Here is a 72,089-nt window from a genome sequence, read left to right as displayed (position 1 = left end):
ATTATTTTTTTTTTATCATCTAAACCCTAGTTAGGAATTCGGAATACGAGAAAAGATACGATAAACGTACGAGGATTATTCATTTTGGAGGATTGTAAACTCGGCCAACTATTCGTGATTCAGAGATAATTCGGAACGACATACAATTCGTTTATAATTCGATTAGAGATACGAATTCGGCGCATAAAAATCGACATATATTAACCTGTAAAGAAATTATTATAACATAATTGTAATACCTCGTCGACCATGACCGACGATATTTCCCATCCTTTGGACATCCACATGGGTAGGTGGTTTTTTCCTGGGACTTGTTAGGACCCCAAAAGACTCGTCAACATGGAAAATCCAAAGCGTACCTTATTAGACCAGGCTCTGGTCGCTTCCTGAGAGACATGGGACTATTTCACCCACACCAAAAAAAAAAGATGTCCTCGGTTCTGATTAGAGCTGGCAAACGGGCGGGCCTGGGCTGGCTTGTTACGGGTTACACGGGTACGGGTTAACACAGGCGAAAGCTTGAGGGTTGTTATTCTTCAAGGGTAGTCATTTCTTCAACCGCGCCCGTAGCGGGTAAAGCTTGCAGGCTCACGGGTTAGCCCGGTTTAATTAATTAAAAATAAAATTAAAATTTAATTAAGTTAATTTGTGATCCTGAGGTCCATAGCCAGCCATTATCTTCATCATAAGACAAAAATTATCAAACCCTGACATCTCAATTCTCCTAGTTCTTTGATCAAGAGCCATAGAACTTCAGTTTCTCCATTGTTCTTCTCTCTTTCTCGGAGATCTTCATAATCAGATCAGGTGATTAAACAAAAATATCAAAAAACTAACACAAACCCAAAATCAATTACCAAAAGACAAACATAACCGAGGTATTAAAACCTCAGAGCTATGGAGGAACAAAGGAATTAAAAACCGAGTAGCATTTCTATCACCAGAGCCTTCACGACCACAACAACACTTTCTTCAACTTCAATCCATCATCCAACTGCATCACCTTTTTCTTCTATAGAGCATCATAATCACAGTTCAACCACGATCTCAAAATGGAGTCATCATTGCCAGCAAAAACTCATCAGCAATGCAGCAAACTTCATCGATTACAGCAGCTAACATCACAGACTAGAGATCCATTCAAACTCGAGACTCAAACCTAAATGGCAGCAGCAAACCACTCCGTCATTCACCACTGCATACCCCGTTAACCTTAGACCCTATCAAGCTTGAAACAACAATTTATGTTCCATCCTCGTTAATCTTCCCGCATCACCACTACACCCATAGTTCAAGTCCAAATCTCCAAGCAAATCTGTAAACATCACAAAATCTAAATCAATTAAGCAAATCAAATTTCAACAAAAAACCCGATTTGTAAAACTGATTCAATTAAGCAAATCTCTATTCAATTTAAACAAATCAATACCTTTGCCAGCAAATCTCTATTCCTTTAAATTCAAACTAAAACAACATTTCAAACAAAATCCCCAAATTTAATCACTGTTGTTGAGAGAATTGAAGCAATTGGCTTGAATCTCAATCCGAAAACACCACAGATCCCCTTTCAATTCACGACTTCTTCATCTTCTTTTTACTTAATTAACTTCAATAACACCATTACTATTACTAACACCAACTGAACATTTTACCTCAACTCTCTGTCCCAATCTCACCATTATCATCTCTAATTCTCCACCAGCCGAAGAACGCAGAAGAAGAGAAGGAGTAGAAGAAAAAAAAAAGAAAGAAAGAGAACGATGTCTATGCATTCAGTTTTAGGTTTAGCTTTTTATACCTTAAACGTAGGGATAGGATTAACCCTAAATGTAGTTTATTAATTATTATTATTATACACGGGTTAACAGGATTATCCGCGGGTTTACGGGTCGGGCACGGGTTAACCCGTTTTCTCACAAGCCACCGTTTCTCTAACCCTAACCCGGCTTTTTTATAACCCAGCCGAGCCGGGTACGGGTTTTCACGGGCCGGGCATGGGTTAATCCGCGGGTTTCGGCTTGTTTTCCAGCTCTAGTTCTGATACCAAGTTTGTAACACCCCCTCAATCACGGTCAAGTACAAGAGCTGATACTATGTTTGAGAAAGCTTCGCAGATTCATTAAGAAGTGAAAGCAAAACTTGCAAATTCTAACAACAAGTACAAAGAAGATGCAAATCAACATAGAAGACATAAGAATTTTCGTGAAGGAGAGTTGATTATGATTCATCTCAGGAAAGAACGATTTCCTACTGGAACTTACAACAAGACCAAGATGAAGAAATATGGGCCCTTCAAGATACTAAAGAAAATTAGTGATAATGCTTATGTTCTTGATCTTCCATCAGATTGGAACATCTCTAACATCTTCAATGTGCAAGAAATTTTTACTTTTTATGGAGACAATGAAGTTCTTTTTACTAGCCAACTCGAGGGAGAGTTTCTTTCAAGAAAGTGGGACTGATGTATTACATCCTTTGGTTCAAGACAATATCAACTATACAAGTTGATACCTTTACAACTTTGAAGCAACTGTGACAAGTTGATTCCATTTGAACGAAGCAACCTTGACAAGTTGATTCCATTCTATAATTAACTTTTTCTAGTTTACTTGCTTTTCAATACTTTTCTTTCCTAGTTTATGTTAATTTCCTTTTCTTTTCTTAGTCGGTTCTTGTGAACCTATTTAAAGGCCTTGCCTTCTTGTTTTGAGATTACAATCTTATTATTATTATCAATCAACAATATTATCTTTATCAACTCTTTCAATTATCTTATTCTTAATCTTTCAATTATCTTATTCTTAATCTCTTGATTTCATGTTATTCGTATCTCTTTTGTCTCTTCTTATCACCTGCAATCTTATTAGCCCAGGACGACTCTCTTGGGGGTGCGGTCGAAATAGTACCACATTGCTCAGGAAGCGTCCAGAGCCTACGCTAATGAGGCACGCTTCAGATTCTCCATGTTGACGAGGCCTTTTGGGGTCCTAAAAAACTCTAGGAACAAAACCACCTACCCATGTAGGTGTCTAAAGAGTAGGCAATATCGTCGGCTGTGGTCGATGAGGTGTTATAATAATCTCTCCTTAGTCACTATTATGATTTAATGATTTAAATGAACTATGTGTGTGTGTATGTGTGCGCATTACAACCAGTAAATAACATGTATCTCGGTGGTACTGGAATTAGATTGATATATCTAGATTATAAAAGTCAAAAATAATATAATAAAGAATGATACTTTGGTGATGACGTGGCAAAGTATTATACTTATGATTCGATAATTCATAAATATGCATATCGTTCGTTTTAGGCTGGAAATTCGCAAAACTAAATTGGGTTCAAAATGTACATGTAATATATACGGCCTCGCGCGATGGATACGGATTCACGAATTATACAAATATAATTTGCCAATTTACTAATTAGGATCTAGACTTTGTTCAACAAACGTGCAAGGCACGCTCAAGCTAAGATTCTACTGGTTCAATCTTTACTTCAACCCTCCCACGGATAGTGAAAGTATTGAGATTGAGAGTACCCGTACTGAGTCAGACCAAATGGTAACTTGGTCCCCTCCTCAAGATCCTTGCATTAAGATACATGTAGATGCTGCGTGGAAGGAAAGATCTTATGCCTGTGCTGCAATAGCCAGAGATCATCATGGAACCACTATAGGCGCAAGAACCAGACTAGGGCACTTTGACATGGTTAATTTTGCTGAAGCAGACGGCTTCCTTTTTGCAACTGAACTTGCGGATAGTTTGAACCAGGACAATATCACTATTTGGTTGTGCACTATTTGAACGGGACGTCAAAAACCCCTCCTTGGAGATTATGGAAGATTAGAGACGATACGAAAAGGCTGGCTAACCACTTCAACAGCTGCAGTTTTAACTATGTTCATAAATTAGCCAATACTGCAGCTCATTCGCTGGCACGATACGCCTTATCTCACAACGTCCAAAATGAATGGACAAACTCTAATATCCCTTCCAATATAGCTACCCTCTGGAATGTAGCTGCTGGTTAAGTTTTCTTTGTATTTCCTTTTTGCATACCAAAAAAGAAAAAGATCTAGACTTTGTTTATTTGTTTTCTAGTGTGTTGGAATTACTTTTGACCTTTTTCCTTCCTCCTTTTTTTTTCTTCTTTTTCTCTTTTTTCCTTTTTTTTTTGGACGCTGTAGCAAATATAATATATCTTGGCTAGCTCGCACAGTCGGTCACTTGCGGTGTGTGAAGAATATTATCAACTCATCCCCTGGTATCACCAGGACACTCTCCTTCTGTGATAACAATTCCTTGTATATTCCATCTTTTTTTTCCAAGGAATTCTGGAAGACACGTTTCACGTCCTTCTGAATTTTTTTCCCAAGGAATTCTGGAAGACACGTTTCACGTAACTTAAAAATACCCATGAATTGACCTTCCAATCATTAGAGACCGGAAAAAGAAAAATCTCATTTACTGAGAGTGACCGGAAAGCATACAATACCAACGCAATATTTCAGTGTTGTCTGAGAGCCGAAAAGAACAGGATAGAAAACTTAAAAGGTGCCTTTTACTAGACCTTTTGTGAGAAACTCTGCCGTCACGCGTGACAAGAGCAGATTATGCCTTGACGTTCTTTTTGATATTCATCATTCGGTATCCATCCAAAAATTTTAAAAGGTTAAACGATGGATGTCCTGTTTTGTTTGATTATGCACACAAAGGAGGCCGCTATTGCTATAATTTTGATAACATTTTCAAATGCCAATTTGAGATTGTTTTACACTCCATACAAACGACTTCCTTTTTTCCAAGTTAATTAAATTAAGTGTCCACTGTTCACTCCTTCCTAATTTCTATCAACGTACCATCCAATTGAAGAATCACTGTGTGATTTTACTTGCCAACCGCCAATACCATGGGAAGGACTAAGGAGTTAAACCCACAGTTTTCAAAAATAAAAAATCAGTTATTAAATTAAATTTCCATTATCCTGGATGATAAACGGTGGATATATTTTCTTGTTTAATTGAAAGGTTCGACGTGTATTACATACAAGGGAACATGCACAAGGGGGCACACTCCATGATGAATACACACCATACGATAGACCCACGTGATTTGACAGGAGAAAATAGTCAAACACGGAATGTTGTAGGTCCTTAATTGATAGTATAGATCTCTATACCTCGATGATTATTATTATAAAGATAGAATTCAAAATAATGAAAACAAAATACAAATAATTAATTCGAAGAAATATATCTTTTTTAGATTATGTATGAATAAAAGAATTATTACAATTTTCTCTTTGTTACGGTCGCAATCTTTCTATGTGAATAACCTTAAAATATTTTTTAAGTTTGCTTTTACAATTACCTCACAAATTTCTTTCTAGGTAATTTATCTAACAAACCTCCCTATCTGGTTTAGGTGTGTCTGTATCACAAACCACACTCTAGATTATCTTAGCTATGAGCTAAACATCTATATTTATAATTTTAACGGTTTCCCAAACCTTCTAGGAATCTATTTCTTTATCTAGGAATAATTCCTTTTCTAGGTATATTTCCCTTTCTAGGATTATTACCTTGTCTATGAAGTATTTCCTTATCTAGGTATACTTCTTTACTTTGGTTTGGTTTCCCAAACCTCTTAGGAATCTATTTCCTAAACTAAGAGTATTGCTTAAAACAATACTCTTTCTTAACTACAAATTCTGCCCAAATAAGGATTCATTCCTAATATAGGATTTTTCTCTCAACCCGTCTTGAGAATCACTAGTTCCCGAAGAGAGGAAGATACACATGTATCATTAATTCTTAACCAAATTGTACAGTAGTATTTTTTTTTTAGTTTTCCCTATGTGTTGCGTGCACTTTCTTTATTTTTTCTTTATTTGTCACTCACATAGATTATCATCCCATCTTTTCCTACAATAGAACTTCGATAAATTAATTTCGATAAATTAATTACTTCGCTAAATTTTAACTCGATAAGTTAATAACTTCACAAAAATAATAATTTTTTTGGTTCCAATATTATTAATTTTTCGAAGTTTTACTGTATTTACCGTCCATATAAATTTTAAAATATCATAAATATAAGCTCTTGACTTTCCGTTAATACTTAACTACAAAACCACTCGATAGCTGAAGTAAAAAACAAAATCCCTAAGTTACAAAGTATTTGTTTTTATCTGTTTCCCTCGTCGACCACCACCTTCTTCTAATCCATTTCCATCCAGGACCGCTACATACACCCATGCTTTATTGATGAATAAAAAACAAAACTAGTGATAAAACACCTAGGTGACCAACTTTGTGGTACAAAAAATCCAGCCATATTATTTTTAATAAATTAAAACAATTTCATTAAAAAGTGGCACAAAAATCTCAGGTCAAATTATAATAAGCAAATTTAGTTTTTGTTACTTTAAAAAAACTCAAGCATACCCTTTTAGCTTTTCTTCTTCTTCTTTCTCCCATCTCCTTCTCCCCACCACCATCACCATCACCGCTAGTAGCACCGATAGATCTCCACGAATACCATCAGCAACACCTCTGACACCACAAGCAACAACATCTACGTCACCACCAGCATCAATTTTCGTCTTCAAAACTTGGTTTTCTCCGTAATAGTTGAGAAAGAGGGTTAAATCCAGATTGTGTTTTTTAAAAAGGGGTTAGTGCATCAAAACCTCTTTAATTCTTCATTTTAATTCGTATCTCTGTATTTTAATCTTGTTTTGATTGAGAGTGATGTTGTTGAATCGATTATCGAAATTAGACTTCACAGAAAATGTATATCGAAGGTCAAATTTACGGTTTCTGATTTGATTGATTCTTTTTTATTAATCTCAACGGTTTGTTCAAATAAAAGTGGGTTTGTTCTGATTTTGAAGTAGAGATGGTAGTATGAAGTTTAATTTTAATTTCATAGAGAATTACGGTTTATGTTCTTCCCTAAATTAAGAAACTAGGGTTCTTCTTTTTGATATTGATCTATCTGCAAAATATAGGGAGAGGGTTTTGATTAAGAAGGATCTGATTGAGAAAAGGATGTTGATGAATTTGAATCTCTGATGAGTTAAAAAGAGGGATCTGATTTTAAGTTGAAATAGTGGGAGAGATTGTTATGTTTCTTAACAAATTAGAAGATTGAGTTGCTGCTGTTTGGTAAATGGGTTTTCGACCTAGAAAGATATTTTACTGAGATGTAGTATATCAATTGATAGAATTATTGATGTTCTTGAAACCGCAGTTGATAGTTTTGATTATTAGTTTCGGTCATGATGAGTTACAGGGATTATGAAGCTACAAATGTGATGAAGGTGATGGCTTGAGATGTTGTGGAGTGAACTGATGATGAGTTATGTTAATGGAGATGAGATAGACATTTAAGTTGTTGATAGAAATGAGTATAAGTATGAAAATTCAAAAAATAGATGTTGTGATCATGGTAGAGCAAGGAAGTTTACTGTATGCAGTTGAGATAGGGATTCAGAAGAATGAGTTAGATTTGAATTCTGCTAGTTCCATAATCGTTACGGATGGAGATAATTAGTTTCATAGTCGTTTGCAACGACAAGACTGGAGTTTTGGTTCACTCGTTGGTTTTCTCCTTCACATCCTTTCAAACGGTAAGGCGGTGGTGGGTTTACATAAATTAGGTATGTCCTGTCATATAATTTTCAGGTGGTTCTTATTCAGTAATCGTCAATTTACCGCTATTCTCATGGAAACTTGGTGTTTGTTTCTTCAATTTCTGCAGATATGTCGGCAAAATTCTCACAAACTTTACAAATCAGTGATCTCAATGATTACATCGCACCATCACAAGCTTGCATAGTCTCTCTAAATGGGACTACGACTGCTAATAAGCAGGAGACATCCCAGGTGGTGGTGACTTTAGTTTCAATAAGAATTTTATTGATTTCTAGTTGTTATATCAAATGATTTTTTTTGACTAATTCTTGTTTTTGTTTTTACAGAACCAAGTGGTGATTGCACCTTCTGTCAAACAATTGGACACGAAACCAGTTAAAATTTCATTGAAGGACTGCTTGGAGTGCAAGTACGGTGTCTATTTTATCCGTATAACTTGTTTTTTTTTGTTTTAATCATTTGTGTATAGTCAGTAACATATGAATTGGTATGAAGTAAAGCAAATAGGCTAAGCACCATGGGCATGGGTACACAATTTACACTCACGATGGAGTGATGGGAAATAGCTAGTTACTTACTTAGAGTAATCCCGAAATAAAGAAAAATATAGAAAGATAATATTATTATGTTAACCTAGGAGAGGGTGGTTCCACGAAGAAAGAGTTGTGTTTATGTCTCCTTTAGTTACAATTAGCTCGTTAATTGCTATACTTTGGTCGTAAAGAAGGAACATTTTTATTTTTGAAAGACATGGTGGAAGGTTGATTGTTCTTGTTGGTGAATGAGTATGTTGCACCAGTCTAAGGAACAAAGTCATGTTCATGTTTAAGATTTAGTTATGATGATTTAGGAGCTAAATATGTAACATATTGATTTTTGATGTAGCATAGAGCATGGATCTGTGTTGATGTGTTGTTGCTGTCTTGGCTAGGGCTACAAGGATGAGAAGAAGATGGTCAATGAAGCAGATGGTGCTGCTGTGGATAGACGGAGGATGAAAGTAGAGCTGAGTTACAGCAGATGATGCTGTAAACTAGAGAAGAAATGAAGCTTAAATGAAGTGCAGCTACTGATGAATTCTGTTGAAACCAATTATGGTTTCATCTTATTTATGATGAAACCATAATCGGTTTCATCGTATTTATGATAAAATCAAAATTGGTTTCATCTAATTTTTGGTCAGTGGTGGTCGGCGGGTGTTGGCGATGTTGCTGGTTTTAGTCGGTGGTGGTCGACAATGGTGGTGCTGGCAGTTGATAATATGTGTTGTAGCATAGAGCATGGATCTGTGTTGTTGTGATGTTGTTGTATCCAAGACAATTGCAACATAAGATCCTTGTTGAATTTTTCTTGTAGTTGAATTCTGATGAAACCAATTAGGGTTTCATCTTATTTTATGATGAAACCAAAATCGGTTTCACGGATTTATGATGAAACCAAAATCGGTTTCATCTAAATTTTGGTCAGTAGTGGTGGTGGTCGGTGGCGGCGGTGGCGGTGGTGGTCGGAGGTGGCGGTGGTGGTCAGCGGCGGGGGTGACGGTCGGAGGTGGCGGTGGTGGTCGGTGGCGGCGGCGGAGGTCGGAGGTGGCGGCGGAGGTCGGAGGTGGCGCGGCGGTCGGAGGTGGCGGAGGCGATGGTTGGCGGTGGTGGTCGGTGGCGGCGCGACGGTGGTGGTAGAAGGCGGCGTTGCTTGTTGGTGGTGACAATATAATAAGAATTAAAATGGGGTTGATTTTTGTTTTTGTTGTGGTGATTTAAACTAAGAGGGTAATATAGACCAATTATATTAAATGGGGTTTTTGTGAACAATTTGTTTTGTTGGAGTTTTTGTGTATGGATAGTGACACCTTTGGGGTTTTAATTCGCAGACCGAATAAAAAAAGCATTAAAAAAATGTTAACCAGTTAGAGTTGTTATATTCTGGACGGTTGTGACTGTTTGAAACAGTCATAGATTGTCTACAACGATCGCTGTCAGTAGTTCTAGTAGTGATGACTGAATTCAGAACTCATAAATTTATGGTCATTAAATTCTGGACGACTGGAATTTTTGGGATGGTCGTATCCTGAACGGTGTCTTTAATTTCTGAAAGACTACGACTGTCTGGAGCAGTCGTAGTCTAGACAACCATAATCTGGATTTCATTTCATCAATAAATTGAATGCTTCCGTGATTTAACACATTAAGTATTACCCATTGACACAAATAAGTATATTGAATACTTTTATAGGCTTTGATAAATTTAAAATAAATAATAATCATAAACTTATTATTGGATGTTTGATTCATCTTGGAGACGAAAGATACAAAATTTTGATATACCGTATTAAACGAAATTGTAACCTAGCAGCCTGTTCGGTACAGGATTTTCAAATCCCCGAAATTGGATTATCTCATAATCCAACTCCTAGAATCGAATTCCAAAGATTGAATTCCTTGATCAAACAAATTATATTTGGTTGGGATAATTGGATTGCTTAGTAATCAAAATCTGTGATAGTACTCAAAAACCCTAAACCCCAATTCTTACTTATTAACAGGGATATAAATTGAAGAGAAGATGATTACGAGTAATAAACAAGAAGAAAAACGAGTGATTTGGCTTATACAGAAAAATCCATGGAAGGTCTAGTTTCTCTTTTTTCTCTCTCGCTGCAGAAATCGATGGCGTAGAAGGAAGATTATAAGCCACAAATATTTTTTAGTAGGGGTTATAAAGTAACTTGACACCAATTACCTTCAATTGGATTACATTGCATCGTTGGGCGAATGCAATGGAAAATAGAGATTTTGAGGGAATTGGATTCCCGTGGAAACTGATTCCGTATTTTTGGAGTTTGTTCGTTTCAGGGGAATTGGACCTATTCCGTTCGGAATTCAATTCCTAGGATCCCAATTACCCCTAACCGAACGCGCTGTAGAATTAATAATTTTTTAAAGATAGAGGGACTAATGATTAGGAAGAAGAAAAATGTTTTTTTTTTCTAATGAATAGGAAAATCAAGAAAAAAAATGGTAATAGTTATAGTCAAAAATAATTTGACTTTTGTAGTTGGTAAATAAGAAAAAGAAGAATTGAAAAATAAAATTAATTTTAATATTTTGACGGAGATGGTAAATAGGAAAATTATGGTTGCAAGATAGATGAAACCATGATAATATAGTAATACTAAACGCGGGACATGCAATCACAAAAAAAAAAGAAAGAAAAAAGAAAGAAAGAAAAGTTTGGCAGATGCCGGAAGAAATTAGTGACATGAAGCCATCCAAACTTCACAATAAAATCGCCTCTCCTACTAATCCACGATGGGAAGGGTGCCACCTCCTTTCCCATTAATATCCGAGCCTTTTGTTCCACGTCTGGTCGCTTGGGTTTTTCACGCTAAAATCTAAGAAAAATTCTTAACTGACTGACATTTAGAACAACTTGAAAAATGTCTTCCATATGGGACGCCCCCTGCTGATTCAAAAGAGATGGGACCCATTTTATTTGAATGAAACGGTTTTTGTCCCATTTTATTTTTTAAAGAAATTTTTTAATTATTACTGAGAGTCATACAGAGTTTTAGTTGGCAACCGAGCGATAAGATGGACGTCAACCCATTTTCGAATAACAACACCTAGTCTATGAAAAACAAAGATGCCTAGACCGTTATCAGCATCATTGCTGACTAAACAATTCTTCAAACGCTGGAAAAAGCATATAATATCCTTACTAAGCTCTCCCAAAGTACTGAAAGCTAAAACACCCAAACCATAACCATGCGAAACACATTCATTCAAGTATTCCATGGCCTGTCCTGGAATAAAAGCACGAACTCCCTCCCCAGTGAATGGTGAGATACCCGTGACATCCATACACACATCCTGACCATTTTCCTAGTTGAGAACGAGGATGTGGGCTGGACGTAAATCCTTGTTATTATATGACGAAATTCCCAGAGCAATCTCTTTGCGCGCTAGTACACCAGCCTTGTAACAAACATCCGCAATTACATCACAAACCAAGTCGTGGCGGATTTTAAGTCCAACATCCTAAGCACAATGAAGTGCATGGTCACCAAAAATATCCATAGGTTTATTGCAACACAAGCATAGACCTTCTTCAACAAACAAGGGAATACCCAAGCGATAGCAAACAACGACTCTGAATTGTCTGGGCCCAAGGCATTGATTCAACCCATTAATGGGAACAGCCAAAAGGTAATCCTGAGCTGTTTGACCCGGTTACATTGCCACGGAATGGAATCTCTCGCGACAATGAAAATTAGACAGGGATTTTCTTCTTAACTGCATCAAAATAAGTGACTGCCAGGGAGTGCATAGAAGGGGGCTCAGTATCATCGACGCAATAAGTGGAAGGAAAAACACATACCTGAATGAAGTTCTGAAGAACCATCTGATAAGCAGAACCATTAGCTGATGAGAATAAGCTACGGAGTATCACCTTACGAACCGAGGTAGTCTGACTCAGGGAGGAAAGAAAACAATATCTTCGAGTGTCTGCCATAGTATAAATGCCAAGACCACCTTCCTTGATGGGAAAAGTATCCAGTCTCTGTTGTAAAGGCCAAAAACCAGTTCCATCTTCGTGATCAAAAGCCTTAGATACTTGAGTAAATGATCATCAAAGAGGTCAGTGGCTTGTTGTAAATCTGCGGGACTGGTGGTACGCATAGAAGGATTGAAATATGATATTCTTATGGAAATCATATTTCAATCCATTCAAACCGAAAACCGTGATAAAATGATTGCTTACAAGATTATCAAAAATACCAAAATACAAAATGATCAAGACTCAAAAACAAATAACGACTCCAATTGTAAGTACATCGCGGAGAGAAATAGCTATAAACAACAAAGACATCCAATTTTTTCTAGGTGTAGTGGTGATGCAAGATGGTGTGAACCGGAATAAACTCCACCCGCTTAAAATGATTATCTTCTTCAATAAGGGATCAATGCTTCAAATTAAATGGAATATTTGCCCCAAAATCTTGTAGATCCAAATGAACCCGGATGCCATAAGTTCCTCTTGTTAAAAATGAATTTAAAGCAAACGCCGAGCAAAATTGTTGATGTTCTTGATGAATTAAAAATCGAAATCCAAGAAACATCATGTGGATTTGAAAAAGTCATCGTAAAGAAGAAAAAAAAGACGCTGAAATGGCGAAGAAATGTGTCTAATAAAAACAAAATCTAAAAACATAAATTATATTATATTTTTATTCATAAAAAAATTAAAAATCCTTGAGGAAGTTCTAGGGTTTTCTTTCTCTTATAGGAGAGAGGGACGATATTATTTAGGAAGTTTTAAAGTTAGCATGGTTATATTCACTATCAAAATGATAAACCCACGGTGACCACAAATTTGATTGTCGGATGTGAAAGTTGGGTTTTTCTTCGTGTGGTATAAAAAAATGTTAGAATTAATTTTTGATTTCATTGATTGAAAACAAAAACAAAAAGTCAATCGATCTTATCATAAAATCGTTCGTTTTAACTAACTGTCCAATATTACGGGGAAATTGAAGCGTAAAATCTGACATTGTAGACTAAGTAAATAAAAAAATTAATATCTCAGACCCACAATAGAATCTCTCTCTTTTAAAGGGTAAAGAGCTCTGAATCCTAAAACAAGAACTTGGTTCCATCTGCTCAGATGTTCTCTTAAAACTCTATGTTCTCTCCTCTAAGTTTTTATCTCCAATTAATTTTAAGTTTTGATTATGTGAGTCCAGTCTTTATTTTCCTATTTTTAGTATTAGATTTTATTTGTTACTAAACATACTTTTAAGGGGATCTTCTATTTCAAGATGTTGTTTTTCTTGGATGAGGCCGGCTGAGGCTTAGCTCATGAGATTGTGAAAAGCCGAGGGTACCCAAATATGCCTCAATCTAAAACTTTTCCTACCTATAAGTCCTTTATCCTAAAGTGATTGTCTATGAACTGAGTCGAGACAATACAACTAATCAGTTCACACTTCGTGTGATCGTCTATGGATACGAGATCGAAACAATACAACAACGAAGTATGTTACTTGATAAAAAGGTTCGGACTTAACCAAACACAATAGGATTCACTTATCAAGTAAATAGGAATTAACGTTTGTGTGATTTACTTTAATTATAATAAAACAATTATAATGCGGAAATATAAAGTAAATGACACAGCAAGATTTTGTTAACGAGGAAACCGAAAATGCGGAAAAACCCAGGGAACTTGTCCAGAATTGAATACTCTCAGGATTAAGCCGCTACACAAAATTACACCTAACTTCGTATAGTTGAGACCAAACAACTAAACCTATAGTTCACTTAGTTTCGTATGTATTCCCACGCCTTCGACCTATGAATAAGTCACGTACTTGGAACAATTTCTTTGGTTCGTATTCCAAACAGTAAAGGAACAACAAATCTGTTTGGTATCAACTCTATTCAACCAAGTGATATGAGTCGGACAAAGGATCTTTTGTTTATCTTAACATAAACTTCTTCGTCAGGTCCTTAGATCTACCTTATGTTCAATTACTGAAGTAATCGTTTAAGATTAAGCTAACAACACTATTAATCCAAAGAATTGTATTGATGCCGATCTACTCAATTAATCAATCCAATCTATCACAAGGATAAACCGATTATAAATTGGATCATATTTTGCCGAAACAAGTATTGTGCACACCAAAGATTATGAATCCACAAATCAGAAATATTCAATATCTTCTTCATCTTCAAATCTTCTTAGATCTTCAATAATAACCTGCACACAATCACTTGAATCTCTTGTGATCAATCACGCACAGAACGGAGTCTGTTAACAATGGATTATCACAAGATCGTATTTAGAACTAAGAACAGTCTAAAGATCCCTGTCGAAAATCTGAACTAGTTTGTGTGAATCTTATATCATAAGAGAAGATTATCAAGCATAAACAAAATAGGTGCAATCAAATTTCAACCACCATTAGTCAACTAAATCAATGAAAACAAAAGATAAACCGCAATTATCTAGTTTCCCACCAACGGTACACGCTAGAGCTTCTCAATCCCAAAGAAGACTTTAAACTGAGCGGACGTAAGAGATTTCGCCTAATTAGGTTACTCTCCTCTCCGAATAGGCGGCTACACCATTAACTACACAACAAAGAGGAAGCTTGATGTTACGAAGGATTAGTTTGTTAGAAAGGCAAACTTCAAGTATTTATAGACAAGGAATTTTGGACACCAAGGAATTTTCAAAATCGAAAATATTCTCAAGATATTCATTAAAGCATAAATTCGGTTTCCATAATTCCTGAAAATGCTCTGTCCAAAAATAATGATCGAAATCTCTCAGAAAATCTCTAATTAGTAAATGCACATTACTAATTCTTATTTTCCTGAAAATGAAGTTAATTACCTTAATTAAAATATTCTTACCTTATTTATGTTTCGATCCTGGGATTTTCTTCCCTTAGCTATTAAGGAATAACTTTGAACAATTAAAGAAATAAACATTCACAGCACGTGTTCAAAGTATGTCGACATCCTTACTTTGTAAGTTCTCTTTCACACTTACAACCTTGAAACCGATTTTCCATACTTCCAAACAAGTTTATAATTGGTTCATCTGACTTTCAAGAAATATGTGATTGATCAAATAACATTCAATCACAATCATGGGTTTAACGGTTCTACCAAAACAAGTTTCGGTTCTACCTCTATGTGAGTATTGTGCATAGTCACACGAGCTTTCCAAAACTCGGTTGACTAGGTACTAGGATCGGTTCCCCACATATATATGGTATCTAACTTATATGTGTTGCACATGTCCATAGGATCGGTTCCCCTTTGCCTAAAAACGTGTTGCACATGTTCATAGGATCGGTTCCCCTTTCTGCTATAAACCTTGTTGCACCTCATACAAGGATCGGTTCCCCTTTGTGATGTACTGCACCTCTTACTAGAATCGGTTCCCCTTTCCCAAATTTGGTCAGACAAAACACAAACCTGATCATACCATCTCAGGTGATTACTTATGATCGGTTTCACTAATAAAATTCATACCAATATATAAGTCAGGCCTTTGTGAATAGTTATACCAAGAACACAAACAAGTCGTGAACGGTTATACTCAATCACACATATTGGTTGTTCATAAGATATGCAATGAATTACAAAACCAATAACGCCTGGCGATTTGATTCACAAACAAGTTTATGAAACATATACAACATTGTTCCCTTGGATGAAATCCTCACCTCATACCCATACATAATCACAATAGCGTTCAAATGATTATGGCGATGTCTTATCTACAAAGTTTAATTGTTAAGCAATAAACCTCGTATTGTATTCCTTAATACTATGTCTATCTAGAGTTCAAATATCCTTCGCAGTATTTTTTTCAATATGCACGACTTGAAAGATATGTTAAGGAATGAAACAGTTCAAGTCAAATACCACTAACCTCAAGTGGAAGGATGATTGTTGTCGTTGTAGCTCTTTGCTTCTTCACATCTTCAAGTCTTCGCAATACTTGTAATGTCTGATTATACTAATACTTTCAAGCTAACCTATATGAATTTCACTCTAGTAGATAATCAAGCGACTCTTAACATGAGTTTTGATTCACTAAAATATGACAACCAAACTTGACATACCAACGCTTGCTGGGTTCAAACGATCTATGCTCTAACAATCTCCCCCTGTGTCAATTTTAGTGACAAAACTTTTACATCATATGGATAAAAAAATTACAAGAATTCATTACACATACGCTTGATTCCCGGATGCAACAGCATAGTAAACTGCATACATTCAATCCTCATAAATGTCGTTGTTGACATTATAATAACAAAGATAATACCCCCCCCCCCCAAGGAATATAGGTAGATATTCAACCACACATCTTTGTTATACCACTAATATGACATGTTACTCCCCCTTAGTCTGTGCTTTCACTCTTTCGTTTATATTAAACGTTAAAGCACCAATGTTCTTTTCCTTAGCGATACCAATCAATATAAAATCAATACCAGTATCACTTGTTTACTCCATATATTTCTCTCCCTTTTTGTCACAAAATGACAAAGAAACGAAAAAATAAAGGACAACACGAAAAGAATCTTATAAATCTCAAAATAGACTTGCAACCTGTAGAGTTAGGCACGAGGGTTCCACACATCATGTTCTGATAACCAATATCAAAAATCGAAACTACAAGTAGTTTTATTTTGATATGTTACCAAGGAAACAATTGTCCAAAACAATTTTTCCATTTTAGTTTAGCAAACCAAAAATCAACTAAGCACCTCAGTCCCTTTGCTAAACCGATTGTTCATAAACAACCGCTTAATTTAATAAGACCAAAATAAAGATAACTCTATTTTTATCATCAAGTTCTAATTATCCATAAACTTAGACCTTTCAGTTTTAAACAAGACAAGTACTAGGTTGGTTAACTAGCATTTCTTATTAAGGCATTCGATTAGACTTGAATAACTGAAACCCCACTTCGATAAGTCTAACTAAGATCAGAATTAACTTAGTTTCTCTTATCCGGAATCGAATTGGACTAAACAACTCATCCCGTAATCTTTTTATTTCGTTAAGCCATAAATAATTCATACAAACCAAATAAATCAACTTGCATATTATTCACCTCAACCGGAAGCAATTGGAACACCATAAGCATTAAGACACCGCAATTGCACCGAATTTTTTGTAAACCTAAACAATTGATACCACACAATAAAGCAAGATAACAATAGTTTTTCTTAACCAGAACCAATTGAATCACACATACATCCACACACACATCATGGAATAAACATCAATTGAACCGAAATTTTGTTAAGCAAAAGCAATAAATATATATGATATAAACTCAGGATTTTCTTATACAGGAAAACAATTAACTAACAAGATTGTTACCTCAAATTTCGCATCCACTTCTTCAATATGATTGCATCTTCGTCCAGGGAGAATTGATATCGAAATATCATTATGTTTTCATCCTTATGAAAAAACAAAAGAAAAACAACAACCAACCTTTACCAGAGAAAGGTTGAAAATCGGTTTAACAATTGCAAGCAAAAGTTGAAAACCGTCGAAACACATATGCTTTTATGCTAAACCAAAACTGATTCAACATATTGTGACTTTGTCACATATTGTTTCTACCAGAACTCCTCATGATTCTTTAATAAAGCCTACCAACATGGGATAGAACTTAATCCTGCTAAATCAAAAAGTCACCCAAGGGTTCACAATATATGAGATCGAATATTAAGGTAGTAAAACCGAAATCAAACATCCCATAAACACACATAGCAATAAGATAAAAAAGCATTCAAGCACAGGCTATGTAATCCGAAAACTATCACAAGAAAAATTACAAATCAAATAATTTTATTCATAATAGAGATAGTTTTTATTCATAATAGACTTTATAGAAATAAATAAAAAACTATTGTCTATTTTTCCTTTCTTTTTCTTGAAGACAAGTTAGGCTTCATTTGTTTGTTCCTTTGAAACTCATTAAGAAACTATCTTATTGTTAGGATTCATTTGTTTTTTCCTCAAAGTATTCTTATTGTTCTCCTTTAAGAAACTCATTATTAATTGATACAATTCCTTCAAGAGTTTCCTGATCATGTCTGTAAGCAAATATCAACTGTCTCTGAATACAGTACAATTGTCTCCCAAAACGTAAAATGTGAAACATGAGATCTCCATTACTATAGGTTTGATTATATGAGATACTTGATCCCTTTTGAGTTCCACTCATCCAGTTAATAATTCCCTGAGAGACAGTTTTGGTATCTTTCTTATCTCCAGGGAAGTTCCCTATTGCGTTTTCGCACAACTTAATGATGACACAGGGATATTCAAGGTTTCTATGGAAACCTGTGACATTGAGAGATTCAATGATTTTAATCATTTGATTGATAATTATTCCACAAATATAAATACGTTTCTTTCCTTCAAGAAGGTAATAAACCACTTCAGCAAATTCTCTATTCCATAGACAGGAATCTCTTGAGCAAGCAAAGAGTGTTGGTACGACGAGTTTACTGAAGATCCTTAAGTGTAAGGGTACTTCTTTGGTTATCATCCTTCCCTTTTTCCATTCAACAGTTTTTCCAGCGATGAGTTTCGAAATGTTATCATGATCAATTTCAAAACCAGTAATCATATGACCCTTCTCTTTGAAGTTGATGATTCCTGATATCATCTTTCTGTTGACATGAAGAAAAGTACTTCCAACCAAGGTGCTAAACGTAAGTTTTTCATGATTAATATTGTGAATATTACCATAAAAAATTCTTACTATGTCAGGTGAATATTTTTCAAATCTGAACATATTTCCCCAGATTCGGTCTTGAACAAACTTCACATAATTGGTTTCTGAAACATCTGGATCGAATCTCTTCTCTTCAATGAAGCTTACTTCCTTCAAAGCTTGATATCTTTCATAACATGTGTTATCTACGAAGTTTTTAAGGGCATGCTTCCCTTTGATCAAGTGAGGATACTTGATTTTCTCAACTTCCTCGGGAGGGATGAAAGGATTCAAAACAAACTTGTGTAATCCAAAGATTTCTTCTCTTGTTTTCCTCTTTCCCATACTTGTGAAAATATGAAAAACCCCAGTTATGGTTTTGATTAATCTTCCCCAATATTCTTGGACACATAGAAAGAGTTTATCTTTTATAGGAAGATTAGATATCAAAATCCGGAAATAACTAGTTTTAGGAAAAACACTCAAAATCGGAAACCGTGGCTTGTAGGGAAACAATTCCGATTTTATATCCATGTCTTTCTTTTGAAAACCGGTTTTCCATGGTCTGGATCTTTGTTTCGGATTGATTCCATGTTTTTGTCCAAAATCCTGGTTACTCCTTTATTACCAGAAGGTGGAAATATCACTTGAATCTCATTCAAGAGTTTACTAGAGTATACAGAGATAAATCTGAACAAGATATGATATTTTTCAAAAATACCATCGGAATCATAATCCCAGCAATATTTCAAAAGATCACTTGCTTCATTGAAACAGTTGTGAGGTGTATGAAGCAAACCATTGTTAATAGAATTATTAACTGAAAACTTATTCCTTGTAAGAATACATATTTTCCAAAATCGCATCCTAGAAAGCGAAACATTGACAGTCCTTGATCTGAAAATGTACATGTGTATACTTTGGTAGGTCATCCAAAATATATTCAAGATTCCTGAATTTGCCATAACGTAATAGCCGATGTTCATAAAAATATTGAGTATAATCTTATACATTTTCACAATATGACATGTCTCATAGGACATTGTATCATTGTTACTCAACATAATGATATACAATCCTATGACATCCAAGGGATTATGTAAGACACTCAAGACATACATAAGCATAATTCCTAACATGTTTAGGAATAGGAGTATTACATACTTCATACGTGATTTCCACCACTATATTATATAGTAGTCGAATCCTGCTATTACGTTAACTGAATCGACCATTAGATTCAATTCTTATAGGTTGGATCGCACCAAACACAAATTGTTAGCTCTTTTCGTGTTTGCATGCTCTGATACCAATTGAAAAGGCGAGGGTACCCAAATATACCTCAAGCTAAAACTTTTCATAGCTATAAGTCCTTTCTCCGAAATTAGTGATTGTCTATGGACTGAGTCGTGACAATACAAATCGGTTCACACTTCGTGTGATCGTCTATGGATACGAGATTGAGACAATATAACAATGAAGTATGTTACTTGATAAAAAGGTTCGGACTTAACCAAACAAAATAGGATTCACTTATCAAGTAAATAAGAATTAACGTTTGTGTAATTTACGTTAATTATAATAAAACAATTATAATGCGGAAATATAAAGTAAATGACACAACAAGATTTTGTTAACGAGGAACCCGCAAATGCAGAAAAACCCCGGGACCTTGTCCAGAATTGAATACTTTCAGGATTAACCCGCTACACAAAATTACACCTAACTTCGTATAGTTGAGACCAAGCAACTAAACCTATAGTTCACTTAGTTTCGTATGTATTCCCACGCCTTCGACCTATGAATAAGTCACGTACTTGGAACAATTTCTTTGGTTCGTATTCCAAACAGTAAAGGAACAACAAATCTGTTTGGTATCAACTCTATTCAACCAAGTGATATGAGTCGGACAAAGGATCTTCTGTTTATCTTAACATAAACTTCTTCGTCAGGTCCTTAGATCTACCTTATGTTCAATTAATGAAGTAATCGTTTAAGATTAAGCCAACAACACTATTAATCCAAAGAATTGTGTTGATGCCGATCTAATCAATTAATCAATCCAATCTATCACAAGGATAAACCGATTATTAATTGGATCCTCTCTTACCGAAACAAGTATTGTGCACACCAAAGATTATGAACCCACAAATCAGAAATCTTCAATATCTTCTTCATCTTCAAATATTCTTATATCTTAAATAATAACCTACACACAATCACTTGAATCTTTTGTGATCAATCACGCACAGAATGGAGTCTGTTAATAATGGATTATCACAAGATCGTCTTTAGAACTAACAATAGTCTAAAGATCCTTGTCGAAACTCTGAACTAGTTTAAGTGAATCTTATATCAAAAGAGAAGATTCTCAAGCATAAACAAACTAGGTGCGATCAAAGTTCAACCACCGTTAGTCAATCAAATCAATGAAAACAAAACATAAACCGCAATTATCTAGTTTCCCACCAAGGGTACACGCTAGAGCTTCTCAATCCCAAAGAATATTTTAAACTGAGCGGCCGTAAGAGATTTCTCCTAATTAGGTTACTCTCCTCCCCTAATTGGCGGCTACACCAGTAACAACACAACAAAGAGGAAGCTTGTTGTTACGAAGGATTAGTTTGCTAGAAAGGCAAACTTCAAGTATTTATAGACAAGGAAATTTGGAAACCAAGGAATTTCCAAAACCGAAAATATTCTCAAGATATTCATTAAAGCACATATTTGGTTTCCGTAATTCCTGGAAATGCCCTGTCCAAAAATAATGATCGAAATCTCTCAGAAAATTAGTAAATGCACATTACTAATTCTTATTTTCCTAAAAATGAATTTAATTACCTTAATTAAAAGATTCTTAACTTATTTATGTTTCGATCATGGGATTCTCTTCCCTTATCTATTAAGGAATAACTTTGAACAATTAAAGAAGTAAACATTCACAGCACATGTTCAAAGTATGTCGACATCCTTACTTACTTTGTAAGTTCTCTTTCACACTTACAACCTTGAAACCGATTTGCCACACTTCCAAACAAGTTTAGAATTGGTTCATCTGACTTTCAAGAACTATGCGATTGATCAAATAACATTCAATCACAATCATGGGTTTAACGGTTCTACCAAAACAAGTTTCGGTTCTACCTCCATGTGAGTATTGTGCATAGTGACACTAGCTTTCCAAAATTCGGTTAACTAGGTACTAGGATCGGTTCCCCACATATATATGGTATCTAACTTATATGTGTTGCACATGTCCATGGGATCGGTTCCCCTTTCTGCTATGAACCTTGCTGCACTTCATACAAGGATCGGTTCCCTTTTGTGATGTACTGCACCTCTTACTAGGATCGGTTCCCCTTTCCCAAATTTGGTCAGACAAAACACAAACCCGATCATACCATCTCAAGTGATTATTTAAGATCGGTTTCACTAATAAAAGTCATACCAATACATAAGTCAGGCCTTTGTGAATAGTTCTACCAAGAACACAAACAAGTCGTGAACGGTTATACTCAATCACACATATTGGTTGTTCATAAGATATGCAATGAATAACAAATCCAATAACGCCTGGCGATTTCCTTTTTGATTCACAAACAAGTTTATGAACTTACTTCCTTAGAACACATGTAAAACATTGTTTCCTAGGATGAAATCCTCACCTCATACCCATACATAATCACAATAACATTCAAATGATTATGGCGATGTCTTATCTACAAAGTTTAATGGTTAAGCAATAAACCTCGTATTGTATTCCTTGATATTATGTCTATCTAGAGTTCAAATATGCTTCGCAGTTTTGTTTTCAATATGCACAACTTGAAAGATACGTTAGGGAATGAAACAGTTCAAGTCAAATATCACTAACCTCAAGTGGAAGGATGATTTTTATCGTTGTAGCTCCTTGCTTCTTCACATCTTCAAGTCTTCTCAATACTTGTAATGTCTCATTATCCTAATACTTTCAAGCTAACCTATACGAAGTTGACTCTGGTACATAATCAAGCGACCCTTAACATGAGTTTTGATTCACTAAATATGACAACCAAACTTGACATACCAATGCTTGGTGGGTTCAACCGAGCTATGCTCTAACAGATTGAATTTCTTTAGAGTCAGCCAGGACGTGTCCCATACGTAGAACGAGGCTCGCGTGCCTAATAAATTCTATACAAGACCCTTAATAACTTGTCTTTAATCGGCGTCGAAGATATTCTACGAGTTAGTTACGATTGTGTTCGTATAGTGGGGTCGACATGACCAATGTATCACAAAAGGATGTTTTAGGAGTCTTTCAACCAATGTATCTCACTGGAGTGTTCCAGTAATTATCCAAAAAATGCCACAGTAAGTCAAGTCAGGGTCTGGAGTAGACATAACTAGCTGTTATGTCGCATAGATGCACTCAGATTCAATCTCAGAGTTTAAATAAATATGAGTGGTACTTACGGGAGATTGTATGTCTTTGCTCATACTCATAAGTCAGTCGTGTAAAAATATGGGTAAAGGCAATGATCAATCTATTAAGTCTTCATTTGATCAATATATTTTTTCTTTTTTCAATTTTTTCATTAATAACATTAATTGAGTTTACAAATTTACCTCTAATAAAAAAAGTATTTTCTTCTTCTATACTCATCCCTTTGACAAAAACTATTATTTTTCAATCTTGCTTTTGTTATTCATAAAAAAAAACATATCACTCTTTAATAGATCCAAAAGGGTATATCACAATAGAGAGGAGAAAGATATTTCATATTTATGGGGATTGGGCTGTTTTAAAAATATAGTATTATATAATAAAAGAAGAAATATAAAAGGAAAACAAAAATCATTTGGTCGAAGGTTGAGCTATTGGAGAAGATGATAAAAGTTTTTATATAAGTAAATTTGTAAAATCAGATATTTTTATTAATGAAAAATAAATATATATATTGGTCAAATGAAGATTTTAACAGTCTATTATTAGTCAATTACAAATATATTAATATTTGAAATGTTTGGTACAAAACTAAAGTGTTAGTATATTTGAATATCAGGTACCAAAATAAGGTGTTGGTCGTTTACCGGATATCATCTGCTAAATAATTCGATATATAACCGGTCTGGATGTTTCACGAATTATCAAAACAACACCTGCACCCGATTTTTTTATTACAATATGGTATGGACACTCGCCCGGCAAAAAATTGGATGGGCCGAATCGATATATGGATTTGATCTCAACCGCGCACCTCTAAGACCACGATGACATGAAAACTCGTCAAATTTTGCGGGCCTTTACCTAAAATTGCATTTTACGCCGTGAAATATAGAGCCAAGAACTATCGATTTTCTATTTATAACGACGTTCATTAAAGCTCTCCAGGTGGAAGTCTTGTTGCCTTCCTATCTATTCTATTGTATAAAGGGAACACCCCTTAGCAATAATATTTGAAGCTGTAAATTTTGATTTACCAAAATTGCCCTCGCTTCATTTTATTTTGAAATGCAATCATAACAAGAATCAAGGGTTCTTTAGTAATTGCAATTTAAGTTTAAGTTTAAATCTTTAGGAAACCAAACGTTTACAAGGAGCAGGTTAATGGATAGGGATCTAGAAGGATCTAAATAGTGACTGAGACTAAAAATGAAAGGGTTGTTTTATATAATTGGGTTGTGAGTTTAATTATCTAAATTTTATAGGAATCTAGGATTCTCTACATATAAACAACATTTATATAGGAGAATTAAGTTAAAATTTACCCCATAGAAATCAGACTATTTTCGTTCTTCTTCTTCTTTTTCTTTATGTGATTCTTTTCTGTTCCATTTTCTAGAAATCAAACAATTAAAATGTTAGGTGAGGTTGAGGTTTAATGGATCCTATAACCACTATTTCACTTTTGCATACAGTAGACGCCATTATTACTAGAGCTCAATTTCTCAGCAGTTCATTAGTTTTGTGAGTACATTCCCGATATTTTTTTTTCTTTTTTTTTTAATTGGTTGAGGTATGGTTTATTAATCCATCTTTTTGGAAGGTTTAATTGGTACTCCAATGATTGTTTTATGATCAAATTTCTTTTTGGACTGATTTACTGTTTCTGCTTAAGGGAATTAGATAATTCAGTGGATTGTATCGGTATTGCATGGGAAGTATCTTTGTATATCTATGAAAATGATTTTGCAGAATTTGTTGGTATGTTTTGCAATATCCGTTCAAGCTTTAGCCCAAGAAATAGGTGGTGAAAGGTTGCTGTTTTAGAGGTTAAAGTTGGAAGAGTGGGTTGTATAATGGTTAGATTTACAGTTGTAGGTCAAGAAAGCTATATTAGGAAACTAGATGTTCACAATTAACACACCTGCTCAAGCACAGAATACTACACATAGAGTATTCGATAAAATGCCCGAGAGAGAAAAGAAAAGTGCCGAAAAGATATTCGTGCTATGATGTATAGTTTTGTACTATATATTGTATGGTGATTTGTTGGTAATTTTTGATTAAATTGATCACTTAAGATTTTGAATTTTTTCATGAATTGTTGTCGACTAGAGTTAATGATTCTAGCACGTGCATAGCGCGTGCCAACGGTTCTTGTTTTCTATAACAAAAAATCTTCATGAACCGTGAAAAAAACTACCCAATCACCGTCCTCTAACAATTCTCTAAAATGTAGGGTCTAAAAGTACCCCTGCTAGTTCTATGTAGGTGGAGCCCGTCCCATATGAGGGGTCTAAAACCACTGTTCCCATAATAGAGGTTTCGACACCTCACCCTCTTGAATAGATAATACTCCATCCGTTTCTGGAAAATAAATATTTTCACTTTTTTAATTTGATCTATTTTTAGGTTAAAATGAAAAAATAAAAGTATCTCTTTTCAAAAAACAGAGGAAGTAGTAAATGATTCCAGAGCCAAAGGTGGGCTTAAATGATAGTAAAGTAGGTACTTAAAGTTGCGGGTGGAGCGCACTGGAACTAGTCCAACTAGTCAGGTCCTTTCAGGAAAATCAGACCCATCTTAGTTTGAATATAAAATGATTATTAAATCTGTAGTGAAGTGACAATTTCATAAAATGACATCTTAAAGCGACATAAGATTAATTTTCCTAAAACATCCATATCAATGGAAGATATCAACTTCACCCTCTAAATAGGCCGTCTTGCTATAGCGGTGGTTGGATGATTCTCTTGCAATCCACTCGGCTAGTCGGCTAGCCACAAAATTATACTCTGGGTCCGTGGGACCATTCTGAACCGAAGCATAACCTTGGCTACATGGTTAGTTGCTCTGCCTCTATTTTAAAAACATAAAATTAAGAAACCTAGCACTGTACATACGGCGGCCTCAATACTTCAAAGTTCAAACGTATTTTTTTTTGCTCGAAGATGCAGCTGACATGGCCTATATAGGAGCGAAGTATTTTGTTTCTTAAAACGGAAATGATTAACTTCTCACGGGTTAAATCCCCGGCCATCTCGAGAAGTGGAATTCAGAGAGAGGAGGTGGATCCCATCCTTAACCCACTCCTTGCAAATTCGTCGGGTCAGGAGACTCATGTATTTTTTTTCTTACGGGATGGACCGCAGGATTCAACTCGCGATATTATTCTGGCACGTAAATGCCGACAAGTCCCCTATCACACTAACACTATTTTTATTATAGAATTGTTCACTCATTAAGTCGGAAGTCCTTCTTAGTACAGTAGCAACAATAATCATCTCATGTGCTCTTTTTGCATCTTTTCTTAATGTCACAAAAAGAGAGTGTGAAGAATTAAAATCACTAAATATATGTCATCTCTCTCCCAATCTCGACACATGAAGTTGCCCAAATATATACTGATCTCGGTAAAAAAAAGAATAAAAAAATGTATAGCTCTTTTTATGCGTATGTTTTGGTTAAGAAAGGGAAGCCAAAAACTTTCCAGTAGCATAAGAAGACTCGTGTTCATCTAATGAACCAAAGATTCAATATTTATGTAAGGATGGATTATATCCTTTTCACTTGATTCATGGGTATATAAATTTTTACCCCATCCCAATCATTGATTCATGTTCATTCATTTATTAGCTCAATGTAGTGTGATCATCTTATCACCCTCACCATCCTGGCTTATAAATAGCTGCAGTTTACGTATCAGTTAGTCCTACTACTACACCACCGGATTCAACATTCTCTCTCCCTCTTTCCCAATACACACACACTTAATAACATCTAATTAGTTTTTCTGTTCACATCTTGGATATATTGTCTCTTCTCTGATCATCAGCCTATCAATTATTATTCATTTGATGATAGATTTTAAGTAAGTAAACTTTCCTTTAATGGTGTTATTTGTATTTGTGTCCTAGTTTACGTAGATTTTTAACATATAAAAATGATGTATGGTTTTCGAAACCGAATTCTTACTTATTTATTAGATATTCACTGTTACATACTCTTATAGGTTCAACATGCTTAATTTTGTATCAGTAATGGTTTAAATCGAATTCCACTCTAAAGCTTTTAATGTAACATTTTTTTAATAAAAATTAAATTTTAACCTTTTTATTATGAAAAGGAAGTGATTCATCAACAAAACGATAGTATATGTAACTGTCTGTGGTTGGTATTCAATATTCGTTTATCTTAATCGTCGTCATCATCAACGTCGTCTCAAATCATAATTAGTCATTATGTAAATTTTTACTTCAAACTAGATTTCCATACTTAGTATTTTTATTCGTCTCGAATTTGACCAGACACGTACTCAAATTGAATAATTTAAATCCACAGGCAACAAATCAATCGATATTTGAATTATCAACGATTTTTTTATTTCAATAATGGTTTAAATCGAGTTCCACTCTAAAGTTTTTAATGTAGCTTTTTTTAAAATTAAATTTTAACCTTTCTCCTATATAAAGGAAGTGATACATCAACATAGTGATGGTATATGTAACCGTCTGCAATTGATATTCAGTACTTGCTTATTTCAATTGTCGTCATCATCAATATTGTCTCAAATTATAAAGTCATTATGTAGGTTTCTAGTTGAAACTAGATTTCTACATTTACTATATGTTATTTCTCTCGAATTTGATCTGATGCGGTACTTAAATCGAATAATTTAAATCTACTTGCAACAAACTTATCAATGACTTTTTTTTTCCTGTTTTTATGTAGAAAATAACTATAGTTGGATTTGTTATAAGTAGTATGATGATGAAGATAAAGCTTAGAAAAGAAGAACATATCAGGAGCTCGAAAAAGAAGGTATGTGTAATATAAAAAAGTACCATTTGTGACTATAAAAAATTATATTGAAAGGAGCGAATGATGTTTTGTTGAAATCACGGGACCGTTTATGTTTTTCCTTTTCCCCCTTTTCTTTTTTCCTTTTATGGAAAGGGAAATTCATTGATTGGTTTCTCCATATCAAAGAAAAATATAAGGAGGAAGGACACATAATTAACTAATAATCCAGCATTGGAGTGAGATAATGAATGTAAGAATGATACTCTCCTTCACTAATTAATTGTGCAAAATACTTTGTCGCAAAAGTAAATTGTTAAATTTGGTAACTAAGTTGAAATATGTTGTTTTAAAAGTAACAAGTTTTGTTGATTGATTTCCGGAAAAAGTGTTGTTTTTATGTCTTGTTTTGGAAACATTCCAATTAGCAATCGAAGAGTGGGTTCTGGATCACTTTCAAATTCCAATACTGGATGACTTTCAAATTCTACGAGATTATCTGACCGTGTAAAAATGTCTTTTTCATTACTTTGGAAAATTTCGACAAAGAACAAGAAAAACAAAATAAAGAAGAAGAATCCGGATTAGAACTCAGGATTAATAATTAAAGTAAAGTAAATATATATCTTTTTACAGAAACATTATTTAAGCACTTTTCATTTTTCGTTCTCTTATAAAACTACCTCTGATTATTATAAGTTTTAGTGAAATTTAACCAGTACATTTTGAAGCATTAAACTTAACTAGTGTTTCTTAGCGTGAAATGGTAATTCAGCTTCTTTCAGAAATTATATTAGCTTGGTACTTTACATATAAACCAAATACCCAACTTCTTTCAAAAGTTGAACTGACTTTTTATAATGTCATACTTAAGAACAAGATCCTAAAACTTAAATAATAATCTTTCCAAATTTTTATGGAGAGTCTTGAAAATGAAAAATATTTATACAATTTCTTTTTAAAAAAATTAAGTCCATGACATTTTGTCATGGAAATTTTCTTATAACAACTCGTGACATTTTATGCCAAAGATATGTTCAAAACTGGTTGAAAACTATCTTTCTTATCACCATAGAAATCCTTACAAAACATGTATTTTAAGATTCAATAAAACTTGAATATTTTTTTTTGGTCGCATGAAAATATCAACCAAACTCCCATCGTATTACAATGTTATATGTGAACTTCTCAATTCACTATTATATGTCGCTCTAGCAAACATAGTTTGTTCAAGAACCGTGCTATATATATCCCATATTGTAGCCAACTTTATTGGAAGTCCTTGGAGAGAATGTTTGAAAGTTATGGTGAGGATCGCTTGGGTCGAAGGGTAAGCTAAAATATTTAGGATCCACCGGTGATGTTCTAAGTACTTTGGCTTTTCTTTTCTGAAGCCTTTGGTTAAGTATTTGCAGAACTTATGTTAATGGAACAAAACATAAATAAAGAGAGTAACTGGCAGAAAATATAGAGCGCCGTATCTTAGTTGTTTCCATCATGATTGGTTATGGATAACTTGCAGTCGTCAGTTGGCAGTAGGGAAACACCTTTGGTTATAAAGGCTCATCCTTACTGTTGGTCCCAACAGAATTTGCCTTCAAGCCGTTATTCATACAGTTATCATTCAATTATTGGGACGTTAAATAATCCGAATGAGTATGGTGACATGAAATCTCGTTCTAAAGCCAAGAATTATCAGTTAACTATTCTATCTATAACGACAGTTTATTAAGGATCTCCCTCTAATTAGGTAGAAGTCTTGTTGCCTTCATAAACAGAGGTTTGGATTCTATTGTAGGAGTGACATCTCTTAAAGCGACATAAGATTAATTTTCCAAAACATCGATGTCGATGGAAAATATCAACTTCACTCTCTAAATAGGCCGTCTTGCTATAATGGTAATTGGATGATTCTCTTGCAATCCACTCGGCTAGTCCGATAGCCATAAAAATTATACTCTGGGACCCTTAGGAACCTTCACTACATGGTCAGTTGGTCATTCTTCGTACAATTTTTTGCCTATCTCACTTTTAGGGCCTACCAAGTATGTTGAAAATTCCAAATTGATACTTTTTTTTTCTTTTGGAATTTTCGGCTGATACAACAAAATCCCCCCTTTTTTTACATATAAAAGTAACAAGAATCACAAAATACTGAATCATACTTTTCAGCGTTTTATAAGAAAATCTAGCGATATTCCTAAAGCTTTGTTAGATTCGATTGTATCAGATGGTCCTAAAGACTGGTCATGTATTAAAAGGCTCATAACCACATGGTGAGTTTTTCGTCCCAATGATACAAGTGGGTTGCTAAAACTTTATGATGCGGCGATGAGAATGCCGTTGAGCTAAAACTATGGAAGCGCGGATATTTAAAATGGTGGAATCACTGGAATGTACATACTATATATAATTTTAATCATCTGAGGGAATGCACATATAAATTCGATCAACCAGATGTTCTAATAGGCTTGGATACCATGCCCTAAAAAAATGGTAGGAGAAGGATTTGAAAACACGTTCTACAACTACATAAAACATTTATTAAGTAAATTCAGAAAATTAAATAGACTAGGAAGATTTCATGTAGTTGTAGAACATGAAGAAGAAAAAAAGCTGCATTTAGACAAGGAAAAATGATTTGAAATGTAGTGGTACAACTAACATAAAGAAAAAATAGAGAAGGAAAAAGGAGAAAGGAAATGTGCACATTTCTGATTTGAGAAAGTAAATCGATTTTCTCACAATGAAGAATAAACACTTCATGTATTCAAAGGATGTATAAGAAGTTCGTTTTCTTTTTTTATCAGCATGGGAATTAAGAAGAATTCGATGCGCTCCTTGTGTTTGGTGCACCGTATGTTGTTCTTCTTTTGCTTTGGGGTCGGTTTCTAGCCATCTTTGTAGCACTACTTGGTGCTTTTTTTTTCTTCTCGGTTTTACCTTTCTAGTTTTAAGAAAAAGAACTAGCATGATGAATTCACCTCAAGTTATCACCTATGCCGTGTTTGGTACGATGCGAGAATAAGCAACTTAGAAATTTTCACAGCAACCAAACTCATATTTCTCACAAACTTTGTTTCGCAGCAAAACAAGAGAATCTTGCAGGTTTAATCATTGCAATATTAACCATAAAATCTTAATTGGTTATATCAAGAAGTTATGAACTTAGTGGACCTACAGATGTTTTTAATTGTCACTTTGTGCATGAAACCTTGATTGCAGTATTAACAGTAAAAGTAGATACTAGTAGTACATAGTTATTGTTGGTGGTAATATATACACATATATATAGATAACAAAATGTCAAACAAACATCTTGATTGCTAAATCTCTTCTTCTTCATCATTCATTCATCCTTCTTGTTACTACTTACTTCATTCTTCCTCCACCACCACGACCCCCTCTCTCACTTCCTCTTCCTCCTCCACCCTCTATTTCTTTCTCTGTTTCTTCCTTCCTTCATTGTCTTAAATATCCTTTTTTTGTACCTTCAACCTAGTTGTTTCCCACACACCATTGTTTTGATTGAGTTGAGAGGAAGATTTTATATTTAGAAACCAACTTTCAATTTCAATAACACCAACTCCAAACTATTTTGCTTCGAGAATCCTTTCTTTCTTATTTCTTTTTAGTTTGTTTCTTTCTTTCTCTGTTTCATTTCCCCGCCATTTTTCTCAATTCCAGTTGTACTGTGCTCTTTCTTCTTCATCTTGGTCATTAAAATTTCTCCCAATTTTGTTACCTTTTTATGTCTTTACACTCCAAAATAATTTTTCATAATTCAATGGAGAAAGAGAAGTATTTTAGAGGTAATTATATGTTCCTTTCACTGTTGGTTCAATTTCTTCTTCATTACCACCACCATCAAATTCTGAAAAGGTTGTCATCAGAGAATTGATAGGTAGATTAGGAAGTATTTGTAATTCTGGGTATATCAATATTATGGAGATGGGAATAATAGTACTAATACTTCTGGTTATAGTTACCCCATTAAGTTCACCATTAAAACTTAACCTTTCTATGATGGATCGTCAACTGAGAGGTGGTCAAGGTTTCATACTTGACCCAAGGTATACAAGTCAACAAGAAACCTTTTATTAAAATAAAAAGTTTCAACAGTACATAACTTCACACATCTGACCGCACCACCTAACTTCCCTGTAGATTTCTATTATATTTCTTACTTCCCTGTAGATTTGTTTTCATAAAGGCTTGAGTGTATCCTTTTAAGAAGCATTGACTGTCATTATTCTCTTTCTTAATTTATATGCTATCTATTACCTGATCAAATATAATCTTGAAGCCTTAAATGACAAATAATTACACTGAATAAGTATTCTTTATTTTCATTGATACTCAACCAAGTCCGCGTAATCGGATTTGTTTCAAAAAGAAGATGAAACCGCCGAGGGAGAATGAATAGGAATGATACTAACTATTTAATATCGTCCTAGAAATACTGCTAACTACTAGTATTTCTAGTAGGGAAAAAAACAAACAAAAACCTTGTCTTTATCCTTACTTTCCTAGTGTACGTTTTCTTACATCGTCCTAGGCTTTATAACCTTAGCTATTTTCTTTGCTCAACCCATTCTTACTTGCATCGTTCTCTCCTTAATTCTCACGGTTTTATATTTTTATTTATCTCGTTGTCTCAGACTACTAAGCAATATGGACAGAGTTCAACAAGATCAACCATTTCAATTCAACTCATACACTACCGTTTTTGAGAACTTACTCAAGAAAGAAAAAGAGCCGGAAACAACAATGATGTTCCAATACAAGAAGAATCATCCGTGCTTAGTCGATAATGATCAGTTACCTTTGATCGACTTGAGCAGCTTAGCTGGAGCTGGTAGTAGTACTATTTTAGAGAAAGAAAGATGCAAAAGACAGATAATTGAAGCTTCAAAGGAATGGGGATTCTTTCAAGTTGTGAATCACGGGATCTCTAATGAGTTGTTGAAGAAATTGAATGTTGAACAAATGAAGCTCTTTCGACAACCATATGACAAAAAATCATCTTCGAATAGTTTTTTGTCAAATACTTATCGTTCCGGAACACCTACTCCAAGGAATCATTTTTCTTGGTCAGAAGCGTTTCATATACCTCTTTCTGACATTCGTTCAGGAAACCCTCAAAATACCAACAACAACAACACTCTCAGGTACAACTCAGTTTCCATAGTCATTTTATTTCTTTTTTCCCATTTACATTTGTTTTTGTCCTACTCTTGAATTTTCTATTCTCTTTTCATTTACATTTGTTAGTCGTTAGTTTTATACAAACAAGGAAAAGTAATTTGCATTTGCCACTTCCCATAAGTAACAAATGTAAATCTGTTGGACTCTAGTATCAAATTAAAAAAAAAAAAGTTATTACTACTCTCCAGGAAAACACTACTTTTCAATTCATTCAAGACTGTCTAATACCAAAACATAGAGCTCCTTATATAGATAAATCCATAACAAATAATAATTGATTTCCTAATATATCAACATATTATTACCTAAGCATAAAATATAATTCCTAAATAATAAAAGAGAAAATCACCTAATTAATATTATAATATAATTGATAAATTATAATATATTAAATAATTATAAAAATATGCAAGCATATTTTATTTCTCTAAATACTTCACCAATTAGATATAGTTATATGGTTGACCAACCGAAGGACTATTGTTAAGATTTCGTACTATCAATTGAAGGATTACAGTTTTAAATGTTTTCGTCCAAAAGTTAAGTAGAACCTTAAACTTCCAAGCTTTCTGCCAACAAAATCAGTAAATGGTTACCTGCAACATAATTTATCAAGATGAATGTAGGGAAAACACAAGTGGACCTATTACGATCACATTGTACCAGAGAAAATCTTAGTTTACACTGATATTTTTAAAGAGCACTAGTTACTGATAAAGGTTATTTCCTATCCTATATCATGATAAACCACAATTATATCTATTCAAAGGACTGAGATAAAATAGACACTGTTCTCGTAAGTCATATTACTCATGCACAATCAGATTTTTAGAAAAGCTTTTTTACTGTTTAAGAGTAATTTCAAATAGATTAAGAGTTGGTTACAATGTTATAATCCAACCCTCATACAAGGAAAACCCAATATAAGAGAATTCACACAAAACCCCTTGTACGAACTTTTATAGTGCGGGATCAAGATATTCTTTCACAGAGATATTTCCTCCTTTTTAGATTCAAAATATACAATTGATGATAGCAAATTATTACTGTCCATATACAGTGTATGCCAGCAAGTGAAATTTTAACATTTTACGGCATGGGGATGATAGGAACACCACGTACAACAACATCAAACTATACAGCTGGTTAATGACCCATCACTGACCCTCCGTAGTGTACAATCATCCTCCGATAGAAAAAACTCGAGTAAATTGCTTTTTACGTGGCCTAGTCTCAACAACAGATTAAATTTCTAGGTTAGAAAGGATACGTGTCGCCGTAGTACGTGAAACAGCTCATAATGATAAAGGTTACAATTCGAAAACACAGCTCAAAAGCAATAGGGAGTTGAGGTGCTTGAAACAGTATTTCATTTTTTTTCTTTCTTCTTTGATACAAAAAACAAACAAATGTGCTTACCGTAATAGTTTCAAATCTTTCCTAATAAAGCATATTTAGTACGACAGAGATTTCCTTAGAAAGTCGAGAGTCAGATTCAATTTACGATAATACCCTCATTGATTAATTTCTACTTTGTGTCTCTCTGTTCCACCAAATATCTCTGCATGCATGCATGTTCCCGTTTAGTTTCCTGTCTAGAAAAACGCCATCTCTTGTTGCCCCACGCGTAAAATATACATGTGACGCCACGTAAACAACAGGTAACGTTAGTGGAGCCCACGTATCTAAACGACACGACTATCGGTACAATTCCACAGATTTTTTCCTTGTACGTGGGAGAAGGCCCACCATTGAAAAAAAACTAGGTATTCATTTCATACTCTTTCCATCTACCGTCACTTCTTAAAGATCCAAAATTTTTGGTGACCCCACTTTAGATAGTGTGGTCTTAGTCATCTGGGATTCAGCACTACACGCGTATTGATCTAGGAATACGCTTTTTAACATGGGACTTCAAGTGTAGTTTGGGTCTTGAAGCTAAGAAATAAATTTTCATAAACTTACTGTATAATGTTGATGAATTAATTACAGGTCGACGATAGATGAGTTTGCAGGAACATTATCAGAATTGGCACTTAAAATAGCACAAGTATTGGCAGAGAATGTGGGTTCTGACGCAAAAGGATTAGCTGGATATTTTGCGGAGAATTGTTCTGAAGAGACTTGTTATTTGAGATTAAACAGATATCCACCATGTCCAATTTCTTCTGAACAAGTATTTGGATTAATGCCTCATACCGACAGTGATTTCCTCACAATCTTATATCAAGATCAAGTTGGTGGTTTACAGTTGCTAAAAGATGGTAGATGGGTCACTGTTAAACCTAATCCTCAATATCTAATCATCAACATTGGTGACTTATTTCAGGTAATCTTTCCATCACAAAACTGTAAAAGACCCAAGTAAATCAATAGGCAATTGGGCTTGACTTGAATTCCAGCTCAGTTTTAGTTGGAACTTCTTTAGTTGAGTTTTAACTTGGGCGTTTGGAGAAAACCTTAATTGGATACGTTAACAAGAGATTGGAAAATTGATGATTTTCATGTTTGTTGCTTTCTTTTGGTGCAGGCATGGAGTAACGATTTATATAAGAGTGTTGAACACCGTGTAATGACTAATAACAAATTTGAGAGATTTTCGGCTGCCTATTTCTTATGTCCTTCACATGATACTGTTATACGGTGCAAGGGAGGACCTCCATTGTACAAGAAATTCAGCTTTGGAGAATTTAGGGAACAAGTTCAAGAAGATGTTCGCAAACTAGGTCGTAAAGTTGGGCTTTCTAGGTTTCTCCTCTGAGCTAGACCCAAATCAGTTGACCAGAAGTAATTAGTGAGCCCAAAGAAATCATCGCGCTAGGTTCTGGTTTATATATAACATAATATGATTTATCTTTTTCCTTCTGATGATTATCCTTTTCCTTCTGGTTTTAGTGTCATGTGTCAGATTCCTGATTAGTGTCATGTAGACTTCGGAACTCAACATAGGGATTTTAGCTTGGTATGCTCCGTTAGAATATCTTAAAATATTATTAATAATATGCTCTGTTATCCATATATCCTTGTTAGCCCAATTTGTATCATTTGGGTATCGGTTAATGATTTCCTAATATTTTTCTCTTGGTGCCATTTTAATTTGCTAATTCTAGTATAATTAAATGATGATCATTGATTAAATGTGGATATCACCTGCAAAAGTTAGTGGCAGTCAAAATAAAATGTGACATGTGGACAATTTTGGGTGTTTTTATCCAATAAATTAGAACATGCAAATGTGGTCTGATATATACGCGGTCTGATATATACGAACTAATTAACCAAATTTTGGTTATTTATTTGATGAACAAATGAACAATAAATGCCAGTATCCGGTTAATAAAATTATTCTGAAGAAAAAGTTTCTTAGAATTTGAAAGCAATAAGTCCAAATTTTAAAAAACCAATCCAAAAATCTACTTCGAAGAAAAATAGTTTGAGGTGAATAATGTGAAAGCTATTGAAGATGGTCAAGCAGTTGATGATATTTTTTGACACGGTCAAAAACCTAGTATACCATACGATAATGTGATAGTATAAATCTTAGTTGTAGCATACTTTGTCAAGAAAATACTCCCTCCGTCCCCAATATATAGACGGAGTTTTCAATTTCTCTAGTCCCATTAGATAGACGGAATACCAATTCCAAGATGAGTATTTCTTACATATGCCCTTATTTATTGTATATTGATAATTGTGTTGGGAGTGAGACAAAAATTGAAACAGGAAAATAGATGGATATTTAAGAAATCAAGATAATTTCTTAATCTAAGAGATTTTGGCCCTTCCACCATTCTTGCATAGTTATATTCTTTCTAGAGTTCAGATTTTGTCTACGTCGGTTCTGTATTTCAGTTTTGGTCGTTGTTGAGTTGGCATAGCCCTGTGTTTCTATTTTGATTTTAACTTATCCAAATTTTCATGGTCTGATTTCATATATTTGTAAAATTTCTTTTCGGACTCATCTCCTGGGAAAAGAGTGATGCATTATTGTTGTTCACGCAATGTTTCCACGACCCAGTCTCCTAAAAATGCAATCATCTCCTTGTGAATTTCCATGAGGGTTTGATCATGGTTGTCTTCCTCGTCTTCAATGAACTCTTCATTTTTCAAATAAGCCTCAAGCATCTTACTATTATGTGATAATAAAATGCCAAAGTTGCAATGGCATTTAACATCATACTTAACCTGATCAAGATTAAACTCCTCTCTCCCTAAAGAAACACTAGATCAAATAGACAAAATTCAAAGGGACTTTTGGTGGAACAAAAAAAAACCCAAAAGCAGGGGAGGTTATATAAATGCCTGGATCAGTATCTGCAAACCCATTTCTCAAGGGGGTCTAGGGATCAAGAATCCTCACCAATTTAACATAGTCCTTCTTACGAAGCTTGCGAGTCGTCTCATTTCAGAACAAGATCAATTATGGGTTCAACTTCTCAAAGCGAAATATTTCCCAATATCCCATCCCCTGAAATTCTCAAGATCTTCGAAATTATCTTGGATTTGGACTAGCATAAAAAAGGGATTAGAACTTATTAAAGGTAATTTTGTTTGGCAAATAAAAAACGGAGCGTCTACGAAAATCTGGGAAGATAAATGGGTACCTAACATAAATATTATTCAGAAGCCCGTTAATATTCAAGATCCTATTCCACAGAGGTTAAACGAGTTGATGACTTCTGAAGATACTTGGGACCAAGACAAGATCAATACATATTTGAGCCAGAGGTAAGAGCAAAGATTTTAGCCATTTCACCAAAAAAGAAGGAACAAGAAAAAATAAGATGGCAACACCACCCCTCAGAGTTTTCCCAGCTAAAAATGTTTATAACTTTATCATAAACCAAAACCAAGAAGATAATATCCTAAATACTTTTCCTTGGCAAAAACTATGGAAGATACAGGTTATTCCGAGAATCAAGTTATTTGTTTGGAAATTAGCTCAAAAATCTCTTCCAACAAACTTAAGACTAGGAGCACATAATAAGGACGTAAGCACGATATGTCCGATGTGCGACTCTCAGAATCAAGAATCGGAACAACACCTCTTTCGGTTTTGTCCCTTTGCTAGGGTATCTGGTTTGGTCTATCTCTAGAAATAGTGAATACTATAATTGTCGCGTACTCAATAACAAATTGGATACATGAGTGGATCACGAACCAAGATCTCTCCCAGTGGTCAGATAAAATCGCAACCATTTCTTGGTTTATTCGGAAGTACAGATGTTCGGTGGTGTTCGAAAAAATCGTCCCGAGCCCGAATCAACTCATAGAGCAAATCAATAAATTCCTGAACCACAATTCCCAAGGAATCAAACAATTACAAATGAAGAACAGAGGAAGAAATATCCCAAAGGAAAATTGGTCGAATTTAAAGACGGAATGGATAATATTTACTAATGCATCTTTCAAAAAAGAAGATTCAACTATGGGGTAAGCCTTTTTACTTTACTCAGTAGACACCGAATCTTTCGTGCATATTGCAGCGGGTTCGGAGTGGGCCTCCTCAGCTTTCCATGCAGAAGCAAAATCATTGTTAAAAGCCTCATCCTGGTTAAGCGAAAATATTTTATCCAGTGTTTCGATAGCAACAGACTGCAAAGTTCTAGAGGATTCGATCAACAAGATCTGCAAAGATTCTCCTTGGAGCGCAGACAACACCATCCAGGAAACTATGGCCATTCTTGTTAATCTTCCCCAAGCCTAGGTAAAGTATATAAACAAGAAATACAACTGTGCAGCGGATTACATAGCCAAGGAATCTCGGTCAAATCATCTTAGGCACATGTCTTCCAATATTCAACAATTTTTTTCAAAATCCAGTGTTATTTCCAATGTTTTTGAAAAAAATGAGATTTTAAATCTCTTGTACTCTATTTTTTGATTGATAAATCTCGTTTTTTCATCAAAAAAAAAAAAAACCTGATCAAGATTATTCAACATCTTACTTTAATCTATTTTATGTTATTTAAGTTTTTCATACTTCTTTTTTCATCACAGTCTCCCATATACTTTTACATTTTGGAATTCATGTTTAAACAATTGTTATTTAGATTCAAATGACTCAAAAGGTATAAATCATCCGTAACCCTCGATTTTTCTTTTTTTCTCTGCGAGAAGTGGTAGGTCTGTAAACAAGCCTACGACTATGTCTAACTTCAAGTGCACAACGTCTATTGAAGACAAAGAAAATACAAGTCGATCCCACAGAGACAAGGTGGGTGTAGAATTGATTCTAAGGTCTTTCTATACTGATTATAAACATGCAGTGACAAGATGATTGTCTTGGGTGTCGATACGATAAAGATATTGGGTAGTGAACAAGTAGCATAGCAGATTGTAAGCAAAGAGCTAAAGAGCACTAGGGCAGTTGAATCCACCTCCTAATCCTATGCTAAGGCAATACTTATTCCAGTTATGTTCTTGTTCCTTTCTAGGGAAAACTACTATGGATGATTTATCGGTTATTCTCCCTAACTCACCCCTAGTATGAGCTGTCTCCTTACAGTACAACTGATCACAGTCTCATTTGGTCAATTAGCTAACTATCATTCCTAACTCATTTTAAGCACAACAAGAATAACAACATGAATATGAATTATCTCAACATATGATTAAGGGTTTCATCTAAACCGTAGCAGATAAATTTAGAACATGATGAATAAGATGATAACACAATTATATTAAGAAAACCAGTTGATCCACATGAGATTGGATGCCTTGTTACACAACAATAGCTCCTATTTATACACCAATTTCTTCTCAAATACTATAATTTGATAATTTAGAGAACAACCACTCACTCAAAACGTGTTTTCCGATGAACCCCCTATGCAATTCAGACCTGCAACTCTTGGTTTGATGTTTGCTTTAGCTATTGAAGATAACCCTAACTCTATCTCTTTCAATCATAGCTTCTAAGGTTACTGTTCTGGAGAAGAAGCTATATATGATAGAGATAGATAGAGATTAGGAGGTTGATTGATGGCTCTTGAGAAGGTTGATGTGATCAGAGATTTGTCGGGGATGGAAGTGATGGAAGGAGGTGAAATGAAGGTACTGGTTCCGTGAAAGAGAGAAGAGAGGCGAAGATGATGTTTCTGGTCGATAAATGAGAGAGAAAGAGGGTGGGTAGAGTGTATAACGGATGTATTAAATGTTGATGTCTCGTTGCAAATATGGGTTTGGACTCTTTCACTTCTTCCAGGAAAAATGCTTCTTCAAAGCTAATACAGTAAAACTTCGATAAATTAATAGTCTTGGGACTACGAAATTCTATCAATTTAGCGAAGTATTAATTTATCGATAAATTAATAAATTATTAATATATCAAAACATTCCAATTTAAGCTTCAAATATAAAATGAAATAAGTGTGTAGATCATTTTCCTATAATAACAAATATCTAAATATTTATTGAAGATGTACAAATCGTTGAAGATGAAGGCATCAATGAACTTAGAAGTCTTAGATTTGATAATCAAGGAGTTGAATTACCATAATCGAATGAATGCCGACATTTTTTTTTTTCTAGATTATCCAAATGAAAATGATACCAGTACGAAGTTTTTTTCCGACAAAGAAACTATTGGGAAAGTCATATCAAATCTCCAAACAAGAAGAATTAGAGGATAGTAGTTGCATTGTGGAGAAGGTTTCTCGTAAAGAGGCAATCTTATCAATATTAAAACTAAATGATTTTTTTCAATAATATGAAAAAACAATATGAAACTTGCCAATTGAATAGCTATGAACTCTAATGTTGTACAAATGTAAACAAGAAACAAACAATTTTGGAATACTATTTTGATAATGCATCATATACCATAATGGTATTATATTAGTGATTATTAATTTATATATTAGTTGAGTCTAATTGAAACCTTAAAATTTTTATGATCTTATAAATTTAGCGAGGTTATTAATTTAACACATTGGTCCAAGTTGGGACTGGCAAAAAATATTATTTTAGCGAAGTTATTAATTTATCGCGGATTAATTTATCGAAGTTATACTGTATCTCAATCCCACTCCTAGTTTTGGATCTTTCAAACAACATTCTTCACTTGTGGATGAGGTGCAAACAATATGCTTCACTTCCTTCTAGCGGGAGTCTGTGTTTTCTCTCTTCCGTTGCCACAAATTCTCTTCTCTTCTAGCTCTCTCTATTCATCCAAGCTTTATTTATTACCTAAAAACACAAAGTTAATTAGTAAAAGTATTTATTCTTGAAAACAATCAAAATACAGAATTTGGGAAAATATATTGTTTTAAAGCGCAAAAGATGAGTTAATTGCCAATAAAAAGGTGTAGAAATATGCAATATTTGGCACTCATCAAATACCCCCAAACCTGAATTTTACTTGTCCTCAAGTGAAACAGAAATTATGAAATCCTAACTATACCACTGTCACTGGTCTCTCGAATGTATTTAGCGAATGCAATAAGCCTTTAAACCCCTAGGTGTCCCTAGTGGACGAGTTTTAGTCTCGTGAGGGTTTACCATAAGTGTACCCACAAAATCATCTCCAACTTCAGAGTATAATAAAGTCCCAAGCGTCCAAGAGCTGTGAGGACATAGCGTTTCTGCATGCTAGTAATAAGAAGTTAAAAATACCAAAAGAATGCATTCTCATCCTTAAGAGTTGAGCGAGAAATAACCACACCATATGAAAGAATTTGGGTTCGAGAGTGATAACAAGCCTCGACTTCTGCCTCACCAATAGGTGTTTATGATAATTACACTCAAAAAGACCGGTTTCCAAGCCTCTCATGTGTGCAGGCAGGAATAAAGAGTGAAATCCTGCACACGTTGAATGGTGGGAAGGAAAGCCTTTCGAAATAATTTCTGGAGACTCCAAAAAATTGTGGGAATAAGAATCTTTTTCTGATGATCTCTAAGAAATGAAATCCACCATTAGCAAGGATGGGAGTACTCACTTACCTTCACATCTGATAGGCAATCAACACCACTCTCACAACATCCATAGAAATGTCTTCAGTCTTCAACTGTTGATGAAGAACTCTTGAACTTTTCAGAACCTTGACAATTTCTGATTTTTCTCTTCAGTTTCCTTGTTGCTTGATTTTTTTTCTCTTGAATTCTTCTTTACCATGGTGTTTATTAAACAAAACTAAAAACGAACTGTAAGAATTAATACTTTTTTTTGAACCCAAACTGAAAATAAAAAAATCAATAATGAAACTACTAAATCCATGGATGAAGGACTTTATCACTCAATTCTTCATAACTTGTATTGTCTTGATTTCATGAACTTCACTATTTCTCATCTTTTTATGTTTTCTTCGCTCTTGTAAGATAAGTCTTCAATCTTGTGTAACGAATTCTGCTCTTTGTACGGTATCTTCACTTTGATTATGACTTTCTTTTAATTTTCCTTGAATTGTTGCATGTAAACCTTGGACTTTTTCAACATTCTTCATAGAATCTGATGTCGTGCTGCTTGTTGATGATGATGTGTTTCTATGGATCTGTTTGATGTTGTCGAGAGAGAGAGAGAATGGTGTTAACTGCAAATCAAACTGCAAGAAGGAGTTTTCATCTTTAGAAGCCACCCTCATGATTTAAAAAATTAGCACTCAAGAGATCAAAAATAGTGTTGAAAGTGGTGCGAAGTTGGGTAGTTCACCATTCCTACCCGGAATTTACGTACGGTGACACACACTCTAAAAGGAATTCTTAGACAGTCACAAAAAAATGAAGGTTGGTGCCTCGCTTGATGTAAAAAATAGGTGGTCTCCAATAAGGGTGATCACAACTCTAGTACCAAATATATTTGCTGCACCTACTTTGCCCATCAGCATGGTTAAATCCAACTTTAACGCTCAGACAAACAAGAAACCCGATTGTGTTCTCCAGTACTTCCAAGTTCAGTTATTTCGGTCAGACTCTCTATGTAAACATATCTAGAAGCATGCTAGTGACTCTAAGATCTCTAAAAGTTGGAGGTTTTATGCAAATATTTACAAATATATATATATATATATATTTAAATGCAAAAGACTAAAAACTCTATATGCAAAATACTCCCCCAAACCTAAATCTAACATTGTCCTCAATGTTTCAACATATCAGCAGATTTTTAATAACATACCAGGAGAACAGTGCAGAGTAGATTTAAAGGAAAAAGATTACCAGATGCAAAAAGGATGGTGCTAAACCAGAAATGGGTGAATGCTTTGAGAGCAAACAGCAAAAGTGATAAGACAAAAAATTTGGTTAGCACACATAAAAATTATGCTAAAAGAAAAAGAAAAGGAAAAGATAATGAACTTTTAATCCATATGTATGTACACAGGTGAACTAGTTTAGTCCACATAAACAGGGTCTTCCAAGTCAGTGGTCTCAACTTCTGGTGGAAGATACTCTAGAAATGGTTTCAATCTCTGACCATTGACCTTGCATATGCTCTTGGTTGCTGTATTTTCAAGTTCTACAGCTCCATTAGGGAAAACAGTACGTACCACGAATGGTCCGTACCATCGAGAACGTAACTTACCTGGAAAGAGATGCAGACAAGTGTTGTATAATAAAACTTTTTGACCAGGCATGAAAGACTTGCGCAGAATGCGCTTGTCATGAAACACTTTTATTCTATGTTTGTACATATTGTCACTATCATAAGCATCATTTCTTAGTTCTTCTAACTCATTGAGTTGAAGTTTCCTTTGGGTGCCATCATTATCAAGATCAAAATTAAATTTCTTAACATCCCAATATGCTCGATGTTCTAACTCTACAGGTAGATGACATGCTTTACCATACACAAGTCGATAAGGGGACATGCCGATGGGAGTTTTGTATGAAGTTTTATAGGCCCACAAAGCATCATTTAAACGTAAAGACCAATCTTTCCTAGTTGGATTAACAGTCTTATCAAGAATATGCTTAATTTTCCTATTAGAAACTTCTACTTGGCCATTGGTCTGAGGCTGGTATGGTGTTGCTACCTTATGGGTGATTCCATACTTGCGCATAAGTGATTCAAAACTTCTATTGCAAAAATGAGTACCACCATCACTGATTATTGCTTTAGGTGTTTCAAAACGAGAAAAAAATGTTCTCTTTAAGAAAAGAAATAACTACTTTATGGTCATTTGTTTTGGAGGCAATGACTTCTACCCACTTAAAGACATAATCAACAGCAACAAGGATGTACAACTTACCTTCAATATTAGGAAAGGGACCCATGAAATCAATACCCCATTGTTGATGGTGGTTTTTAGCTTAGGGTTAAAATCGTAAAACCTTGCACCTGACGTCACTCTGAAACGAAACGGTGCCGTGAGTGCGAACCTCTCCACCAGCATATTTATTGAGCCATTCGATATATTTACATGAAATTTATCCAGACTGGCGAATGTAGCAACCATCCCAAATACTCTGTAAATTTCGGCACCTCGTCAGTACAAGACTCACTGAGTACTTTCCTGTGCTATGTTCCCTGGCAGAACCCTTAATATCGGTATGGCATGACGGATTTGTATTCACTCGCAGCGGAGTAGCATGAACCTCCAAGTACCAAAGTTAAGGACATTGCACGAAATGCTCAGACGGAAAGCACACTGCATTCTGTAGATAAGGATTTTTATGGCAGCATACAAAATCCAGCCAATTATTGTGATAACTCATAAAAAACTCATAAACCCGACTAATTTGCAAAATTAGGGTATCGCGCCCCGCGCAGTACACTAGACCCCGTTGGTCGAAAAACTATGCTTAGCCAAACTAGGAAATTAAATCCGCCACATCACACTGGAAGTGTAGCCACGCCCTAGCTTGCCGGCACCACTTCCCATCGACCAATCAGGTCGCTTTAAATCCTCCACACTCACACAGAAGTGTAGCCACGCCCATGCTTGGCCGACCCTCTTACATTAACCAATCAGGTTGCTTCAAACTCGCCACAACGTTGAAAAGGAGGAAACCACGCCAGATGGTCGCAAAGCCAGTTGGCTTCCCAAACCCCGCGCCAAACACGCATGCCATACGCACATGCCAATCGGCATGCCAAAAATTCCAAGCAGCATGCCAAACCCGCCAAACGCGCCTGCCAGACGCACATGCCAATCGGCATGCCAAACATGCCAAGCAGCATGCCAAACTCGCCAAACGCGCATGTCAGGCGCACATGCCAATCAACATGCCAAACATGCCGAGCAGCATGCCAAACCATCCAAACGCGCGTGTCAGGCGCACATGCCAAACGACATGCCTAACTTGCCAAAAACGCGCATGCCAGGCGCACATTCCAAACACCCATGCCATATACGCTAATTAGGGTTTCGACATGCTAAACCCTAATTTAGACAACGTTTCCAGGCGCCGACAGAAGGTAGCCATAATTAACGGCTATCCTTCCTCATGAGATGCAATCTTAGCCATCCAAGTTCTCCACCGAGCTGACAGACTTGTGGCAACTTTCAGGCGACCAACCGTCTAAAATTAATGGCCATGGCTACGCCAAGATCTACTTGCACCACTGGCATGCACGAGCCATGCCATCCATGCCGCAATGCTACCGGCGTGCACCAAAAACTCCACTGCGCCATCTTCAAGCGCCAACACAAGGTATCCACAATCAACGGCTACTCTTATTTCATAAGATGCGATCTCAGCCATCGAAGTTCGCCACCAAGCCGGCGAGCTTGTGGCAAGTTTTAGGCGACCAGGCAAGACGAGCCTAGTAGCATCACATGCTATTTACCTGCGACAAGCCTCTTAATTTCAACTTGCCACACGTAGAAAAGTGCTACATGTTTTCCACGAAAACACTCGAGACATCAAAACATGTCACAAACTGGGGGGATACTCATCAGGGTATTGGTCTGGCGGTTTACAGCGTGCGGCGTGCAATACGCATGTTACAAGAAAGTGTCATAAAGTGGGGCGGTTAGTAATGGCAAGAAGTAATGGTGAAACGTATCCTTCATTATGGAAACATCAATTCCAGGCGTTATCCGTTACTCCATTCTTCCACTACTCAATCGTTTCCACTTCCTACGAGACCAGGGTACGTTTTGTTGCGACTTATATAAATATGTCTCACCTATTTCCTCCAAACAGCAGGTTTTGGTCAGGAGAACAATACAACATCCAGAAATCATCTGATAGCTTTTCATTCAGCTAGCCAGTTCAAATTTCTGATACAAGTCACGAAACACCCACACTTCCGGAATCAACTATTCTTGTCTCAACAATTTCTTCGCTTCCCTCCCTAAGACCAACCCTTGTCCTTCACTTTGTGACCGAAGCAAGCCTGGAACGACCATTTCTTGGTTTAGGCCAAGATTGTACAGATTGATCTCTCGAATCAAAAGTACTCCCGTGCAGTACATTGTTTAAAGTTTAAATTTGTTTCTCACCCACACACCTAAAATTACCAAAATCAGCAGAAACGGTTTTCACCCACAAACAATTGGCGACCACAGTGGGAGATTAATCTCTCGGTTGCAATACCAATTTCCAATTTCACTTTTTGACCCCAATTCTCAGAAGATGGTCGGTCTTAGAGCCGAATCCATGATCCCAAACTCCGCTCGGACTCTGGAGAATGGCGACGTTCCCTCTTCCAACACGACACCTAATGGCGCAACCGATGGAGAAATCCCAAGGTTGGCCGAATTGGCACGGGTTCAGGAGATCCACGCAAGGAACATGAACCTGATGAAGGAAGCGATCAACAACATACTCAACTTTCTTATCAGCCTGACATTGAATCTGATTGATTCGCCCATCCCGGAAACTCCAAGACTGGGGACTGACGTCTCGGATGATCGCTCTCAAGTTAACAGCTTTACTACTAATCATAAACCGGTAGACCAGGAGGCAGCCGCGTTGGTGGAAAACTTGTGTGAACTTCTACACCTTTCAAAAGACCAGCGAGCAGAAACATTTGCTGCTATCAATCAAATAGCCCTAGACGCGTGTTTGGTTCATTTACGCCAAGAAACTTCAAGGATGTAAGAGATGTCCGTCAACAATGTAACATTTACCGAAGACGGCATGATGGAAGAAGAAGGACATAGCCGGTCTCTACACGTCACCGCCTGCATCAAGTATGTGGAGTTCAAAAGGGCCCTCATAGACACAGGAGTGTCCTCCAATGTCATTACCCTTAGAACGCTCAGGATAACCAAGGTGCGGCCGAGCGAAGTCGTACGGTAGCCTACCATGATGACATATTTCGAAGGCAACCAAACCAGCACGTGTGGATACATCAACCTAAAATTGTCAGTGGGACCAGTCCAGTCAAAGGTGAAGTTCGAAGTAATCGAAAAAGAGCCAGACTACCACATGATACTGGGAAGACAGTGGCTCCACGACAACAGGATCATTCCTTCGACATATCACCAGTGCCTGAATACCATGTTGAACGGAGAAGTCATCCGCATCCCCGCATCATTATCTCTTTATGCACCAATCTGTGGTATGGAGATGTTCGAACCAAATAAAAATTCGCGGGGTCCAGCAGGCAAGGTTCGCTACACTCCACTACCGACGTGGGCGTCAATCGAAGAGGAGGACAGGCTCATATCATTTCACAAAGAAGCTCGATCTTACACAATCCCTCCAAAGGAAAAGCACACCAGTTTTCCCTCGTCAAGCGGAAATCTAGCTCATTCTCATGTCACGCGGGAGCGGTCTTTTATCGCAAGTCGTGATGAAAAAGGGAAAACCGTATATCGGCGCTGCTGTCAGCAATTAACAGGGGAAACTACCGGCCAGTCTCTCCGCCCAGTAGAATGCAATCACAGCAACAAGCCACAAGAGGAGGTGCTAGATGCACCTCGACAACTACAAGACGGAACCAACTCCACCACAGATGAACTTGAAGTTGTCAACATCGGAAGAGAGGAATCTCCGCGGCATGTCTCAATCAGCTCGACTCTATGTACGGACGAGCGTGCAAAACTTGTGGACCTTATTAGGGAATATCAAGATGTGTTCGCATGGACATACAAGAAAATGCCTGGTTTGGATGAGAAGCTGGTCACTCATCATCTACATATAGTACCCGGATCCAAACCAGTCAAACAATCTCCGAGACAGTTCAGACACAATATGAAGGAACAAATCAAGATAGAAATTCAAAAACTGCTAGCCGCCGGTTTTATCAAACCCATCCATCATCCCACCTGGTTGGCCAACGTGGTTCCAGTGAAGAAGAAGAGCGGCCAAATCATGTACTGTGTTGATTTTAGGGACCTAAACAAATGCTGCCCCAAGGACGATTTTCCTCTTCCAAACATTGACATGATGGAAGACGCCACCATTGGACATAATATGTTCTCTTTAATGGACGGATACAACGACTACAATCAAATAAAGATGTACGAGCACGACGCAAGTAAAACAACTTTTCGAACTCCTCTCGGGAACTTTTACTATACTGTGATGCCTTTCGTTTTGAAAAATGCCGGCGCCACCTACCAACGCGCCATGACCACTATTTTCCATGACATGATGCACAAGCAAGTTCAAGATTATGTAGATGACATAGTGGTTAAATAAAAAACTCGGGCGGCTCATACAGAGGTGCTGCGACAGGTATTTGAAAGGTGTCGCGAATACAAACTTAAGATGAACCCGTTGAAGTGTTCCTTTGGTGTTTCTTCGGGAAAATTCCTAGGTTTCCAGGTGACCGCCGAGGTAATCAAAGTCGATCCAGTCAAAACCCAAGCCATCCTCACGATGCCTCCCCCACGGACCGTGAAAGAGCTCCAGAGCTTCATGGGTAAGGTAAACTACGTTCAGCGTTTTATACCGGGTTTAGCTCAGCTTGTCGCTTCATTACCCCCTTGCTGAAAAAGGAAGCAAGCTTCGTCCGGACCGCACTACAACAAGAGGCGTTTCGGAAGATTCAAAAAATATTTTCATCCCCATCCATCATGAAATCCCCGATAGAAGAAAGAACGTTGTGCCTATACTCTGCCTTCAGTGACACTTCTGTTGGAGATCTTCTTCCTAAGAAGATGACGAAGGAATTGAGCACCCTATATACTACTTCAGTCGAACTTTGAGAGATGCCGAACTCAGATATCCCAAAGCATAAAAAGCGTTCCTAGCCCTGATTCACTCCATCCAAAAGTTTAGGCATTATCTGCTCTCAAACAAAGTGGTGCTGATATTTAAGTCTGATCTTGTGAAGTTCCTGCTTTCAAAACCAGCCCTAATAGGAAGACCATCCAAATGGCTCCTCCAAATGTCAGAATTTGATATAACATGTGCTTCCCCAAGAGTTATCAAAGGACAAGCGGTTGTGGATTTGCTAGCAGCTTACCCAGGAGAGAGCACCACATCGCTACACGAGGACCTTCATGGAGATTTTCCGGAAATCTCTTTTTTCAAAGAATAAGCGTGACTATTGTTTTCTGATGGCTCTGCCACCCCTAGTAGTAATACTGGAGGAGCATGCGTGGTTCTAGTATCCCCAACGGGTGAAGTATTCTCGCATTCCTTTAAGCTAGACTTTCATTGCATCAACAATTCAGCATAATATGAGGCCTTTCTCATAGGATTGTCATTAGCCAAACAAGCCGGAGCCACGCGTCTGAAAATAAGAGGTGATTCTAAATTACTGGTCAACCATATGAATGGAGTGTACTCACTGAAGGAAGTGGCGTTGTCCCCATATAGATCCGAGGCACAAAGGCTGCTAAATTACTTCGCCGATGCGACCATAACACATGTTGGCCGCGGCAGCAACAAACATGCTGATTGCCTAGCCACGTTAGCATCAAAGCTGTAGTTCGAAGGTTTAGAGGAAACCCTGACAGTGAAGAGACGAACCATAGCTTCGACATGGCTCTCGCAACCTGAGGAGACTTAGGACAACGACTGGAGAACACCGATTATCCAAGAGCTTAACAGCTCGCTTTCCCAAGGAAAGGTAGTCTCAAGACCTTGAAAAACTTCTTCATGATTCACGGGATGTTGTACCACCGGAACTAAGATGGTTCCCTGTCAAGGTGCCTCAGAGACGAAGAGGCACAACAACAACTTAACCGTATTCATAGCGAAATTTGTGGACAAACGTTGTTGGTAACACTTTATCGTCGCCTGCAACGCCTTGGCTACTACTGGCTAGAGATGGAGACTCAATCTCGATTGCTCCAAGGATCTTGCTCCAATTTCCAAGCACCGCCGCATCAATTGGAAGTTTTTTATGTTGACCATGCTGGAGACTGGAAAAAGACGTACATCAGTTATCTTCACGATGGAATACTCCCTGCAAGCAAGAAAGACGCAACCAAGATGAAACAAAGATCCAAGAGATTCATATTCCATGAAGGAATCTTGTATCAAAAAAGTTTTGGAGGAGATTTGTTACGATGCCTGTACGAGGCAGAAATCCCAATCATGCTGAAAGAAATGCACGAAGGCGAGCACCAGGGGAAAAAGAAGTTGTTTCTCCAAATACACGAGTGATACTATTGGCCGACCATGGAAGACGATGCGGCTGCTTTTGTTCAAAGATGTCACAAATGTCAAATTCATGGAAATCATATCCACACACCCTCTACTCCCCTGCATTCGGTTAGTAGTCTGTGGCCGTTTTATAGCTGGGGACTCGACATCATTGGGAAAATCAACCCGCCGTCATCAAAACAGCATGAGTATATAATAACCGCAACGGAGTATTTCACCAAATGGGTCGAATCCACCCCTTTACGAGGGACTACTAGAGCCACAATTGCAGCGTTCATTAAGGAATATATCATTTATCGTTTTGGCGTGCCCAAACACATCATCACCGACAACAACACTCCTTTTGCCAACAAGCAGATACGGGAGTTATTTGAAGAATATGGAATTAAACAAGTCTTCTCCACTATTTACTACCCGCAAGGGAATGGGCAGGCCGAAAGCACCAACAAAACTCTAATTCGAATCCTCGGCCGGACAGTGCATGATAACCCTCAGACATGGCACGAACAACTGCCAATGGCGCTTTGGGCATATCGGACATCACCAAGGAGCTCTATTGGCGCCTCCCCCTATTCCCTCGTCTACTGCGCAAATGTCATTCTCCCGGCAGAAATTAAAATCCCATCGGCTAGGATTGTCAAAGCAAACGGAGTTTAATGGAATGAAGCCGAAACAACAAATGCCAGGGTAGCGGATCTAGACACTTTGGATTCCAGAAGAGCTAAAGCATAGGATCACGCGCAAGCATACAAAAATAGAATTTCCCGAGCGTACGACAAAGCTGTGAAACCTTGAGTTTTTCAAGTAGGGAATCTGGTGTTGAAGACCGCCAAACACATCCAACCAGACATGTCAGCACCAAAATTCTCCCCCAAATGGGAAGGGGCTTATGTGGTCACCAAAGCATATAACAGTGGATACTACAAAGTTTTCAAGAAAGATGGAGGCAGATTGGAAACAGTCATCAATGGAAAATGGCTCAAGGCATATTACGCCTAACCCTTACCCCACCTCTCGCCGTCTCATAGCACGGATAGCCAGGCATTTTTTCTGTTTCCTTCACATCCCAGTTATCAAATTTCATTTAGTCGAAGCATATTAATGAAAATTATCTTATTTATCCAAAAACCAGTACAAAATAAATAAATACATATGTTCGAAACCAGAAAGAAAGCCAGGCGTCTCATAACTACATAACTCAGAAAATCCCGTCCAATAGACTTTAGTTCCTTGAAAGCATCATCTTCAACCTGTTTTGATATCTTTCAGTCCTACTCTTCAAGTCCTGGATAGCCTTTCCCACCTTTTGGGATTCCACGACCAGAGCCTTCTCCTCTTCCAAAATGGATTTTGTGGCAGGAACGACGTTGGCAAGAATACTGGCTCTGTCAACCTTCATAATATCAAGGCGATTCCGCAGCCAACTTACATTAAACTCAAGGGATTCACAGGTAGACACCATGTTTTCCCACCTTTCAATAGTTGATTCCATGACGTTGCGGATGGATGTGCCTTCCATTTCAACAATCATAGGCAGGAGACAATTCACTGTGGTAACCAAAGCCGACGAACAATGCTTCACCACGTTCCTGGTGGAAATATGGCCATATCTTCTCCATATTTTCGTATACAGAGTCACGAGTTCCTTTCGCACTAAGAATGTACTGACGCTTCGGTAGCTAGAAGATAAACACTTCATGCGGATTTCAAATGAAAAAACTGCATTGGGATATTCATGGAAAGAGATACCCAAATCAACATTTTCCAGATCAGCAGCGGTCGGTGTGCGCGGGTTTGAAGAAATGGGGGTGATCAGATCATTATCATCAACGACGGTCACACATGTCCCAGTTGGATATCTCTGCGCAAAAGAAAGTCTCCCTTCGTCACTCGCCAACAATAATAAACAAATATCTATTGGTTAACGAAAGCATACCGGTATGATCTTCTTGACTCGGATGATCTGGATGGGGGAATTGTCACAAGAGCCAGACCGCCTGCGCTTGACTGAAGAATCTGGCCGGCTCGAGGATGATTCACTTCTGCTCTACATGATGAAAGAAATATGAATTCAACAAGTGAAACCTATGCCTTGAACTGGGAAGGATGATACAGTTTCACCAGCATATATACTGCGGAAACCCTAGAGAGAAACATATGCTGAGCAAACGTGATGAGCCTACATGACAGCCGAAAAATCAGCCTCAATGAAATCTCTCGTCGAAACCCTAATGAAGATAAAAAAATGGTCAAACATTTAAAGGAGGGATACGTTTCCTAGCTCGGAACTCTGGCGTGGACGCATACCTGGAATGTATTCTCCTTTCCACAGAGGCATTAACCATGAAATAAGACGTCCAAGACAAGCCAGCGCTGACGGCTCCATGACCAAGCCAAGCCAAGCCAGCAGGGTCACGGCCAAGCCAACCAGCAACGGCGACGACTCCACGCCCTAGCCAGCACCAACATCTTGCATCCTTCTCAGCGCCAACTTTTCCTCTCCCGAAAAGTGCCATTCGCAGCCCAAGCCAACTCCAACCGCGTCCTAACCAATTCCTTAGCCAACGGCACCATGAACCATTCCTCGACCAGTAGCCAAAGATGTCGCACTGGTGCTAACATCCCATGGCCAAGACGAATTTATGCAAAATCCGCCAACACAAGGAGCACAGATTCCTTATACCTTCCGCTAAAGGTTAGTTGAATTTCCGTGGAAATTTCTTCACGTCTTGCTGTATCGATTTTACTCTCGTCTGTCACCATCTCACGCTTACCCCGCAACAATGCCACTGTTACGTGCTAAGAAGGAGACTTAATGTTGATGGTGGTTTTTAGCTTAGGGTTAAAATCGTAAAACCTTGCACCTGACGTCACTCTGCAAAGAAACTGTTCCGTGAGTGCTAACCTCTCCACCAGCATATTTATTGAGCCATTCGATATATTTACATGAAATTTATCCAGACTGGCGAATGTAGCAACCATCCCAAATACTCTGTAAATTTCGGCACCTCGTCAATACAAGACTCACTGAGTACTTTCCTGTGCTATGTTCCCTGGCAGAACCCTTAATATCGGTATGGCATGATGGATTTTTGTTCACTCGCAGCGGAGTAGCATGAACCTCCAAGTACCAAAGTTAAGGACATTGCACAAAATGCTCAGACAGAAAGCACACTGCATTCTGTAGATAAGGATTTTTATGGCAGCATACAAAATCCAGCCAATTATTGTGATAACTCACAAAAAACTCATAAACCCGACTAATTTGCAAAATTAGGATTTCGCGCCTCGCGCAGTACACTAGACCCCGTTGGTCGAAAAACTATGCTTAGCCAAACTAGGCGATCAAATCCGCCACAACACACTGGAAGTGTGGCCACGCCCTATCTTACCGGACCCACTTCCCATCGACCAATCAGGTCGCTTTAAATCCGCCACACTCACACAGAAGTGTATCCACGTCCATGCTTGGCCGACCCTCTTACATTAACCAATCAGGTTGCTTCAAACTCTCCACAGCGTTGAAAAGGAGGAAACCACGCCAGATGGTCGCAAAGCCAATTGGCTTCCCAAAACCCGCGTCAAACACGCATGCCAAACGCACATGCCAATTGGCATGCCAAACATGCCGAGCAGCATGCCAAACCCTCCAGACGCTCATGCCAGACGCACATGCCAATCGGCATGCCAAACATGCCAAGCAGCATGCCAAACTCGCCAAACGCGCATGCCAGGCGCACATGCCAATCGACATGCCAAACATGCCGAGAAGCATGCCAAACCCGCCAAACCCGCGTGCCAGGAGCACATGCCAAACTACATGCCTAACTTTCCAAAAACGCGCATGCCAGGCGCACATGCCAAACGACATGCTATATACGCTAGTTAGAGTTTAGGCATGCTAAACCCTGATTTAAACAAAGTTGCCAGGCGCCGACAGAAGGTAGCCATAATCAACGTCTATCCTTCCTCATGAGACGCAATCTCAGCCATCCAAGTTCGCCACCGAGCTGACAGACTAGTGGAAACTTTCAGGAAACTAGCCGCCAAAAATTAATGGCCATGGCTACGCCAAGCGCCACTTTCACCACCGTGCCACTGGCATGCACGAGCCATGCCATCCATGCCGCATTGCTACTGGCGTGCACCAAAAACGCCACTGCGCCATCTTCAGGCGCCAACACAAGGTATCCACAATTAACGGCTACCCTTATTTCATAAGATGCGATCTCAGCCATCGAAGTTTTCCACCAAACCGGCGAGCTTGTGGAAAGTTTTAGGAGATCAGCCAAGACGAGCCTAATAGCATCACATGCTATTTACCTGCGACAAGCCTCTCAATTTCAACTTGCCACACGTAGCAAAGTGCTACATGTTTTCCATGAAAACACTCGAGACATCAAAACATGTCACAAACTGGGGGATACTCATCAGGGTATTGGTCTGGCGGTTTACAGCGTGCGGCGTGCAATACGCTCGTTACAAGAAAGTGTCATAAAGCGGGGCGGTTAGTAATGGCAAGAAGTAATGGTGAAACGTATCCTTCATTATGGAAACATCAATTCCAGGCGTTATTCGTTACTCCCTTCTTCCACTACTCAATCGTTTCCACTTCCTACGAGACCAGGGTACGTTTTAGTTGCGACTTGTATAAATAGGTCTCACCTATTTCCACCAAACAGCAGGTTTTGGTCAGGAGAACAATACAACATCCATAAATTATCTGATAGCTTTTCATTCAGCTAGCCAGTTCAACTTTCTGATACAAGTCATGGAACACCCACACTTATGGAATCAACTATTCTGGTCTCAACACTTTCTTCGCTTCCCTCCCTAATACCAACCCTTCTCCTTCACTTTGTGACCGAAGCAAGCCTGGAACATACATTTATTGGTTTAGTCCAGGATTGTACAGATTGATCTCTCGAATCAAAAGTACTCCCGTGCAGTACATTGTTTAGGGTTTAAATTTGTTTCTCACCCACACACCCAAAATTACCAAAATCAACAAAAACGATTTTCACCCACAAACACCCATACATCAAACAATTCAACAATCAAAATAGGTTGTAAAGGCATCATGTTTCTTCGTGAGATATTTCCTAATTTCTGGCATCGGTCACAAGCAACAAAAAAGGCATGACTATCTTTAAACAGTGATAGCCAATAGAAACCACTGTGCAAGATCTTTGCCGCAGTTTTCTTGGCATTAAAGTGGCCCTCCACATGCATGGTAATGAAACAAAGAGATGACATATCTTTGTTCCGAGTTGGGGACACATCTCCGAATGAGTTGGTCAGGGAGGTATTTAAACAAGCATGGATCATCCCAAAAGAAGTGTTTGACTTCAAACAAGAACTTGGATCGGTCTTGTTTATACCAATGCAAGGGAATTCTACCAGTAGCAAGGTAGTTAACAATATGAGCGAACCAAGGCATTTCAGATACGCGCATTTGTTCATCTGGGAATGATTCTGTAATATACAATGATTCATCAACAGATTCAACATTCGACCTAGACAAGTGATCAAAAACAATATTTTAAGACCCTTTATTATCTCGAATTTCGAGATTGAACTCTTGTAGCAAGTGTATCCATCGAATTAGACGAGCCTTAGCATATTTCTTAGATAGAATATATTTCAATGCAGCATGGTCAGGATATATGATGACTTTAGATCCTATCAAATAAGATCTAAACTTATCCAATGCAAATACAACATCTAGAGATTCTTCTCAGTGGTTGAATAATTTAGTTGAGAAACATTAAGTGTTTTACTAGCATAGTAGATCATATAAGGAAGTTTGTCTACTCGCTGACCTAAAACTGCTCCTACAGCATAGTCATACGCATCACACATAATTTCAAATGGTAAGGTCCAGTCGGGTGGTCTGACTATAGGGGCATATGTGAGAAGATATTTCAATTGCTCCCATGCTTCCTTACAAGCATCATCAAAAACCAATGCAACATCTTTTGCAAGAAGACTACACAACGGTCTTGAAATTTTACTAAAGTATTTGATGAATCGCCGGTAAAAACCGGTAGGGACTAAGAATGACCTTATCTCACCCACAGAGCGAGGTTGAGGAAAGTATTGAATGAGATCAACTTTAGCTTTATCTACTTCTATGCCCTTTCATAAATGATATGTCCTAACACTATGCCCGAGTTAACCATGAAATGACATTTTCCCAGTTCAAAACCAAATTCTTTTCTTTACATTGAATCAGCACAAGAGTAAGATGATGCAAACATTCATCAAAAGAAGACCCAAAGACATAAAAATCATCCATGAAAATTTCAAGAAACCTATCTACCATGTCAGAAAAGATTCTCATGATGCGACGTTGAAAAGTAGCAAGTGCATTACACAACCCAAAAGGCATGTGACGATAAGAAAATGTACCATAAGTACATGTAAATGTGGTATTTGGTTGGTCTTCGGGTGCTATATGAATCTGGTTATAACCCGAATAACCATCTAAGAAACAATAGTGAATGTGTCTTGATAACCTTTCTAGTATTTGGTCAATGAAGGGAAGAGGAAAATGGTCTTTCTTCGTTGCTGTGTTCAGTTTCCTATCGTCAATATAAACTCGCTACCCTGTGGTTACACGAGTGGGGACTAGCTCATTCATATAATTCTGAACTACAGTAATGCCAGATTTTTTGGGCTTAACTTGAATGGGACTGACCCACTTGCTATCTGGAATTGGGTATATGATACCCGCATCAAGCAATTTCAGAATTTCATCCTTAACAACATATCTCATGTTGGGGTTAAGTCTCCTTTGCATTTCCCTATATGGTTTAGTGTTTTCTTCAAGATTTATATGATGCATGCAAATTGTGGGACTTATACCTTTAAGGTCTGAGATGGTCCAACCTAAGGCCTCTTTATGATCTTTAAGCACTTCTAAAAGTTTACTCTCCTGTTTCGTGTTTAAACATGATGCAATAATAAAAAACAAAGTATCAGAAGAACCTAAGAATGCATATTTCAAAGTATCAGGCAATGGTTTTAAATCGGGCTTATGTGGTTCGACAAGAGATGTGGAATACTCCGCATCAGTAAGTGGAAGTGGTTCCACTGCATTCTTCCATTTAGCAATATCCATGGGTGGTACAGATTCAAGCAAAGAGTGGACTTCACTAATGTACTTAGAATCAAAAAGATCCAAGTCAATATTATCTAAACATGCTTGCAAAGGGTCCACAGCTAAGATGTCAGGCAATGAGTCTTGAATCAGACTCTCAATCATGTTAATCTCATGCAATTCAGCATCATCACAATCTATGGGTTGTTGACTAATGTTAAAAACATTCAGTTCTACAGTCATGTTACCAAAAGATATTTTCGATACTCCATTTCGACAGTTTATGATAGCATTTGACGTTGCCAAGAAAGGATGTCCTAAAATGACAGGAATGTGATTATCTGGGTTTTTCACAGGCTGAATATCCAATACAATGAAGTCCACAGGAAAGAAAAATTTATCAACCTTGATTAACACATCTTCAACAATACCACGAGGGATTTCGACAGATCTGTCCGTTAATTGTAGCGTAACAGGAGTGGGTTTCAGCTCCCCAAGACCTAACTGCACAAACACATAGTATGGCAATAGATTTACACTTGCTGCTAAGTCTAGTAAAGCCTTTTCGACCACATGGTCTCCTATGGTGCATGAGATTGTTGGATAACTTGGGTCTCTAAATTTAGTTGGGTTCTTGTTTTGAATTATGGAACTTACCTGCTCAGTGAGAAAAGCACGTTTGTGCACATGGAGCTTTCTCTTTTCTGTGCACAAATCTTTCAAAAACTTAGCATAGGTGGGCATCTGCTTGATTTCTTCGAGAAATGGAATGTTTATGTTGACACGTTTAAATATTTCCAATATCTCATTGTACTGGTTACCCGCTTTTTGATGTACCAACCTTTGTGGAAATGGAGCAACATCCACAAAACATGGTAAGGAAGCATTAACATCAGTAGAATTCTTAAAGTCACTTTATTGCTCAGATTCTTTTTCTACACTAGATGTTTTCTGTGGTGTTGTGTGCAATTGCGAGTCTGATTTAGACTCATTATATTGTGGCGCACTTACATTATTATCAACAACTTTACCACTACGAAGAGTGGTGACAGCATTCACTTGGTTATGTGAGGACTCATTGCAAGCAGACGTGCTTGCTTGAAATGCACTTTTCTGAATTTTTTGAGGTTGACTAGGGAGTTTACCCTTTTCTCTCTCATTTAGTGCATCACAGAACTGACCCAATTTGATTTCTAGACTTGCAAATCTCTGGTCATTTAACTTATGATATTGCTAAGATTTTGATTCATTTGGTTTACACCATCATCAAAGTTTGGCCTTTTGTCAACAAGGTACTGTATGTGTGATTGTACTTGGGGATTTCTAGGATATGAATATCCCTGGTTATTACTCGTTGTACCCCCTTTTACGGGCCCTTTAGACCATGAAAAATTAGGGTGATTCCTCCACCCTGGGTGTAGGTCTGAGAATAAGGGTTGCTCTTGCTTATGATACAAAGCATTAGCCTGTTTAAACCTAGATTCTTGAAATGCGTGTAGGTATGAACAACTATCCACTAGGTAGTCTGAACTGTGGCATGCGGCACAAGTGGCCATATCAATTTGGTCACAGAGAGTAGGGGCATTAGTTTTCACATTCTTCTGCAGCTCTAGCGCTTCTATTCTCCTAGCTAGGGATGCAACATTTGCCTTTTCTTAAAAGTCGGACTCAATTTTATGGACATTAGCTACAGGGGTAGCCTTTTAGGTTCACGGATGGACTCCCACTGCTAAGTCTTTTCAGCGACTTCGATTAAGAAAGTCCAAGCCTCATTGGCACTTTTGTCAATAAGTGCACCGTTGCACATTGACTTAACTGTGGTTCGGGTACTGACATCTAGGCCTTCATGCAAAATTTGCACAAGTCTCCATCTTTCAAAACCATGGTGAGGACATTGGAGTAATAATTCATTGAATCTCTCCAGATATTTGTCCAAGATCTCACCTTCTAATTGGACAAAACCATTCAAACTTTGACGTATTGTCGCAGTCTTATGGTTAGGGAAAATCTTTTTGAAAAATTCTTTTGTAAGATCATCTCATGTTCTAATAGACTGTGGTTGTATGGCATGCATCCAGGATATGGATTTTTCCTTCAAAGAGAAAGGAAACAGTCTCAGTTTGAGAGACTCTTCCGGCATTTGGTTAAAACGCGGAGTCCCACAGATATCTTGAAAATCTCTTACATGGTGGTAAGGGTTTTCAGCATCAACCCCTCTAGATACAGCAACATATGAATTGTGCTTGCTTTTAGTTCAAACGGGCCAGCATCAGCTGGTAGAATGATACATGAGTATCGTAGCAGAAGTTTAGCCATATTAAGGCTAGAAGACTAACGTGAAGGTTATCTCCACGGAGCCGTATTAAAGCTAGATAGTTGTATGTGCAGATTATATGCATAGAATTTCAGTGGTGTGAAGATCATATTCACACAAGCAAATAACAGAAGCAAAGATGAGGCTAATCGTTAGCCTAAGTTTAATTGAGCCATATGACGGCTAGAGAGTATCTAGAAGGTAGTTGAAGAGGTGGAAGTTTGATAGCTGAGACTAGAAGTTTGAGGTTTCCTACTTTAGATGAGTTGTAAAACTCATAACTTTTGAGGATTCCTACTTTAGATAGGATTCCTAGTTTAGATGAGTTCTAAAACTCATAGATTTATTTCTTTTCCAGCAAGTTTACACCCATATAAAAGGAGGAGACTTTTAGGTTAGAAAGGTAGAGAAAACGAGAGGGAGAGCAGTCAGTTATTGACTGTAATAGAGTTTTATTTCAAGAAATAAAGAATAAGCAGTTAGCAGCAACGACTGTGTTATTTACTTTCTGTTATTATTCTTTTCTTTGTGTTCTCTTAATCACTTCTACAAAGAAGTAATGACCCTAGGCACCCTTGATCGATTATGTATCAAGTGGTATCAGAGCCACGTTCTGACTTCTAGGGTTAGATGTGTTGCATGGACTCAACACGAATTCAGTGTATGCGATCAGGGGAAGATACTGTTGTTTTAACAGACACAAGAAAACCTAGAGGAAGTATTAGAACCAAGATGGGAAGTGAAGAAGACGAGAGGAAACTAACAGATGAGGAAAAGTTGGTTAAACTAACAGATGAGGAAACTACAAGATTTAACAGATACCTTAGCTGCGATCATGAAAGCAAGTGCTGTCAAACGAAAGCCTAAGCGTAGAAAAAAAATTACAAAGAGAAAAAAAGAGGAATTAAAGGAAGATGATGTTTTCTTCTGTGAAGAGCTGAACTATGTTGAAGAGCAGAAACACGACGACTTTGCGGGTGAAATTGAAGTCATTGTCGATTGAGAATTACCACCATTCATTGACTGCGGTCTAGAAGAAGTTGAAGATGAAGACAGCTGTCCAGAAGTTGAAGACGGAGTTGTTCTTACATCTGAAGATATTGATACCCTTATCAGGGAAGAGAAGGAAATGGTAAACTCTTATAAAGAAGAGTTTGGTCCTGAAGAAGTCTGTAGAGAACTTTGCGATAGTTTTTTAGAAGTTGAAGATGAAGTTTTTACAGCAGGTCCTGCTGATACTCTTATCATCAAAGAGACTAGCATAAGTTTATTTTACAAATTTCGACATAGTAAGGATGATGTTTTCATCAAGTATGACGGAGAATTCCTAGTAGTTCAAGTTTTACATGGAGTTCATAGAATGGTTTTGGTTTTTGACCGTGGCAAGTCAAAGCAGACATCATATGATGGTCGCCAACTTGTACTTACTGAGATATTAGGTGTTCTAGCAGACGACAGTGGTGTTAGTAAGAATTTTTTTAGCTTTGATGGAAGCTATGTAGTGCAGATCTGCATATCAACAACTGTTGTGGATATTCAAGAATGGAGTTCTAGAGATGTTTATGCCGAGCATCAGCGGCAGAAAGGGAAAGAGGTGGAGTTACCTCCGTCTCATATTTGGGTCCTTAGTGTTATTGCAGATGGTGTTGTTCTATTTTCGAAGTGTGGAGGCAATTATTATGAGAAAGGAAAAGAAATTTCAAAGACAACAAAGAAACTACTTCGGCTTTTTGCAAAGAGAGACACCAAAGATTTACTGCAGGACGAGACCGTGCTTTTAGATTGGAAGCTACCTTTGGATCAGAAAATTAAGTCAAATGATGCTTGTGTTCGTGTAACTCGTACTTGGAGTAAGGATATTAGTAAGGACAGAGAGGGTTATATTGATCATATAAGAAGTTTGCGTCAACAAGTACGAGCTACCAGTAGTAAGACTAATAAGAATTACCCAAGAGCAACAAGTATTATTTGATGGCATGAAGATTTCCAAGGAAAAACAAGGAAGAATTCATTAATTGTCTGTCGTGGTTTGATATTTAGCGTAGACCAGATATTAGCATGTTTCGAATATCAAGATAGGGACAAAGAGTTGCAAACTTGCAGCACTAATTGGTTGGTTCAGATGATTGTTCTGAATGCAACTGTTACGTTGAATGTGCAATATGAAAGCACATCAAATGTTAATCAAATTGGTCAGAAATTACAAGGAAAAGAAAGGAGAATTTGGTTGGTTGCTTGGCAAGGTTTAATGGTTAGATGGGAGAGGTTATTTTCTGATACTAGAGATGGGGATCAAGTCAAGGCGTTGCTCATTATTGGCGTGACTTTTGTTTTTGATCGAGGAAAGAAGAGAAGAAATATGGTGGTCACGGGTTCCAAAAACAGAAGATGATGACCAAAGATTCATATGTTCAGATTTAAAAGATCAGAGGAAGGAGTGAATGTTTTCTATTGGTGTAACTAAGCTCAATACTAGGAGTGAAGGTTTGGGATGCGTTTACGACCGTGGGAAGTCAGCTGGATGTTACACAATGATATTAGAGAATGATATCGAAATGACTGAGCTAGAAATTAAATTTTAATCTGTGGAACATAAAAGGTAATGGGTTTTTAACCAAAGTAAAGCAAGGAGGCTCAACAAGGAACATGGGGGGGGGGGGGAGAATGATTTTTCTCACCTTCAGTTTAGAGCTTACACAGGAGTTTCAGCTTCCTAAAATGGGGACCCATGATACATGAGTATCGTAGCAGAAGTTGAGCCATATTAAGGCTAGAAGAGTAACGTGAAGATTATCTCCACGGAGCCGTATTATAGCTAGATAGTTGGATGTGCAGATTACATGCACATAATTTCAATGGTGTGAAGATCATATTCACACAAGCAAATAACAGAAGCAAAGATGAGGCTAATCGTTAGCCTAGGTTTAATTGATCCAAATTACGGCTAGAGAATATCTAGAAGGTACTAGAAGAGGTGGAAGTTTGATAGGTTTTGAGGAGTTGTAAAACTCATAGTTTAGATGAGTTGTTAAACTCATAGATTTTGAGGTTTCCTAGTTTAGATAGGATTCCTAGTTTTAGATGAGTTCTAAAACTCATAGCTTTATTTCTTTTCCAGCAAGTTTACACCCATATGAGACTTGTATGTTAGAAAGGTAGAGAAAACAATAGGGAGAGAAGTCAGTTATTGATTGCAATAGAGTTTTCTTTGAAGCAATAAAGAAGAAGCAGTTAGCAGCAATGATTGTGTTATTTACTTTATGTTATTATTCTTTTCTTTGTGTTCTCTTAATCACTTCTACAAAGCAGTACTTACTCTAGGTACCCTTGATCGATTACGTATCATAGAATGATGCAAGAGGGCTGGCTTGCCCTAATTGGGTACATGTACTCCTTCATACTACGGTCCTGGTTCAATTCTTCACCCATTATCTCAGATTGGTCAGGACTGTTTACCTCAGAATTAGGAATATCAACAATCTCCTCTTGGCTAATTCTAACGAGTCTATTTGTTTGGTCTCAAAAGGTCACAATCATATCCTATACAGGATATCAATAAACATGTTATAAAAGCCAGAATTACAACAAATTCACAATTCAGGGAAACAAAACCCACAAGCTAGTACTAGGAAAGATGCACACAGAATTGATATGTTGTACTGATCAGACAAGCAGCAAATGTACAAATCAGAAGATAACAACTTGTTGGGGTTGTGTACGCTGAATCAGTGTGTTTTAGAAATTAGATAGCACAAATGACTCAATATAATCAGCGGGTAAACATGCTACTCAAGTATCACAGATTCATGCACAATGGTGTTGTATGTTGCAGGGGATAGAATATACTCGGCAAGGTAGCTAGTTTATCAAACAGTTATGGATCATTCACATAAATATCAGGTATAACAGGGTTTGAGAACGATACCGCCGGTATAAAATCGGGTTTAGGCACTTCCACGGATTGTCTTTATCCTCTTTCTTCTCCTTTCTTTGGCTTACACAACATAAGTTTCAGGTACCTGCTGGCTCATAAAAGAATTTCAGTTCCCAGAATTGTGCAGCTAGAAGCAAAGACGAGAAGGTATCACTATTGATTAAAACTGGCTGTGGAGAATCTACAACATGACAATGATTTGAACTGTTCTGCTTAATTTGTTAACCAGGGCAGATTAAGCTTATCAGAAACTGCACAGTTGCAATGGAACAAGTATAGAATACAAGGATGGACAAGTGATTTTGAACTACAACTGCGTTTATATACCCCAATGTTTAACTTACTACAAGAGCTAAGTTATATTAGAGTATTCACACTTACTGAAACAATAAGGAGATAAGGGAATCTACAGAACAAAACCCACAGGCTAAAAGAATTACAAACAGCAGAAGAGAAGTAGATACAGATTAATCTGACAAATACACCAAGCACTGAGAGTTAACTGTTGTGGCACGACCTAAGGCTAAGTAGCAGGCATCAATAAGATGACAATGGCCAACTAATGGAGATATACAGATGGTTTTAATGTATTTTATGAAAGCTAAAAACAGCAGATACCTAGCATATTTACAACCTGAGCTATCAACAGAACTACCTACAGATGCAGACAACTCAATCTAGATACAATATGAGAGAACGATGCAATTATCCTAACTGAAACCAGATTCAGTTTTATGTAAGTGAAAGAAAATTTAAGAGTACAGCTACATCTACAGATGATGAGAACAACAAGCTTTATATGGAACAAGTGATACTAAGTTACACTAGAAGATAATGATGCACATATGCTTAACTTAACAAAAAGACTGAAGGAATGCAAGTATATGACTGAAATGGAGGCTACAGCTAATGCTTATGGGACTAAATGCAGATTATGTAAACAAATGGGCTACACTACTGTCAGCTAAGAAAGTAAAGGAAAACAACTGGAAAAAAATAATAATTTAAGAATGAAATGATATGAGATGCAGGTAAAAAAAATAGCTGAAGTTAAAATAAAAACTACAGCTACTAGTGCAACTAATAAGCTACAGAACAAAGTTACACAGATGAGATTAAAATTATATACACAGATGATTGGGTTAACTAAGTTAAAGACGAGCTATAATCTAGAACAGAAGTAAATATGTACAGAATTTAAACTGAAATTAGTAAGATGGAACAAAATATCAGCTACACCTCCATCGAGTCCCCGGCAGCGGCGCAAAAAACTTTGTAGGTCTATAAACAAGCCTACGACTATGTCTAACTGCAAGTGCGCAACGTCTATTGAAGACAAAGCAAATACAGGTCGATCCCACAGAGACAAGGTGGGTGTAGAGTTGATTCTAAGGTCTTTCTATACTGATTATAAACAGGCAGTGACAAGATGATTGTTTTTAGTGTCGATACAACACAGATATTGGTAGTGAAAAAGTAGCAGAGCAGATTGTAAGCAAAGAGATAAAGAGCACTAGGGAAGTTGAATCCACCTCCTAATCCTATGCTAAGGAAATACGTATCCCAGTTATGTTCTTGTTCCTTTGCAAGGAAAACTACAATTGATGATTTATCAGTTAATCTCCCTAACTCACCCCTAGTATAAGCTTTCTTCTTACAGTATAGCTGATCACAGGCTCACTTTGTCAATTAGCTAACTATCATTCCTAACTCATTTTAAGCACAACAAGAATAACAACATGAATATGAATTATCTCAACATATGATTAAGGGTTTCATATAAACCCTAGCAAAGAAATTTAAAACATGATGAACAAGATGATAACATAATTATATTAAGACAACTAGTTGATGCAGATGAGATTGGATGCCTTATTACACAACAATAGCTCCTATTTATACAACAATTTCTTCTCAAATACTAGAACTTGATAATTTAGAGAAAAACCACTCACTCAAAACGTGTTTCCGACAAACCCCCTCTGCAATTCAGACCTGCAACTCTCGATTTGATGTTTGCTTTAGTTATTGAAGATAATCCTAACTCTATCTCTTTCAATCATAGCTTCTAGGGTTATTGTATTGGAGAAGAAGTTATGATAGAGATAGATAGAGATTAGGAGGTTGATTGATGGATCTTGAGAAGGTGGCTGTGATCAGATATTTTTCGGGGATGGAAGTGATGGAAGGAGGTGAAATGAAGGTATTGGTTCTGTGAAAGAGAGAAGAGAGGCGAAGGTGATGTTTCCGGTCGATAAATGAGAGAGAAAGAAGGTGGCTAGAGTGTATAACGGATGTATCAAATGTTGATGTCTCGGTACAAATATTGGTTTGGACTCTTTCATTTCTTCCAGGCCCAATGCTTCTTCAAAGCTAATATCTCAAGCCCACTCCTAGTTTTTTCTCTCTTCCGTTGCCACCAATTCTCTTCTCTTTTGGCTCTCTCTATCATCCAAGCTTTATTTAGTACCTAAAATCACAAAGTTAATTAGTAAAAGTATTTCGGTTGGCTAGAGTGTATAACAGATGTATCAAATGTTGATGTCTCGGTGCAAATATGGGTTTGGACTCTTTCGCTTCTTCCAGGACCAATGCTTCTTCAAAGCTAATATCTTAAGTCGACTCCTAGTTTTATCTCTCTTTCGTTGCCACCAATTCTCTTTTCTTTTGGCTCTCTCTATTCATCCAAGCTTTATTTAGTACCTAAAAACACAAAGTTAATTAGTAAAAGTATTTATGGTGGCTAGAGTGTATAACGGATGTATCAAATGTTGATGTCTCGGTGCAAATATGGGTTTGGACTCTTTCACTTCTTCCAGGCCCAATGATTCTTCAAAGTTAAAATCTCAAGCCCACTCTTAGTTTTGTATCTCTTCCATTGCCACCAATTCTCTTCTCTTTTGCTCTCTCTATTCATCCAAGCTTTATTTAGTACCTAAAAACACAAAGTTAATTAGTAAAAGTATTTATTCTTGAAAACAATGAAAACACAGAATTTGGGATAATATATGATTTTAAAGCGCAAAAGATGAGTTAATTTCCAATAAAAAGGTGTAGAAATATGCAATATTTGGCACTCATCAAGAAGTTCTCCAATTTGTCTTCGTCATCTGAATATCTTACCTCTTAATCAAGGACCCAAGAAGTGCCTGCTATTTCTTTTTCTCTGTGATGCATTCTTCCTCTTTCTATGCATCATTATTTGTGGGTCTTACCTTCCATGAGCTCTTGATCCTTTACATAAAGCTTAGTTACTCTGCTTTTATGCGATGATTGTCTTTTTCTCTATCTCACGACATCATCGGGCCTACGTTACTGGCTCAATCTTTCATCATAGTATATATCCTTTTATACAAGGTTATTCAACATAAGGTTTGTTAAGTTAATATAAGTTCTCCTTTACACTTTCAATATAGTTTAGTCCATAATAAACTTATTTTGGAAGAGAAGATTCAACATATTGTTACTTGTTATTATAATTAATCACCGACATAACGCATTACTATAGTATCAAGCATGGTTTCTTTGGTGTAACCAACCTTTTTGGTTCAACGATGAAAGGACCAAGGTGCACCCCTCCGTATTTTCTATCATCACTGAAACTAGTTGTTTGTGGGTGAAAACTGTTTCTGCTGATTTTGGTAATTTCGGATGTGTGGATGATAAACGAATCTAAACCCTAAATAATGCACTGCACGGGAGTACTTTTGATTCGAGAGATCAATTTGTACAATACTGGCCTAAACCAAGAAACAGCCTTTCCAGGCTTGCTTCGGTCATAAAGTGAATGAGAAAGGTTGGTCTTAGGGAGGGAAGCGAAGAGAGTTTTGAGACCAGATTATTTGATTCTAAAGGTATAGTTGTCTATGACTTGTATCTGAAAGTAGAACTGGCTAGCAGAGTGGAAAGCTACCAGGTGATTTCTAGATGTTGTGTTGTTTCCGACCCAAACTTGTTGTTTGGTGAAAATAGGTGAAGCCTATTTATACAAGTCATATTGAAACGTACCCTGGTCTCATAGGAAGTGAAACGATTGAGTGATGGAAGAAAAGAGTAACGTGTAACCGCCAGGCGTTATGATTCCATGATGAAGGAAGTGAATTCGTGTAACCGTCATTACGCTTCCATGATGAAGGAAATGAATTGTTTACACCATTACTTTTCACCACAACTAATTTTCCCAATTCATGACACTTTCTTGTAACGGGCGCATTGCACGCCGCACGCTGTAAACCTCTAGACCAATACCCTGATAAGCATCCCCCAGTTTGTGACATGTTTGATGTCTCGAGTGTTTTCGTGGAAAACATGTAGCACTTTGCTACGTGTGGCAAGTCAAAGTCAAGGGACTTACCGCAGGAAAATAGCATGTAAGGCTATTAGGCTCGTTTTGGCTGGTCGCCTAAAACTTGCCACAAGTTTGTCAGTTCGGTGGCGAACTTCGATGGCTGAGATCGCATCTCATGAAGGAGGGTAGCCGTTGATTATGGTTACCTTTTATTTGTGACTGATAATGGCGCAGTGGCATTTTGGTGTACGCCAGTGGCAATGTGGCATGGCTGGCATGGCTCGTGCATGCCAGTGGCACGTTGATGCAAGTGGCGCCTGACGTAGTCATGGCCACTAGATTTAGGAAGACGGTCGCCTGAAACTCGCCACGAGTCTGTCAGTTCGGTGGCGAACTTGGATGGCTGAGATTGCATCTCATGAGGAAGGATGGCCATTGATTATGGCCATATCTCGTTGTATAGCAAAGTGGTGCCATTAGCATAGTGGCGTCTGGTGTATCCATGGCATGGCGGCATGGCCAAGCCTGGGATTTGGGTCTGTGTCCAAAATTAGGGCTTGGCGACGTAGCCAAGGCTAGGGTTTGGCGCCGTGGCCAAAATTAGGGCTTGGCGGCGTGGCCAAGGCTAGGATTTGGCGCCGTGGCATGTTACTTTGGCAGAGTGGCATGCCGATTAATATGTTGTTGTGGCATGGCACTTTTGTTCTGCCAGTTAGTATGGTGGTGCGGCAGAGTGGCATGTTGGCATACCGCTAACTTACTGGCGCAACATGGCACGTTTGGCATGTTGGCGCGGTTTTTGGGAAGCAAATTAGCTTTGCGGCCATCTGGCGCGGTTTCCTCCTTTTCAACACTATGGAGAGTTTAGATTAACCTGATTGGTTAATATAAGAGGGACGGCCAAGCATGGACGTGGATACACTTCTGGCGTGAGTGTGGCGGCTTTAGAGCGACCTGATTGGTCGATGGGAAGTGGGGCCAGCAAGTATGGGCCTGGCCACAACTTATGTTCGTGTGGCGGGTTTAAGGCGACCTGATTGGTCGAGGGAGATGTGGCCGGTTTAGGATGGGGGCGTGGCCAATGGCGCCGACTGGCCTAAGGTATGGCCACGCCTCCCTTTGCTGCTGCTTCTATCCTGCGGCTCCTTGTTTTCTGATTCTGGGCAAGGTCTTGCACCTGCTAATCCATGGCGGAATAATTACCTAGTTTGCGTATGCTTACCTTCGACAAGCAACGTCTGGTATATTGCGCAAGGCCCAAAAGTAATTGATTGAATTCTATGTGTTGCACAAAGTTCTTTAAGTTCATTTCCAGAGAGCATCATGCTTTCTGATTGAATACCTTATGCAAAGACCTTATCCTTGATATCTGGAAATTCGTGCTACTCTGCTGCGAGTGAACACAAATTGTCATGCCATATCAACATTAAGGGTTCAGCTGGGGAACATAGCATATAAAGCATTCAAAGAAACTTATATTAAGCGAATATAGGCAAGGCGCCGAAATTTATAGAACATCTGGGATGGTTTCTACATGTGCCAGTCTGGATAAATTTCATGTAAATATATTGAATGGCTCAATAAATATGCCAGTGGAGAGGTTAACACTCATGGCTCAGTTTCCTTACAGAGTGACGTCACATCATATGCAAGGTTTTAAAATTTTAACCCTAAGCTAAAAACCACAATCAACATTAAGTCCCCTGCTTAACACGTAACAGTGACATTGTTGCGGGGTAAGCATGAGATGGTGACAGACGAGGATAAAAATCTAAAAGGAAAGACATGAGAAGATTACCAGGAAAATTTGATTGACCTTTGGCAATAGGCATGAGCAGTCTGCAGTCTGTGTGCTGGCGTGCTTCTGTCTTGGCCACGGAGTATAAGTTCCACATAGTGTTGGTGCAGCGAGCCTTGAATACAAAGACGAGTGTTGAGGTGGTGGAGCCGTCAACACCAGAATGTATTGAGACAGTACGCATGACAACACAGTAGTGAGTGTTGAGGAATTTGAACGCCTCAACACCAAGAGGAAAAATGTGTTGAGGCGGTTTTCCCGGTAACACAGTGGTGAGTGTTGAGTAAATTTCACGTCTCAGCACTTAGAGGAAAAATATGTTGAGGCAGTTTTCCTGGCAACACAACGGTGAGTGTTGAGGAAATTTCACGTCTCAACACTAAGAGGAAAAATGTGTTGAGGAAGTATGCCTGACAACACAATAGTGAGTGTTGAGGAATTTACACGTCTCAACACTAAGAAGAAGGATGTGTTGAGGAAGCATGCCTAGCAAGACAGTAGTGACTGTTGAGTAATTTACACGTCTCAACACTAAGAGGAAGGATGTGTTGAGGAAGCATGCCTATCAAGACAGTAGTGAGTGTTGAGGAATTTATACGTCTCAACACTAAGAGGAAATGATGTGTTGAGGAAGCATGCCTAGCAACACAGTAGTGAGCGTTGAGGAATTTACACGTCTCAACACTAAGAGGAAATGATGTGTTGAGAAAGCATGCCTAGCAACACAGTAGTGAGCGTTGAGGAATTTACACATCTCAACACTAAGAGATTTAAAATTTATTGAAGATGCCTAATGGATATAAAACATTTAGTTTAAGGATAATTACTTAGCTCTGTCTCCGTAAGGCATGTCCTTCGCACATGATTGGGCTTTGGGTATTTTAGGCTCCCGCATGAATGAGCAACATCAGGCGTTGGTGATGACATCAGGATGATGACGAGTCGAAATACAGACAAAAGTACCCAGGTCTTTGATGGGATGAAACAAAAGGTGGCCACGACTATGAACCTTGGTTGGATGCAATCATGATCCTTGACAGGGACGAGTGTGGTGGCTACTGACACGAACCTTGGAAGGAAGGAGCTAGTGTGGCGCCTACGGCATGATCTTTGGCAGGAAGAAGTGGCGGCTACGTCACGATCCTTGGAAGGAAGGACGCGTTGAAGAGGCTTTGATTCTTGAAGAGGACGTTGAAGCTTATGGAGCAAAACTCTGAAGCTTCGGCTACTGGAGCGAACGTTGAAGCGGAGCGACTTCTGGAGAGAACGTTGAAGCGGTTCCTGGAGAGAGACGTCAAAGTGGCTCATGGAGAAAACTCCAGTGAGGGTGCTATTAACCCTTGACTTCGAAAAACGACTTGATACGATATGGCATATGGGAAGATGACACAAATAGTGCTGGTCGACAAGTCGTGTTTTTCTCCCACGGGAAAGAATATGCTTCTTCTGTTTGATTTTTCCTTGCAACTCCCAGAGCCTTGATGGTTACAATGTTGAAGTCGGAGGCCGCTTCAATCATCATGTTGTCAAACCCGGCATCTTTCAAGTGAATAGTGGTTAGGAGTCCCCAGTTCCATCTATCAATCTTGCTTTCCATAAGAAGTTGGGGTTTGGGATTGGCTTCCCTGGCTGGAAACAGCTGCTTTCCTAATGCAGTGCGGTTGAGGGATGCAAATATGTCTTGACGCTACGCCTTGGAGAAATATAGAATCTCACATAAATGTTTCATCATAGACTGCACGATTTTGTAGGCGAAGTCCCCAGAAATCATGCAACTCCTGACGGGAAGAGGGTCTCCGTGAACTCAGGAGGGTTGCTGATTTCATTTTCCTTGATTTTG

At 37.4% G+C, this 72,089-nt stretch overlaps 2 protein-coding genes across 2 annotated transcripts; one reads left to right on the top strand and one right to left on the bottom strand.

Annotated features, from left to right (window-relative positions):
- Positions 1-28,118: 28,118 nt before the first annotated feature.
- Positions 28,119-36,361, top strand: LOC113285745 (gibberellin 2-beta-dioxygenase 8-like). The gene is made up of 4 exons (XM_026534518.1): positions 28,119-28,175; positions 32,816-33,325; positions 35,355-35,691; positions 35,893-36,361. The coding sequence occupies exons 2-4, from the start codon at positions 32,829-32,831 to the stop codon at positions 36,121-36,123; spliced, it is 1,065 nt and encodes a 354-aa protein (XP_026390303.1). The 5' UTR covers positions 28,119-28,175; positions 32,816-32,828; the 3' UTR covers positions 36,124-36,361.
- Positions 36,362-56,537: 20,176 nt separating this feature from the next.
- On the bottom strand, positions 56,538-59,471 carry LOC113290886. The gene is made up of 6 exons (XM_026540474.1): positions 59,229-59,471; positions 58,927-59,124; positions 58,573-58,818; positions 58,214-58,419; positions 57,681-58,126; positions 56,538-56,647 (listed from the first exon to the last, which is right to left on the bottom strand). The coding sequence occupies exons 1-6, from the start codon at positions 59,469-59,471 to the stop codon at positions 56,538-56,540; spliced, it is 1,449 nt and encodes a 482-aa protein (XP_026396259.1).
- Between the last annotated feature and the right edge of the window lie 12,618 nt (positions 59,472-72,089).

This window comes from Papaver somniferum, chromosome 6 (assembly GCF_003573695.1).
Source record: "Papaver somniferum cultivar HN1 chromosome 6, ASM357369v1, whole genome shotgun sequence".
NCBI classification, from domain to species: Eukaryota; Viridiplantae; Streptophyta; class Magnoliopsida; order Ranunculales; family Papaveraceae; genus Papaver; species Papaver somniferum.
This window is presented reverse-complemented; position numbering and strand designations above follow the sequence as displayed.

Excerpts from the sequence above, each read along its gene's own strand:
- LOC113285745 (XM_026534518.1), top strand. The coding sequence starts at position 32,829 with ATGGACAGAGTTCAACAAGATCAACCATTTCAATTCAACTCATACACT. Across the intron at positions 33,326-35,354 it reads AACAACAACAACACTCTCAG|GTCGACGATAGATGAGTTTG; the intron begins GTACAACTCAGT and ends AATTAATTACAG. Across the intron at positions 35,692-35,892 it reads ACATTGGTGACTTATTTCAG|GCATGGAGTAACGATTTATA; the intron begins GTAATCTTTCCA and ends CTTTTGGTGCAG.
- LOC113290886 (XM_026540474.1), bottom strand. The coding sequence starts at position 59,471 with ATGGCCACTTGTGCCGCATGCCACAGTTCAGACTACCTAGTGGATAGT. Across the intron at positions 58,819-58,926 it reads GTAAAGTTGTTGATAATAAT|AATTCTACTGATGTTAATGC; the intron begins GTAAGTGCGCCA and ends AGTGACTTTAAG. Across the intron at positions 58,127-58,213 it reads GGACATCCTTTCTTGGCAAC|TCAACAACCCATAGATTGTG; the intron begins GTCAAATGCTAT and ends TTTTAACATTAG.